The sequence below is a fragment of the Esox lucius genome, chromosome 7 (genome assembly GCF_011004845.1).
Source record: "Esox lucius isolate fEsoLuc1 chromosome 7, fEsoLuc1.pri, whole genome shotgun sequence".
In the NCBI taxonomy this organism is placed as follows: Eukaryota; Metazoa; Chordata; class Actinopteri; order Esociformes; family Esocidae; genus Esox; species Esox lucius.
This window is the reverse complement of record NC_047575.1, coordinates 46148563-46219346: the sequence shown is the minus strand read 5'-3', so window position 1 is coordinate 46219346 and position 70784 is coordinate 46148563. Positions and strand designations below refer to the sequence as shown.

General features: G+C 42.5%; 6 protein-coding genes across 10 annotated transcripts in view; 1 reads left to right on the top strand and 5 right to left on the bottom strand.

Moving 5' to 3' along the window:
• Window positions 1–1248, bottom strand: part of LOC105011288 (early growth response protein 1) — a 3712-nt gene extending 2464 nt beyond the window's left edge. The window contains exon 1 of the mRNA XM_010871206.4: window positions 567–1248. Within this exon, the coding sequence (XP_010869508.1) occupies window positions 567–1008 (442 nt within the window). The 5' untranslated portion in view covers window positions 1009–1248. The remainder of the gene's footprint in view (window positions 1–566) is intronic.
• A 22641-nt stretch (window positions 1249–23889) lies between these two features.
• Window positions 23890–39884, bottom strand: LOC105011287 (C-terminal-binding protein 2-like). 3 transcript variants are annotated; one of them, XM_029120698.2, is made up of 10 exons: window positions 39583–39884; window positions 38900–39002; window positions 28711–28865; window positions 27099–27243; window positions 26651–26857; window positions 26321–26535; window positions 25899–26029; window positions 25649–25776; window positions 24263–24383; window positions 23890–24100 (listed from the first exon to the last, which is right to left on the bottom strand). In XM_029120698.2, exons 2-10 carry the CDS (start codon window positions 38955–38957, stop codon window positions 23911–23913), a joined length of 1350 nt encoding a protein of 449 aa, XP_028976531.1. In that variant the 5' UTR covers window positions 38958–39002; window positions 39583–39884; the 3' UTR covers window positions 23890–23910. The 3 variants fall into 3 exon arrangements, with proteins under 3 accessions (XP_028976531.1, XP_019903729.2, XP_028976532.1); XM_020048170.3 differs by lacking the exon at window positions 39583–39884 and adding an exon at window positions 39100–39333; XM_029120699.2 differs by lacking the exon at window positions 39583–39884 and adding an exon at window positions 33434–33549 and having other exon boundaries at window positions 38900–39003.
• Window positions 39885–42042: 2158 nt separating this feature from the next.
• Window positions 42043–52416, bottom strand: fam53c (family with sequence similarity 53 member C). The gene is made up of 4 exons (XM_010871204.5): window positions 52308–52416; window positions 52080–52137; window positions 44948–45792; window positions 42043–42347 (listed from the first exon to the last, which is right to left on the bottom strand). The coding sequence occupies exons 1-4, from the start codon at window positions 52380–52382 to the stop codon at window positions 42078–42080; spliced, it is 1248 nt and encodes a 415-aa protein (XP_010869506.2). The 5' UTR covers window positions 52383–52416; the 3' UTR covers window positions 42043–42077.
• A 2873-nt stretch (window positions 52417–55289) lies between these two features.
• Window positions 55290–60237, bottom strand: slbp2 (stem-loop binding protein 2). Of its 2 annotated transcripts, none has more exons than XM_010871202.4 (8): window positions 60125–60237; window positions 59811–59945; window positions 59231–59308; window positions 59054–59137; window positions 58595–58741; window positions 58260–58433; window positions 56146–56308; window positions 55290–56066 (listed from the first exon to the last, which is right to left on the bottom strand). In XM_010871202.4, exons 1-8 carry the CDS (start codon window positions 60172–60174, stop codon window positions 55887–55889), a joined length of 1011 nt encoding a protein of 336 aa, XP_010869504.2. In that variant the 5' UTR covers window positions 60175–60237; the 3' UTR covers window positions 55290–55886. The 2 variants fall into 2 exon arrangements, with proteins under 2 accessions (XP_010869504.2, XP_010869505.2); XM_010871203.4 differs by having other exon boundaries at window positions 58287–58433.
• Window positions 60238–60607: 370 nt separating this feature from the next.
• Window positions 60608–63836, top strand: zmat2 (zinc finger, matrin-type 2). Its single transcript, NM_001303829.1, is given in 6 exon segments — window positions 60608–60634; window positions 60977–61088; window positions 61237–61360; window positions 62238–62311; window positions 62532–62677; window positions 62817–63836. Coding segments are annotated over 6 exon segments (615 nt in total). The 5' UTR covers window positions 60608–60616; the 3' UTR covers window positions 62958–63836.
• On the bottom strand, window positions 63675–68405 carry LOC105011282 (ammonium transporter 1 member 3). 2 transcript variants are annotated; one of them, XM_010871198.2, is made up of 10 exons: window positions 68186–68405; window positions 68007–68096; window positions 66425–66646; window positions 66161–66243; window positions 65933–66058; window positions 65598–65822; window positions 64673–64811; window positions 64492–64571; window positions 64154–64277; window positions 63675–64028 (listed from the first exon to the last, which is right to left on the bottom strand). In XM_010871198.2, exons 1-10 carry the CDS (start codon window positions 68277–68279, stop codon window positions 63967–63969), a joined length of 1245 nt encoding a protein of 414 aa, XP_010869500.1. In that variant the 5' UTR covers window positions 68280–68405; the 3' UTR covers window positions 63675–63966. The 2 variants fall into 2 exon arrangements, with proteins under 2 accessions (XP_010869500.1, XP_010869501.1); XM_010871199.2 differs by lacking the exons at window positions 68007–68096; window positions 68186–68405 and adding an exon at window positions 67798–67845.
• Between the last annotated feature and the right edge of the window lie 2379 nt (window positions 68406–70784).

The window sequence follows — 70784 nt, the reverse complement described above, 5'->3', positions numbered from 1 at the left end:
GGAGGAGGAGGGGAAAACAACAGCCAGTGAGCACTAAACTGATGCGTTACATTAAAGCACTTTCACATTTTCAGGCCTGACTGCTGGCTAGGAAGCCAGGGGGGTGTGTACTCAGGAGAATCCTGCTGTCTCATACAATATGGATCCCTCATCAGATTACAGGGAGCCGGCACTGACACATCACAAGAGAATTCCCTCCAGTGCAGACTTGTCGTCGACTGATCATGCATTTATCAAATGTAATATTGTAATATGTAATAATTGTGGTATAATATAAAATAATCATCATTATCAATTTATATATATATATATATATATATATGCAGGTATATGAATGTCCTAATATATATATATATATATATATATATATATATATATATATATATATATATATATATATATATATATATATATATATATATATATATATATATATATATATATTGAATAGACTGTATGTGTCAGAACTTCAGTTCAACCTCATAGATCATAGACACTTCCATGCATATTTCTGAATTTGCATTATGTAACAATAATGAGATTTAGGAATTGGAAGGGCCCCTTACCTCCAGTCAGAGGGTCAAATGAGTCTCCAGGTTCCCCAGACCCAAAGCCCACGCTGTCTGGCGTGGATGCAGCCAGGAAGGGGGTCCCTGTTGAGTGGAGCAACATCAGCTCCTCCAACTTTGGGTAGCTGTCCATGGGAGAATAGGCAAAGCCCAGTGGGTCTGAGATCTGCAGGGCTGAGAGGAGCATCTCTGTCTTGGCCGCAGCCATGGTGCTGCCGGTGCTCCGGCTGTCGGAAGAGACCGGTGAGGTGGAAGAGGTGGAAGCGCTGCTTGTCTCTGTCAGGGGCAGTTCACCAGCCGGCTCCAGAGAACTCTGAAGTTGCAGCTGCTGCTTTTCTTGAGCAGGATCGTCAGAGGAATCCAACGCTGAAGCTCTCCGAGGCTTTGTCGCATTAAACTTCGCAAACTTGCGGTTTTTAAGAACGACGTTGTGGTTCATTCATTCCGATAAGGGTAAGAATGAAACCATGCTTTTCCTCCAATTGTCCTTATGTGTAATCTCGATTTAAGAAATGTGCAGATGTTGTGTTTTTCTCTTGTTATGAACCTTTTCTTTTTTTAGTTCACGTGTTTGGTGAGTGTAAATTAAGTTCTGCGCTGGCGTACAATGGGACCGTCTGCTCTGTACTGACATGGGATCGGGTTGCTCTGAGGGCTGTTTCTCTAGTGTGAGGATTCCCACTGCTTTATAAAGCCTCTTGTCGTGACGTAGATGTCCAAATAAGGAACGGAGGAAGACCATATTTAGGCAGTGTAGTGGAGGACACAGAAAGCTCGGAGTTGATGGGTAGAGAAGCAGACTGTTTATGAAGATATTCTGACATATTCTCAGATTTGAGAAGGTGCATAATATAACAGAAATAGTGTCCATTTGAAAATATATGACGGTCGCTGCTGTTTTGCCGCAACGTTTCGAGTAAAAACAAATTTCCGATCTAAGCAGAACACCGCCATTACCGGAAACCCCGTTCACGACATGCCATATAAGGTCGTACCTTCACAAGGACTGGTTCCGGTGGGGTTCCACTTCCTTGCCCTTATTAGTCGTTTCCTTTAGTACTGCTGATCCGAGCTCGGCAAATAAATACTCCAGACCTGCTCTCAGACACAGTATGATTTGAAGCAATAAATAAAGTATGCAATTAATTACATGTTCTCAATGTTACAAACTAAATCACACCAACATGTTGTGTGTCAATGTATGCGCTATTCTTAAAGTCTAAAATAGCCTACGTAACTGTTCTTAAATCGATCTTTGTTTGGATACAATATATTTTTTAATAAAAATACTATTACCCCAATAAGCCGTAGAAGTAACAGGCCACTCTTTGGGCAGATACGGTATGATCGGTCTTCAATACAAAACGTTTTCCTTTCACAATTGGTTGATTTAGTTCTACGATGAATCTGAATGCAAGCTTGGTGCTGAATCTGGGCATTTTGACATGGTCCTCAAATCACCATGTCAATGCTATTGCATGAAGTTGTTTATTGCGGCACATTTGTATGTGGCACAAACAAACAAAAAGCACTACAGTATATCTCTAGAACTGCGAGCTTGCTCTATTGGCCGGTGCCAAAACAACCTCGGCTGAGCACAGGGTGTTTATTCATACAGGAGTCATTACTGGGGACAATCTTCACTGTCTTTTATTGTTGCGCGAGGTCTATTTAACACATTATTTTTCAAAATACGGCAATATGTTAAAGATTATAAAGTCGTGCTGGGATTGCCCCCTGTTTTGTGGTTTAACTGCGCGCAGTCATAACAGAAAACGTTTTTACATTTTAATATACAGTTGACAGATAATGTGATCTGTTCTGACCCCTCCGTTCTGTTTGAGGCAGGTTCTCTCTGTAGTCAAGCCGAGTGCAATAAAGCTCTCGACGCATTGATATCGCAACTGAGCATGCTCCCTATTTCAATCTGCGTAATCTGGGTCCGAAGATCCTGGCAAACTTCCTTGATTTCGTTTTTGCGATTGGAAAAGCCAAAACAGAGCTGTCCCACCTCCTGTAATGTCATCAAACGTTTTTTGGCCGCATGTAATGTGATAGAAGAAGCGAACTATTGGCAGAAGGTTTATCTGTTTCAATTAGTCTGCTATGTAGTGTCATATGGTAGTAGGCTGCTACGTGACTGGCGTTGGAGATCCTAGATCAGGTTGTTATATCATCTGTCCTACTTTCTGAATCTGGCGCAGCCTGCCAGCCATTATGCCCTGCTTTCAAAACCGAAACTACTGTCAAACTGTACCAATTTTATATGAACTAAGAATGCATGTAGGATATTGTAGGTTGTGGTAATGTCGTTATGATGATGATTTTGTTAAATTATATTGTGGTGGCTGGGTGAAAATGTTTTCAGCTGTTATTACAGTTATCTTAGGCTACGATATAACAATTTCCTAAGGTATGTTTTCTAAATTCAGGTATCTTCTCAGTTGTTTTAGAAATGAAATACAAATATCAGTAAACGTATGTTTCTGGCAACGCAAATATCTTAAACTTGCAAAGAGTAATCGTCCCTTTAGCAGGCTGGTATCTCCGTGGGGGAAATTAGGAGGGGTCAGAGTTACAACATACACATGACGGTTGATCTATCCGAGCACAGGACAGGCCAGTCGTGTTGGTATTTCCCTGTTGTTGTGTGGCGGAGCCAGGGTGCCTCTCGGTTCGTCACCGACGTGTTCCCATGGCGCGTCCTACGCGGTGCAGCCGATAACAGCGAGCGGAGCTTCCCTCCCTGGCAGGACTTATCCCTGCTGCCGGCTCATCACCCCCCACCCCCTCCACTCCTTGCTCAGCAGCTGATATTTAATCGAGCCCTTGTCCCTTGTGCAGGAAGACGGTGGTAAAGAGCTCTGCTAATTTCACTGCTCGAGCACAGGCCTATGCTGGGAGTCTCCAAAACATTCACTGAGCTGTTCTTATCTTGCCGTCATTCTTTAGGTTTTCACATTTAAGTACACGCGCATTACTTAGCAAGCTTTCGTTGCTTTTTAAGAGTAACCAGAAATGTAACCTTGAAATTAAATCTTAAACTAACCTTAACCTAAAAAATAATACACTAACAGGTCTATGTAATCACTTCAAATGGTTGCCATGGTGAAGAGCCAAACCAGTATTTTGAACCTTTCTTAAAGCCCTGCCCAATGATAATCATTAGATATCATTGCAAACCTCACACACCACTGCTCGTAATTGAGCACTGCAAAAAAGATATAACATTTAACAAGGTAAATGAATAGCAGATGCAGTCCAGGGGCCTTCTTGGTTAGGGGCTCCATGAGATAATTTGCATCTAATCTCAACATCTCAACATTTATTTGTGTCTTTCTAGATGACTGTGCCAGAGTTTAACAAACAGGAAGTGATGATGTCTCCTGCTCTCCGTGATGTCACAATGGAGTGCCAGGCCAGAGTCAAATGAGTGAGCTCAGACTTTTTCCTTTCACTCTCACAGACACGTCTTCCTTTCACATGTTGAACCACATCTGGGCTTTCACTTTACGCATGGCCTATCTTATTGTTATGTCTTTCACTAGATGCAATTGCCGACATGGATCCATTGATCTTTCTGGCATATCTTTAGCAGTATTTGTAAAATGAATTGTGATGATTCTTCACAGAAAACAAATGTACTATTTCCATATACTGTGTTTTTGCATACTCATATGTTAGTTTGTTTTTCATTTACATGTATCCTATTTCAGTGCCTGGCCGGAGTCAAATAAGTGTTGAACCGACAGTGAGGGCCATCTTCAGTAGAGGGCCCAGTGTTATACAGTAGAGGGCCCAGTGTTATGCAGTAGAGGGCCCAGTGTTATGCAGTAGAGGGCCCAGTGTTATGCAGTAGAGGGCCCAGTGTTATACAGTAGAGGGCCCAGTGTTATGCAGTAGAGGGCCCAGTGTTATGCAGTAGAGGGCCCAGTGTTATACAGTAGAGGGCCCAGTGTTATGCAGTAGAGGGCCCAGTGTTATGCAGTAGAGGGCCCAGTGTTATGCAGTAGAGGGCCCAGTGTTATGCAGTAGAGGGCCCAGTGTTATGCAGTAGAGGGCCCAGTGTTATGCAGTAGAGGGCCCAGTGTTATGCAGTAGAGGGCCCAGTGTTATGCAGTAGAGGGCCCAGTGGTATGCAGTAGAGGGCCCAGTGGTATGCAGTAGAGGGCCCAGTGGTATGCAGTAGAGGGCCCAGTGGTATGCAGTAGAGGGCCCAGTGGTGTGATGTAAGTTCAGTCAAACTGACTTTGTTCTTATGGTTATACAGTGAAAAACACACATATTTATTATAAAATAAGGCCAGTATGTTGTTACTTGAAAAATAACCTTCTTGATTTCCATGTATTGTGTGTTTGCATGCTCACACGATCATTTGTTTTATTCACATTTACGCAAATCCTTTTTTATTTGCCATAAGTCTCACAAACATCACTTGTTGCTTTGCAATTGTATCAGTGAGTGGGTGCTCTTACTGTACATTAAAATAGCTGTGACGTTGTTCATAGTTTCATGATTGCTCACTTATCTGGCCTGTAATGTTTTCATATGTGGCTGGATGAGACACCAGGTTCCCCGTCATATGAATGGTAATCCTTATACAGAACAAATAGACACTCGGCTTCCAGCTACAACAGACCCCCTTTTAGAGGTAAAATTCTATACACCTCTGTGTTTTAACCACCCCCTTTTCCCCTTTTACTTTGTTGCCTTTTCATGCAATCAGTGCTAATAGGCTTTAACGCTGAGAGCCAGCTCTGTACTGGTCACTGGGTCTATTTATAGGGGTCTCTCCTTCCCCCCAAGAGCTCAAACAAAGAGAAAAGAGAGGTAGAATAATGTGAGAGAGGGGGGGAGAAAGAAGTAATTCTTTGTGTGCATGTTTGTGTGTGTTTGCATTTCTTTGTGTGTTTTTGCACGCTCACTCTACAGCCAGAGTTTGGTCCTATCATGCAGTAATTCCTGTCAAGCAGACAGTTGAACTGGCCCGGATCCTGGGCTTGTTTGTTTAGTTTGACCCCCCCTTCATGTATTTCTCCCCCCTCTGTCTTCGATTATAGAAATACAGGCGCATCCTCTCACTGGCTCGAGAGGCCTTTACGCAAAGTTCATTTAACTTTGTCACTTTGCATGACAAATAATTCACATCAAAGCTGAGAAGTAAAGCTTGAAAAAAACTTTTTCTCATCACTTTCTACGTTATTTGGATGAAATAAAAAAAATAGCGGAGGCCTTCAGAGCAGACTAAGTGGAAATACAAACGTTTGTGTATTTTGTGTGTGTTTCTGTATTTGGGTGTGTGTATGTGTGTGTGCTCAGCATGACTACAAGGCCAGAACCACTCTTAAGTCCTAGCATACAACAACACATACCAAAGAACAGCCAAGTACATGATCAAAGCAGAGCAGTTCTGTAAATAGATCTCAAAGAGCGACGAAAAGAAAAGTTTTTTGTTAAATGCTCTATTTTGAGACCCTATCATCCTGTTTTTGGTGTGGTTGGATAACAGATTTAGGCCCCTGTGGTTTTCTGAGGAGTGTGGAAACTGTGACAGGTTGTTCTGCTGTGATGCTTCCTGTGTGTGTGTACCAAGTTCCGCTAGAGAAAAACTTGACGCGGTTAGGAGTAAAACAGTTGTTAACTTAAATGGTCTGCCATATAAAAATGTGAAAAACTGTCAATTTGTTTTGTTTCCATGTAAAATATAATGGCATTTCCTTGTTAAGTCTATACATGCTACTTCTTCTTCTGCCCCCTGAATAACCTCACTTTGGTCTGAAGATCAAAAGCGGTTTCATACCGAGATAAAACTCTTTAAGTTCTTAGATAAGAATGTGGCCTACATATCGTTGACATTGGAGGTTATTTACAGAATATCTTCATTCTGTATGATCAGAGGGAAGTGTGCTAATCTCTCCTATTGAAGTCTTGAGTAATTGTTGAAGTTGACCACTACAAGGCATAAGAACATGAAGTTATACAATACTGACACAGAATTCTTCTAATTATATACATTTAAATTCAAACCAACATGAGTTGAAATGCACCTGAAAAGTTAAATCATCCTAACAAGAAAAAGTCTCTCTGCCGGTTCACCATTTAATGCTCAGTTTTTAACCAGAACAAAGGTGATCTATAGTACTTTCGGCCCACATAAGCCGAAGAGCCTTTTATCTTATTAGAACTTTCAGTGAAGGAATTCAAATGACCCTAGTGCCTCTGTTTTTATGGTTTTCAACTATTATGTAGAATATGAGCACGTTCTGAAATGTCTTGCTTTACGGAGGACAGAGTAGCCTAGTGGTGGGAGCATATGACCATTAAACTGAAAAGTTATGAGATCCCTGGCCGACAACGTGAACACATATGTGATTCGGTCCTGCATTACTCCCAGGTTGTTGCTAAAAATATGTATTTGTCATCACACTTACTTGCTCAAATAAGGTTAAAGGATTGTTCTTATTGTTTAAAGTGCTCGGGGCTCTAAACTGCCCTGTGGTACCCAGTCAATGTTTCCATGAGAAGAAACAGGCAGAAGTTACAATGACTTTCCACTGAGGCCCACCCCTCATCCTTAATGGTAAGAGAAATCTACAGTACAGTCTGAATCTGCATGCATCGGAACATTAGTAAAGCTGAAACATCCACATCAGCCCACCTAAACCAAGCCTCTGGTGTACAGTTAGACCTGACCTGACCACATCATCCCTCTCCTGAAACTGCCTTGTAGACCTACACCATTTCCACATTCACAGAAGAGACCTTCAGCTGGGTCTTTGTGGTAAACACTCTGCTCGTCATATGTATCAGTTATATATCATAACCTAATTTATACATGTGGATTGAGAAACCAAAATCTTAATAGATACATGTACAGAGTTTATTGTCAAAGGTGGATGTTATTAACATTTTGGTTACTCGGTCTAATCCAGACTTTATTTTATCTGAAACTTGGTTATCTAGGATAATGCAAATGATGCAGATATATCACTTGATTGTATTTACAAAAAAATAATATTTCAGTCCCTCTGCTTAAGTCTGTAGGAATTTTAATTGCTACTCCTGAGTAAGTTACAGGACATATTTTCTAGAAGAACTATGAAAGCATTATGAAAAAGGTTATGAAAAACCTAAATGTACAATTGTGCTCAAAAGTTTGCATACCCTTGGGGAATTAGTAATATATGTACCATTTGTAAAGAAAACTTGAGTGAGCAGGAAAAACACATATATTTTATTTCTTATGGGATTCACATTCAACTGCAGGTCATAACAGAATGGCACAATCATAAAACAAAACATGGCAACAAAGAAAATAAATGAACTGACCCCAGTTGAAAAGGAAAGTTTTGAGTGATGAACAGAAGTGTTCGGTTTGTAGTGGTCTCTTGATTTTAACCCTTCCGTTCCTCACTCAAAACCTTCCTTTTTGACTTTTTTGGAAAGGAAAGAAAAAGGTGCAGTGGTCTCTTAATTTTTTCCGGAGCTGTATATACAGCTTATTCTTTTGCCATTGCAGGTATTTGCAACAACAACACCCATAGAAAAGTACAATTACAGTACAGTAATCAAAACAAAATGTCACTGTAAACGTCCAGAAACAATAATAATTACAGTAAAATGACTAGTACTGTAAGGGATGAGGTGGATGGTTTGTGGATTCCACCTTCTGTTAGTGTCTGGCCACATCACCTCATCCACATCACAGGCAATGTCATCCCTGGCCAGGCAGAGGTACCTAGAGGGTCTCATAGGGCCGGTCATCTCAACATGTTACTGATCAAAATGCAACTGCTGATGCCTTCAATTGCCACTTCATTGCAGCAGGTGATCTTTTGGAAAGAACCTCAATACCTACCCCAAATGACGGAGGAATAAATTATAGGGGAATACATAAAAATCGCGTAATTACGCAGGAACACGCTGATTTTAAGAGTCAAGGGTTTTGGAGTCTGGACCTCTAATGGATGTATTTCATTTCAGGGATTTTCCCTAAAGATTGTGCTAAAGGTTTGGGAACTGAGGAGACCAATTGCTGTAGTTTTGAAAGTGAAATGTTTTCCCATTGCTTGATACAGGATTTCAGCTGTTCAACAGCTCAGGGTCTCCCTTGTTGTATTTGTCAATTCAAAATGCGTCAGATGTTTTCATGGGTGACAGGTTGGGACTGCTGACAAGCAGTTTAGCATCCAGACTCTTACTACAGAGACATCCTGCTGAAAGAGGCCAATGCCATCAGGGAATACCGTTGCCATGAAAGGGTGCACATGGTCTGCAACAATGCTCAGGTAGGTGGTACATGTCAAAGTAACATCCACATGAATGGCAGGACCCAAGGTTTCCCAGCAAAACAGGACCCAAGGTTTCCCAGCAGAACATTTCCCAAAGTATCACACTGCCTCCGTCTTTTGCTGCTCCTGTCACAACTTTTTTTGAAATGTGTTGCTGCCATCAAATTCAACATGGGCATATATTTTTCAAGAAACAATAAACATTTCTCAGTTTCAGCATTTCATCCATTTTCAATTGAATGTAATGAATAAAGGATCGGCACATCATTGCATTCTTTTTTTATTAGCATTTTGCACAGCATTGTTGAACGTGCTGTTTCCGAAACATGTCTTGGGCTTCGGTCAGATGAAAATCTGTCTGTTAATACACATTACAGTTTTGTGATAGGAATTAATCGTGCCTGTCACATCAGCACAGGAAATACATGGTGCAAGCAACCTTTATGTAACTACCAGATTGTAGTGATATATCACGAATGCATGCCTCAGCTTCAGCACTCATCAGTCTATCATTCAGCCTTGCGTTTTATCACTGGTGCAGATTTTCCCGCTCATTACTGCCTGTTATGTGCTTCCGTTGGCTGGGGGTCACTTATGTCTTAAAAGGGGCCTGACACTGGTTGATGTTTTTATATAAGTCAATCAATGCGAAAACCTCCTGACTATGTAACAGAGAAAATGTGTGTTGTTATTGTTGGAATACAGGGCTCAGCTGTAAAAGAGACCTTGGTCTCAGTAGATTTTTCTGTATGAATACAGGTAGTAAAAATGTCTGATGTTGCATGAAGAAATAGCTTGGAGTGTATTAAACAGACAGTGATCTGACATGAAGTGAGTTAACCTGCCTGTCCTGGAGAGCGAATCACGTCCGTTTAAAGTTCTCTCTGAGCTAAATGACAGTTTGCTTGGGATACAAACGCTGTGTCAGGATAACCCTCCATTCTAGTTTTTCATATCTTACAGAAAAAATAGATGCAGTCATTATCTTTTATTAACAACATAAATGACATGCTCAATGCCACTGAAAACTGCTGATCAACTGAATTTGTGCCAGTCTCCTGTCTGATCCCCTGAATTTGTGCCAGTCTCCTGTCTGATCCCCTGAATTTGTACCAGTCTCCTGTCTGATCCCCTGAATTTGTGCCAGTCTCCTGTCTGATCCCCTGAATTTGTGCCAGTCTCCTGTCTGATCCACTGAATTTGTGCCAGTCTCCTGTCTGATCCCCTGAATTTGTGCCAGTCTCCTGTCTGATCCCCTGAATTTGCCTGTCTCCTGTCTGATCCCCTGAATTTGTGCCAGTCTCCTGTCTGATCCCCTGAATTTGTGCCAGTCTCCTGTCTGATCCCCTGAATTTGTGCCAGTCTCCTGTCTGATCCCCTGAATTTGTACCAGTCTCCTGTCTGATCCCCTGAATTTGTGCCAGTCTCCTGTCTGATCCCCTGAATTTGTGCCAGTCTCCTGTCTGATCCCCTGAATTTGTGAGGCTCCTGTCTGATCCCCTGATTTTGCCAGTCTCCTGTCTGATCCCCTGAATTTGCCTGTCTCCTGTCTGATCCCCTGATTTTGCCTGTCTCCTGTCTGATCCCCTGAATTTGCCAGTCTCCTGTCTGATCCCCTGAATTTGTGAGGCTCCTGTCTGATCCCCTGAATTTGCCAGTCTCCTGTCTGATCCCCTGAATTTGCCTGTCTCCTGTCTGATCCCCAGATTTTGCCAGTCTCCTGTCTGATCCACTGAATTTGCAAGTCTCCTTTATTCAGCATAACATAATTAAAATCATAAATGAAACCAGATACCCAGGACACAGTCCTTTTAAGCATGATTGCAAATATTGGGTCCCGTCTTCCTGTATATTTCCTAAATATTAATTTGAGTGTAGCATAGGATACACAACAGTATCCGGATATGATGCCCTTTTCCCAAACAGAAGAAATTACTAAACCCTTTGGCCTCTCGTTCAACTATCACCTGTGCATTTTAGAAGCATTATTGATTGCATATATTTATTGTCTTTTTTTACTGGAGTTGGAGAGGGGCTGGGTATTGATTAGGCAGCCATGATGATTCTCTGGCAAGACAGGAAATGCAGCCAGGACACCGTGTCCAGGACACCGCGATTGACATCCCTACTCCATGGGATCTTCAGTGACTCCACAGTCAGGACAGCCTTGCAACTGTTCATCCATAAAATGGCACAGCAATGTCCCCTTTGCGTGGCAGTTCGCCCTTCTCAGCCCTGGGACTGGATCTTTAGACCTTACGAAGACACAGTGCCCTGAGACTGTGTTAAAATGAACTTAACTTGTTCATATATTGCAGTGGTGCCCTAAACTGGAGTTTTAGTCTGAATAACCAATACAGTAACAGTTCCCCCTACAGGCCAATTGAGCACTGCAGCTGAGGTGAGTCACTGAGTTTGAACAAGGCTGGGTGAAGTCTGTAAGGCCTGCATTCCATTCTCCGTACTACATCTTTGTCATGTCATGCGCTAGAGATCTTTGGTAATGACAAGGAGTGGCAACGATTGGAATGTCAGATAAAGAAAGTTCAGACCAGGTTTGAATTGACTGCATTACTCATCTCCACCTGAAACAGTTGGAACTCCGTGGTGTTTATTTCCAGTGTCCCTCCTCATCCCTTTGGAAGTGAAATGTTGTGCTTCCTTGTCAATAATGCTTGAAGTGCTTCTTTAACGATCCTGCTCGCTGAAGAATGTTTTTTTAGTAGTAGCCCTTGCATTTTGTGGGTGATTGGAATGCTGATATGAATAGATGCTTATGTGTTGTGTCCATGATTTAGTGGCTCAGACTCCATGTTTTCATGGACATTTTAAAGTTTAGTGGGCAGGGCAGAGGTGTTCCAGCTGGATTTCCATGATGAGGATCTTCTAACTGTTTGGTTTTAAAGGAATCTCATCATGGTTTCCTTGGTGACTGAACAATGGGAGGCGTCCTTTGTAGATCCCATCTAACCCCCACCGATCTAACCCCCACCGATCTAACCCCCACCGATCTAACCCCCACCGATCTAACCCCCTCAGATGTAATACACACACACACTACAATACACACACACTACAACATACACACACTACAATATACACACTACAATACAATACACACACAATGCAATACACAAACACTACAATATACACACACCACAATACACACACACTACAATACACACACACTACAATACACACACTACAAACTACAACATACTGCAATACACAGCACACTACAATACACAACACACTATTATACACACACAACACAATATGCAACATTACAACATGCAACACACTACAACACACAACACAATACGCAACATACTACAATATACAACAACAGTACATTACACACACACTACAATATACAACACACTGCAATACACACACAACACAATATTCAACAAACTACAGTACACATTACAATCTAAACACACTACAACACTCACACATACTACAATACATACACACTACAACATACAATACACACACAACACAGTATGCAACATATTACAATATACAACAAACTACAATATACACACACTACAACACACACACACACTACAATACACAGCACATTACAATACACAACACACTCCAATATACAACACAGTATAATACACACACACAACACAATATACAACACACATGTATATTATTGCTGAATGTTATTTCATCTTCTAACTTTGAGAGTTCCCATTACCTCTTTTTCAACATCGAAACATGGCAGACCATTCGTAAACAAACAGGTTCGTATATATATTTCCCAAAATACTTTGGTATGTTCATTTGGTCAATCTGAAAGTTGCGGTTAACATACAAGATGTGCACCAATACATTCTTGCAATGTTATATGCTCAAACTAAATAAAACTATTGATATAATGATATAATAAGTATTGTAAGTATACATTAATAAGACAGTGGCTATGCAAAAATAATAATACTTAAAACATTTTCTTAAATATATTGAAGTGCTCAGAGGATGCGATGCAGGCATTTTATCTAACCATTAATGTGGTGTTACAGAATTATTATTATTAAAAATATATATATTTATCAGAAACTACCCTCTCAGTATTGTCTTTCATTTGTTCCACAGCTGTTTTTTCCTCATTTTGAGATTCAAAGCATCCACCCGCCACTGACTTTCTTGCAAGTGGAACACGAGTAGCTGAAAGCGTTGCTGCTGCAGGTCAATATTATACCTGAATAAGCCTGAAGAATAACCTGATATCTTATTGTTAAAGGCAGATCGCTAAAAAATTTGATTGTCCCAAATTGCCCATAATTACTCTGTAAGTGCAGCAGTTTTCCCTCCCACAGTAGGTAACCAGGGAATGATAAGAGCAGGGTAAAGGCAAGGCATATGCAATCAGAATGATCATTTATATGCACCCAGTGTGTAAATGTAAAAGTAGACACAAATCTGTATAATTTGAATAAGCATGTGTAAACTTTTTCATGATACATTAAATCCAGCAGTTGAGAGTCCCACATGGAGGCATGTAACTGAGTGGAAATGATTACACTTTCTGGCAATTACACACACACGGCCTATCTATTTCTAACCCAATCTCTCCAGATTGTAAAGGAGGACCTGAGCAGCCTTTAATGCTTCACCTTCTGGAACTTGGAACAACATCCGGTGTGTTCATGGAACCTCTCGCTGTAGGGTCAGTTTACTGGTGTGTCCAGGAGAGGGAAATATTGCCGAGACCGACCTGTGACATACCTTTGGCAGCTCGGGCCTTTGGTTCCTCACACAGTGACATGCCCCTGAGTGACACGCTGAACAATCTACCATGACTTCATGTAGTTTACATTGTCTGTTAGCATCACTTTCAAAGCCGCAGCACTCTGTGGCAAGCGCTTGGTAATTATGTGACATTAAAAACGTACCTGGTCCCGATGCGTTGACGCTAGCGGATGAGACATGCCCGTCGCATGTCATCCCCTAAATGAATATCCATGTGGTATTGTATAAATGTCAGGCCCTTAACCTTTAAAGACAGCCCGGGGTGTTGGCATGGATGTCAGTTGCCCAATGCTTCTGATGCCCAATTTGGATTAAGCTGTAATGCTGCTGTTTTCTATTAATTGCACATGCCCACACACACAACCACCCAACAAAAAGGTTCGCAAAAGGTTCTATTGTTCTCCCCCATTTAGGAAAACCCTTATAGGTTTCACGTAGGTCCCTCTGAGGTAAGGGTCATGCCAGGATCTGAAACTGAAAAGGGTTCTATTTAGAACAAAAAGTGTTTTACCTGGAACTGAAAAGGGTTCTATTAAGAACGAAAAGCGTTTTACCTGGAACCGAAAAGGGTTCTATTTAGAACAAAAAGTGTTGTACCTGGAACTGAAAAAGGTTCTATTAAGAAACAAGAAGTGTTTTGCTTGGAACCAAAAGGCATTAGACCTTCAGTCGTAAAAAGGTTCTTTAAGGAGACAATGTGATGAAAAGACTTTGTGAAGTGAACTGGCCACAGTAAAGTTAAACGTTTATATTTATGTTTGTGGACTGTTTGTAATCATTATGTATCAGTAAGATTCATAATTATTGGCACCCTTGATAAAGTGCAAAAAGTATTAAATAAATCATATATATGCTGAGCTACACTGTATGCTAAAAAAGACTGCTAATGTCTTACAAAATGTCTATAGTTGTGCTCAAAGGTTCGCATAACCTTGGAGAATTGGTAATATATGCAAAGAAAACATGAGTGAGCAGGCAAAACACATCTTTTATTTCTTATGTGATTCACATTCAGCTGTAGGTTATAACAGAATGGCACAGTCATAAAACAAAACATAACTAAGAAGAAAATGAACTGACCCCTGTTCAAAAGTCTGCATACCCTTAGTTCTTATTACTGTGTATTGATCCCATCAGCATCAATGACAGCGTGCAGTCTTTCGTAATAGTTGTCAATGAGGCCTGGAATTCTTGCAGGTGGTATAGCTGCCCATTCGTCTTGGCAAAACGCCTCCAGGTCATGCAAAGTCTTTGGTCATCTTGCAAGCCACCATCATGCTTCACAGTGGGGATGGTATTCTGTTCTCTATTGGCTTTGTTGACCCCTCTCCAAACATAGTGCTTATGGTTGTGACCATAAAGCTCTATTTTGGTCTTGTCACTCCCAATGACAGTGTGCCAGAAGCTGGGAGGCGTGTCAAGATGTTGTCGGGCATATTGTAACCAGGCTTTTTTGTGGCATTGGTGTAGTAAAGGCTTCTTTCTGGCAACAACCATGCAGCTAATTTTTTTTTACAAGTATTGTGGTTCTTGAAACAACCACACTGTCTTATTCCAGAGCAGCCTGTATTTCTCCTGAGGTTACCTGTGGGTTTTTCTTTGTATCCCAAACAATTCTTCTGGCAGAAATCTTTCTTGGTCTACCTGACCTTGGCTTGGTATCAAGAGATCTATGAATTTTCCACTTCTTAATAAGTGATTGAACAGTACTGACTGGCATTTGCAAGGCTTTGGATATATGGTAATATCCTTTTCCATCTTTATGAAGTTCCATTAACTTGTTATGCAGGTCTTTTGACAGTTATTTTCTGCTCCCTGTGGCTCAATATCTAGCCTGCTCAGTGCAGAGCTAACAAACTCATTGACTATTTATACACAGACACTAATTGCTGTTTAAAAAGCCACAGGTGTGAGAAATTCACCTTTAATTGTCATTTTCACCTGTGTGTGTTGCCTTGTGTGTCTGTAACAAGGCCCAAAATGGTATGTAAACTTTTGATCAGTGCCATTTGGATGATTTCATTATGATTTAAAAAAAGAAGACAAACAACTATGTGATAATAAATGGCTTCATAAGATCACTATCCTTAAATAACATGTTAAAAAATTGTCAGACATATTTTCAAAATCAATGCCAAAATGTCACAATTTCTGCCAGGGTATGCAAATGTATCAGCACAACTGTGTCTAGAGGAATGGTCTTACACCCCTCCTAGGCTTGCTCCCATCATGCAACTGGGGTGAACTCTGCTGGCAATACTCAGCCCTCATTTCAGGGTTGTGGTCTGTGGGTGTCCCTTTGGTTGATGCTTGGCAATGTGGGTGGATTGACTTCCTGCCTGTTGGGCCCTGTCTGGGGCCTCCCTCGGATAGGGCCAAAGTGTCACTGGACATGAGGTCTAGGCCCACACCTCCCAAGTACCAGGCTCTAAAGACCCGTTGCTGCCACTGTCCAATGTCCTCCTGGCTGTGTCGCAGATCAAGACGATACCTGACGATTCCAGCTGCCAGTGTGTTAACCACCCCCCCCCCCCCCCCCCCCCCCACACCCGGTTGTCCCTGTCCCTGTCCACCTGGTCATGCTTCTGACATGGATTAGGTTTTATAGACTCTGGACACAACCCAAATGCATGTACTAATTATTACAACTTGTACTCTTAAAATGACCTGGCACAGACAGAAGAGGACTGGTCATCGTTGCAAGCCTGGTTCCTCTCTAGGTTTCTTCTTAATTTTCGGCCCCTCTTAGGGAGTTTTTCATAGCAACTGTGCTTCAACATTGTTGCAGCTTGCTCCATGGGGTTTCAGTCTGGGTGTTTTGTAAAAGCACTTAGTGACAAATGCTGATGTAAAAAGGGCTTTATAAATAAATAGATATGATAGTGTGTCCAAGTTTATTTATTTACTTTCAAAAAAGGCAGAGTGCCGTTATTCCTGCAAGTGGAGGGTGCTATTGTTGAACCTAACACTAATATGAATGTACTTCAGTACAAATGATCCAGCGATGCATATTTAAAAATGCCAAGTGAAATAATATTTCCCTATTTAAGCTTGAATCCTTCACTGAAGGATTTTAGCTGTGGTGCTAGCTGTTGCACAACAGCATAATAGAAGATTATGTATAACAGTGACCATGCCCCTTTACTAAGGCAGTGCTGATACAACATTGGTGTTTTTGTAATCAGCATACTGTATAGCATCACCACATACATTGGGGAGAACAAGCATTTGATACACTGCCGATTTTGCAGGTTTTCCCACTTACAAAGCATGTAGAAGTCTGTAATTTTTTATCATAGGTACACTTCAACTGTGAGTGACGGAATCTAAAACAAAAATCCAGAAAATCACACTGTATGATTTTTAAGGAATGAATTAGCATTTTATTGCATGACATAAGTATTTGATACATCAGAAAAGCAGAACTTAATATTTGGTACAGAAACCTTTGTTTGCATTTACAGAGATCATATGTTTCCTGTAGTTCTTGACCAGGTTTGCACACACTGCAGCAGGGATTTTGGTCCACTCTTCCAGAGAGACCTTCTCCAGATCCTTCATGTTTCTGGGCTGTCGCTGGGCAATACAGACTTTCAGCTCCCTCCAAAGATTTTCTATTGGGTTCAGGTCTGGAGACTGGCTAGGCCACTCCAGGACCTTGAGATGCTTCTTAGGGAGCCATTCCTTAGTTGCCCTGGCTGTGTTTTGGGTTGTTGTCATGCTGGAAGACCCAGCCATGACCCATCTTCAATGCTCTTACTGAGAAAAGGAGGTTGTTGGCCAAGATCTTGCGATACATGGCCCCATCCATCCTCCCCTCAATACGGTGCAGTCGTCCTGTCCCCTTTGCAGAAAAGCATCCCCAAAGAATTATGTTTCCACCTCCATGCTTCACAGCTGGGATGGTGTTCTTGGGGTTGTACTCATCCTTCTTCTTCCTCCAAACACGGCGAGTGGAGTTTAGACCAAAAAGCTCTATTTTTGTCTCATCAGACCACATGACCTTCTCCCATTCCTCCTCTGGATCATCCAGATAGTCATTGGCAAACTTCAGACGGGCCTGGACATGCGCTGACTTGAGCAGGGGGACCTTGCGTGCGCTGCAGGATTTTAATCCATGACGGCGTAGTGTGTTACTAATGGTTTTCTTTAAGACTGTGGTCCCAGCTCTCTTCAGGTCATTGACCAGGTCCTGCCGTGTAGTTCTGGGCTGATCCCTCACCTTCCTCATGATCATTGATGCCCTACGAGGTGAGATCTTGCATGGAGCCCCAGACCGAGGGAGATTGACTGTCATCTTGAACTTCTTCCATTATCTAATAATTGTTGCCTTCTCACCAAGCTGCTTGCCTATTGTCCTGTAGCCCATCCCAGCCTTGTGCAGGTCTACAATTTTATCCCTGATGTCCTTACACAGCTCTCTGGTCTTGGCCATTGTGGAGAGGTTGGAGTCTGTTTGATTGAGTGTGTGGACAGGAGGGCTTCTTAAAGAAAAACTAACAGGTCTATGAGAGCCAGAATTCTTACTGGTTGGTAGGTGATCAAATACTTATGTCATGCAATAAAAAGCATTTTTTTTATCATACAATGTGATTTTCTGGATTTTTGTTTTATATTCCGTCTCTCACAGTTGAAGTGTACCTATGATAAAAATGACAGGCCTCTACATGCTTTGTAAGTAGGAAAACCTGCAAAATCGGCAGTGTATCAAATACTTGTTCTCCCCACTGTATGCCACAGCTACATTTCACAAACAGGCACAATTGTTGCACAATTTAATTTATCTGGGGAAACGTGCATTTGTAAAGGCGCTGCTGTATTTTTAGTGTTCAAGGTCTTCTAACCCTAACCCCAAACCCTGCCGTCTAGCCTAACCACTTGACAGATGTATCCAGTAGATGGCAGTATAGAGCCACCTGACAGAGGACTGGCCTGAGAGAGATGCCAGCGGCTGCAGTCGGATGCCATTGGAAATCTGGCCCGGCTGCACTAATTTAAATGGGGAAACATTGCTTCCCGACCCCACTTGTGTCTGCCCACATGAAAACATGACTTCGTTGTGTGAACTTACTCTGACGTTTTCTGCCTCTCGCGCACGTGTTGCTAGGCAACCCCCCTGCACATGCCATGCCTAAAGTCTGTGACTACACTGAGCCACTCCAAATTAGCAAGGGTGAAAATGTGTAGATTTAGAGTGTGCTGATTGGCTAACAAATCTTTTGGCCAGTTAAAAGGGGGGACTCATTGCTAATTTTTGTCTGTGAAAACGCATGAGAATTTTTTCAATTGGGATGCGTCATCTCCGCTCTCGACACATAATATGGCTCAGACTGAGAAAGTATTGGATTAATATATGAATTTGGATAAAATCCACTGTCTTACAAGGAACCATTTAAACTAAACCAAAATGAGAACAGGAAGAATTCCAGTTTGTGCGTGGTTTGTGATCAAGCTGCTCTTTTCTTACTGGCTTATGTATCTGTAAGTCTGTTAAAAATAAAACAGATTTCTACTATTTCTCTGCAGTCTGGATATATACCTAATTGGCTCCTTGATGGGGCTGCCTTCAAGATACCGAACTTGAGTTCGGTATCTTTCGTGATTCAACTGGGACCTCTGCTGTTCAAAAAAGAGAACTACAGCTGCTCTAGAGCTCGATCAAGGAGCCAATTAGGTTAATATTCTTCCTTTTTTAATTTAAATATAAATATATTGAAGAAAACTAATAATCAACAAAAATATCTCATACCACATGATTATACATATTAAAAAGTTACAGTGGATGAATACTTATAGTATAAAGTAATATTTGATTTGAAACTTTTTATGTATTTGCCAACCTCTCATTTCCAACCTCTCATTTCCAGTAACGTCACTTTTTGATTACTCAAACTCAGTTATGCACTTGGATTACTTTTAGATTACGTTCATATTAAGAGCATTGGGGGAAAAAAAAAAAGGAATAGCCTATGACCTACTGAACACCTTTTGCAGGATCAATCAATGTTAAAGTTTACATAGCTGGCCAAAAACAGAATTTGCATTTTATCTTATGGGTTGTGAAGGCTACAGTGCCTTTGGAAATAGGTTTCTAAACCATTGCTTTTTACTTCAATATGATTGGGCTACATCTCTACATTACATGCTAAAGGTCTGTCAGATATGCAGTCATTAATCCAATAAACTTTGATCTTCCAGAATCTGACTTTATCTGAACATAACAAAGAATCTAATGATGCTTAAGCCTGTTCTGTTATTTGTGTTTTATTCATGTTTTTAATTGCTTCAAAACATTGTTGAAAAATAAATGGCAATTACTCAAAAAGGGTATTGACATTGTTGTATATAAAAATTAAGATATCCGTAACTTTTTGCGCATAAACTAAATCTGCAGTAGTCTGATGATGTGCTCCACAACCAACATTGTCAAAATGTTGCAGAACCCCCGGCATGCGAATGCACGTTTGCAATTGTGAACACCTGAATAGAAATAAGATTTACGCGCGAACGTAACCTGTGATTATTATGGCCACCAGTGATGGAATTTCAAAACACTAATGAAAGAAATAAACTGTGGTAAATTCCATATAATGTTTTATCTTGAAGGCAGCCCCATGTTACATCTATCTAACAAATAGTTGCCTAATCTATTAAACAATTCCTGTAAAAGTTTTCGGTGCTTCTCGTCCTGGCTGTGTGGTTCGGTGCATTTGACAAAGAAACCTCGAAACTTGAAAAAGGTATAACAACAGGCAGGCCTATTGCCTATCATTGTTCTGAGAATTATGCATTGAGTAGATAACTAAATAACATTTTATATGACTCTGTTAATATTATCGAAGATATATCGAAGATATACACTTTTATACTTTTTTCAAAAGTATCTGGTATCCGATTACAATATCTTTGTTGGTAATTTAAGAGATTAGTTACTGTTTATTTGTAATCTGTTACATGTAACTGATTACTTGTAATTACTTGTAATTATTTACTCCCAACTCTGTCTGGCAGGAAGGCCTATCACTTAATGAAATATTTCTTCCTATAATCAAAAATGATAAAATGATGGACTACTTTTGCACAAACGTGCGTGTTTGTATTCAGTGTGTGACTGTCAACCCTCAGATGGACAAAAAAACGTGGGCCGGGGTCACTGCCATTAAAAGTATCTCAATTGAACCGGAAACTTCCCCATCTGGCAACACAGCCAACGTTATCAGCAGATGGGGGCACGTTCGCAGCACAGTGATGGTTAACAACTATTATTGGGGGAACCTCGGTACATTTTGCTTTCGATTTTCAGTCAAAAATGCGAGGGCACATGACGAATAGTCCTGCAGAGACAACAATGTAGTCCTAATATGGAAATGAAGACTGGGAAAGGGCAAGCATGTTTTTTAAATGCATATACATCACATAATCTGACAGGAATTAATACGTGGAAAGCTTCTACCGTGATCATGAGGCAGAAACAATACATGAAATGTATTGTGAAGGCTAAAGCATTTCAAAGAAACATTTATCATTCTAATGCTTTATTGTAAATGCTCAACTCAGCATGAGTGTTCATATTTAAGAGGTTCAGAATCCTAGTTACATTTACATAGGGTTGTTATCATTTGGTAGTCCAGTCGAATCTAAACATAAAATAAAACAGACGTTTATATAGCATACGTTGTCATTTAAATTACACTGGCTTCAATTTCAGTATTTTTTAACCATGTTGATTTAAATTTGAAAGATTTTTGTTTACATCTCTCCAATCCACCCCCACAACAATTGGCTGCATTCGCACTGTTGGCCAGAATTAAAAAGAACAATTTGGGATCATATGCTATTAAACAGGATCACAAACCCAAATACTCGCATCATGCTGTCATTAGGGGTGCCAACTGCCAAGATGTAGTCTTCTGAATACAGATAAAAGCACTTGCAGCGCGAACAGCCGTTCAGGAACAGGAAAGATGGATCTACGAGTAAGAGATGCGGTCTGAGGTATGGAGTACTATGGTAAAAAAAGTTGTTTTAATGTTAAAATGCAACCAGTCAATTAGATGCTGTATATTTACAGAGGCATTATCAAAAATGTCTATCGGCCCTTTATTTGCATAGTCTATAGCAAATTGTGAAAAACATTAAATGTTACGGTAATGAATCAAGTCGGTAGATAGTAAAACTGTTTTTAGACAGGTTCAAACTGAAAAACTAAAACAATATATTTAATTTAAAGGAAAGCACCATGACACCTCGAAGTGTAGCAGTCCTTCTCAATGATATGTTGCACGTGTAATGGATAAACGTATCTGTACACATTAATATATCCATGTTCTCTCTACAGTTGTAGGTCTTTTTTTATGCTCCCCTATATTGTATGTAGACATTAAGAAAATGTATACAACATTGAAATTAACAAGGACATAACTTAGTTACATCCTAGCGATTTATCATAGTTGTTTAGCTGAATAAACTTGTGTACCTGTTCATACAAACACTAAAACCCTGAAGTGGATGTCAACAACTTGGCGGCAGCTGGATTTCAGTTTCCATAGGCTATTTTCCTAATGAAATAGGCAAGGACGACAGATATTTATTTAGCTGCCCCCACACAGCTGATCATCACACGGCTACCACATGCCGAGTGAAATCCTCTCGGTCAAGTGGGAAAGAAATCGCGGAACTGACTGCAAGCAGGCATTTTAGCACGCTCCTTCTGGTTCGTCTGAAAAGAGCAGCTCCTTTTTTACCCACACATCCTGCCAAGCATGTTATCCCCTAGAATGCCCCCTTACTGTTGAAAACTGGTTGGCTGTAATGGCTTTTTGCCTCTTAATATCCATGGTAGCAACCTTTACAGACATTGCGGTGCAAAAACAAGCTTTGGATTTTATACTTACCTTGACGGTAAGCAAAAACATTGATCTGACTTTCCTGCCACAGATTCCATCATCTATGTCTGCCAATCAAAGTACTAAACAACAGTTCTGTACCATTAAAGAAATGGTGCCACATAAACAGTAGTAACCAATCAAATGAACAGCAGTCCTCTGCCTGGATGTTCTTGGCGTAGGGTTCTGTAGTGCTAGGTTAAAGTACAAACGGCGATTACTCACCTTTTTTTTATTCCACACAAGCCACTGTGCGCCCACTGTAGTTTACCAACAGATCCCTGGTTTTGATTTTCACGACCAAGTCACCTTCCAGGGCACACTACAAACTGACATTTACACCTGGAAATTAAGCATTTTTGAGCCACTGGTCCTCTGAATATCATAAACAAGATGGCATTAAAAGGCCATGTACAATTATAATCTCCACCGGGCTCCAACAGAAGACTGGCCACCTATGGGACCTGGCTCCTCTCTAGATTTCTTCCTTGGTTCCTGTCTTTCTAGGGACATTTTTCCAGCCACTCTTCTGGAACATATGTTCGGCGGGTGGTACGGGAGTGTGGAAGATGACAGATCGTGAAGACTTGGCAACAATTATATTATTTTCATGTTCTATTCATATACAAAAGGCAACATAATGCAGGAATAAGAAAGTTAAAGAGTGCTATCCCTCTAGTCCTGGCATCAACAAAAAGGACATGTTGAAGACCTACACATTTAATCATGGAACAAAACCAAGGTTATAAGGTCACGGTTAAATAAAAAAAAGTGTATGAGGTGGTCTGGACACAGAAACATAGATTGTACGTATTTCTATGTATCAGTAGAGGCATATATTGTGATACTACATCAAAAAGCTCATTAAAAAGTCAGAGCCAGACTTTTATTGTGATACTATAAATGCATTGAGCTCAAGACTATAAAATCGTTTGTAAGTTTTGTGAACAAATAGTAGTGAAAAAAAAAGAAAAAGAAATGTATCTTCCATATCATTCCAGACTTACGCCTCACTTTATAGCATGTGAAACAGCAACTGCGATAACAAAAAAGAAAAAAAAAACAAGAAAAAAAAAAAACAATAACAGGTTTCCACAAAGGACTAATTTACAAAACCACTGAGAGCCACAGGAAGGTCAGACACAGGAGGAATTTAAAAGGATCCTGGAGTAATCCACTTATTGCTTTCTGGAGGAGACAAGAGAGGATGACTGGAGGGAGTCAACGTAGACTGGTCCCTCCTGAAGGATTCTGTTCTGAAGGACGGGCCAAAACTGGGTCAGAATCAACCTCAATAACAGTGTCTATCTGCTTGAATAAACATGAAGGGTGACGACGGAATGTTGTGGACGAGAGGAATTGGGGGGGGGGGGGGGGGGGGGGGGCGTAGAAGGGGGGGGGCTACTGGTCCGTTGGCATGTCTCTGTCCGTTTCTGCTTTAGAGGGTTGGCCCGGCGACGGGGTGTGGGGGGGTCGGGACACAGGGGCAATCCCGTGTGCCATAGCCAAGTTCCCCGCAACCATCCCCTCCACAGCCGCGCCGGCCCCTGACAGGCCCCCAGCCGTCACCCCAACCAGACCGCTAGGAAACCTGGGGACGAGAGAGAGAGCTTCAGTCACGACAGCAGGAGCCACTTCATCCGTTCAGGCAGTCAATACCCACAGTTTCCCTCACAGCATTTAGTTCATCAGCTGCCAGGGCTGATTGGCCCACTAAGCCCTGCGGGTGAGGTCAGAGTCCGGTGGTAGATACCTGTAAGCAGACGCCCCGTTGAGCTCTGAGTGGACCGCCCCGGGGTCAATGCCCGGCCACTGAGGAGTGGCCATCAGATACTCCTTATTCACACAGTTCTTCAGGCTGTCAGGGATACGGCCTGAGGAGGAAACCATCACGGACGCTATTATTTGGAAGACTCAAATGCTCCTCAACCACAAGTCTAACTCAACGGCTACTCACAGACAACTAACTCAACGGCTACTCACAGACAACTAACTCAACGGCTACTCACAGACAACTAACTCAACGGCTACTCACAGACAACTAACTCAACGGCTACTCACAGACAACTAACTCAACGGCTACTCACAGACAACTAACTCAATGGCTACTCACAGACAACTAACTCAACGGCTACTCACAGACAACTAACTCAACGGCTACTCACAGACAACTAACTCAACGGCTACTCACAGACAACTAACTCAACGGCTACTCACAGACAACTAACTCAACGGCTACTCAAAGACAACTAACTCAACGGCTACTCACAGACAACTAACTCAACGGCTATTCTAGTAGTTATTTGGGACCGACAGCAGAATGGGCTGTAATATAAAATGTATGTACTAAACTATATCACTGAGTGGTAATATAAACTACATGTAATATAAACTATATAACTGAGTGGTAATATAAACTACATGTAATATAAACTATATCACTGAGTGGTAATATAAACTACATGTAATATAAACTATATCACTGAGTGGTAATATAAACTACATGTAATATAAACTATATCACTGAGTGGTAATATAAACTACATGTAATATAAACTATAGAACTGAGTGGTAACATAAACTACATGTAATATAAACTATATCACTGCGTGGTAATATAAACTACATGTAATATAAACTATATCACTGAGTGGTAACATAAACTACATGTAATATAAACTATAGAACTGAGTGGTAATATAAACTACATGTAATATAAACTATATCACTGCGTGGTAATATAAACTATATCACTGCGTGGTAATATAAACTACATGTAATATAAACTATATCACTGAGTGGTAACATAAACTACATGTAATAAAATGTAACTGAGTAAGGGCTACTGGGCTGGGTCTCGAGTAGCTGGTTGTCCAGTATGCTCAGAAGAGTATGTGTTTCCCAGTGCGTTCCCCAGTGCGTCTGAGCTCATTAATACTCCATCCTCCATGTTAACAGAGGACGTGTGGGATGGAAGAGTTGGTGGGAAACCATCATCTCCCTGTCTCCCCTCCTTCCTCTTCATCACCTTTCCCTGTCGTTTCTGCCATTTCCATTTAGTTCCCTGCATGCCCTTTTGGTGAAACCACACCTGAAACGAAATATTCTGCAAGACGCCCCGGCCTGCCGAGTCGAGTACCTGTGATGGCCCGGCGCACTTCCCTGGCCGCCTCCTCGCGGGCCTCCAGCGACGCCTGCTCACTGTACCAGGATGTGTGGGGGTTGCAGATCAGATTGGGGGCGTCTTTCAGCGGGCCCTGAGAGAAACTGGAGGGTAGAGAGGCTGATCAGAAAGACGCCAAATCGCAACCGTCAGAGTGGCTGTGGTTTTTGCGCATTCTGTGAGCGGGACGGGGTGTGGAGTGGTCGCGCGGTCGGACGAGGCTGACCTGAAGGGCTCCGTCTCGTGTACGTCCAAGGCGGCCCCCCGTATCCGGCCCTCCTTCAGGGCCTGGGCCAGGGCCTTCTCATCCACCAGGCCCCCTCGCGCCGTGTTCACCAGAAAGGCCCCCTGACGCATCTGCAGAGATCAGTCCAGGGGAACTGGTTAGACGTTTGACATTGCAGGGGTGGGGTGGGGGTGGGGGGGACTGAAATAACTTTGTACAGACAGGGCGAACAGAGATAAGATCAAGTCATGAGGTCATGTGGGGCGAATCGTTCGCGAAGTTTGAGAGCGCGACGAGGTGCATACGTTGCTAAATGACAGGTTGTCGAGAAACAATACAACACAAACCCCCCGCCGAGACACCTCACAGGCTGCTCATGGGCGCTGACCTCCCACGCCGCGCGTCCGCGTACGTCTCCCTACCTGTTTGATGGTGAAGTCGTTGATGAGGTGATGGTTGTGCTCGTTGAGGCTGCAGTGCAGAGACACACAGTCGGAGTGGATGAGCAGGTCCTGCAGGGTGGCCATCCTCTGAAGGCCCAGGGAGCGCTCCACGCCATCAGGCAGGTAGGGGTCATAGAAGATTACGCTGAAGCCAAAGGCCTTGGCCCGAAGCGCCACCGCCTGGCCCACTCGCCCTGCAGAACAGAAACACACTCAGGAAGGAAGTGTCCCCCGGCTGAGAGGAAAGTAAACCTGGGGGGTTTGCTTCAAATGTCCCGTGTGATGGAATGTGCGGAGGGCCCTCCTCACCCAGGCCGATGATGCCCAGCGTCTCCCCCCGGATGCGGGCCGCTCCGCCGGCCACCTCCCTGATCTGCTCCACGCTGGAGGCCCGGGTCCCCTCCCTCAGGGCCTGGTGCATCCAGGTGACCCGGCGGTACAGGTTCAAGATCAGACACATGGACGTGTCCGCCGTCTCCTCCACCGACGTGGCCGGAACATTACAGACGGCAATGCCTGGGGACACGGCATGACACATATTGAATGGGCCGGGTGGGTGGGTGGGTGGAAGATCTGGGTGGGAGGATGGGTAGTTCGGGTGGGAGGGGGGGGTTTGCGTGGGCGGGAGGGTAGTTTGCGTGGGAGGGAGGAAGGTTTGGGTGGGAGGATAGTTAGTTTGCGTGGGCCGGAGGAAGGTTTGGGTGGGAGGGAGGATGGGGGGGTTTGAGTAGTTTGAATGCACGGATCCATGGCCAACCTAGTTCAGCCGCTGCCTTGATGTCCACGTTGTCAAAGCCACTGCCGATTCGCACGATGATCCGCAGGCCTTTGAACTTGTCCAGGTCGTCCCGCGAGAGGGTGATGGTGTGGTACATGAGGGCCCCCACCGCCTCATTCAGGACCTGAAACGCCCCAAGGAGAACGTCCGTACAGAACAGCTTGTTCCATCAACATTAATCCACAAACAATCTCACTCAACAATCACACTAAAATTACAGACATTCCCGGGCTCTAACGGGTCGGAGACACCACACAGACCAGACATTCCCGGGCTCTAACGGGTCGGAGTCACCACACAGACCAGACATTCCCGGGCTCTAACGGGTCGGAGTCACCACACAGACCAGACATTCCCAGGCTCTAACGGGTCGGAGTCACCACAGAGACCAGACATTCCCCTGCTCTAACATGTCGGAGTCACCACACAGACCAGACATTCCCGGGCTCTAACATGTCGGAGTCACCACACAGACCAGACATTCCCGGGCTCTAAAGGGTCGGAGTCACCACACAGACCAGACATTCCCCTGCTCTAACGGGTCGGAGTCACAACACAGACCAGACATTCCCGGGCTCTAACGGGTCGGAGTCACCACACAGACCAGACATTCCCGGGCTCTAACGGGTCGGAGTCACCACACAGACCAGACATTCCCGGGCTCTAACGGGTCGGAGTCATTACACAGACCAGACATTCCCGGGCTCTAACGGGTCGGAGTCATTACACAGACCAGACATTCCCGGGCTCTAACAGGTCGGAGACACCACACAGACCAGACATTCCCGGGCTCTAACGGGTCGGAGTCACCACACAGACCAGACATTCCTGGGCTCTAACGGGTCGGAGTCACCACACAGACCAGACATTCCCGGGCTCTAACGGGTCGGAGTCATTACACAGACAAGACATTCCCAGGCTCTAACAGGTCGGAGACACCACACAGACCAGACATTCCCGGGCTCTAACGGGTCGGAGTCACCACACAGACCAGACATTCCCGGGTTCTAACGGGTCGGAGTCACCACACAGACCAGACATTCCCGGGCTCTAACGGGTCGGAGTCACCACACAGACCAGACATTCCCGGGCTCTAACGGGTCGGAGTCACCTCACAGACCAGACATTCCCGGGCTCTAACGGGTCGGAGTCACCACACAGACCAGACATTCCCGGGCTCTAACGGGTCGGAGTCACCACACAGACCAGACATTCCCGGGCTCTAACGGGTCGGAGTCACCTCACAGACCAGACATTCCCGGGCTCTAACGGGTCGGAGTCACCACACAGACCAGACATTCCCGGGCTCTAACGGGTCGGAGTCACCACACAGACCAGACATTCCCCTGCTCTAACGGGTCGGAGTCATTACACAGACAAGACATTCCCAGGCTCTAACAGGTCGGAGACACCACACAGACCAGACATTCCCGGGTTCTAATGGGTCGAAGTCACCACACAGACCAGACATTCCCTGGCTCTAAAGGTTCGGAGACACCACACAGACCAGACATTCCCTGGCTCTAAAGGTTCGGAGACACCACACAGAGCGGACAGACACCTGGTCGGTGTTCCAGGGAGGGGTCGGTACCTTCTCGTGGATCTCCTGGGTGGACTGGGCGTCACAGAAGGCCACGGTGGCCACGTCCTTCAGGACGGGCATCTCCACGGTGCAGTCGCGCCCGTCTAACAAAGCCACCAGGGGGCGCGGGTGCATCGGCCCATTCAGGATTGGGGGGCGAATGCCTGCGGGGACAAAACCAACGTAGTAGGACACGGAAAAGACCGGAAGAACCCTCCCCCGGAGATGTATCTGCGGTGCGTATCCCCTGGGAGTCTTTGGTCTATAGGACCAGTAAGATCTACATTCCATACAGGGCACCGTGGCAGAGGGTTTTCACTCCTGTCTTGTACTTGATCGATCACGGTCACTAATTAGATATAACCTTTGACACTGAAAGGAAAAGGCCAAAACCGGCAGACACTGTGGAATGAGTTTGACAGCCCTGGTCTACATGACTGGGCCCTAGTCGGAAACCATCAAATTGGCATATTTAAGATGGCATGAAAGTAACCATCAACGTCCCCGCCACAAACCCGGCATCTTACAGCACCGCAGGAAATGAACAAAGTAATACCATATTTACTATATTTACCCTAAAAACACCAAACATCCAACCCCTGCAAGGAAATGTCAACATTGAAAATACCCTCAGCAATTTGCCTGTTCTGTGTAAATAGTGTCGGAGTTTACTGATATAAAAGGTCCTGTCAGTCCATCTTTTATGGCCTGCTATTCCAGAAAAACAGACGAGGCAGTACTTCAACCCCCTACCCCCCTCAGTGTGTGTGTGTGTGTGGGGGGGGGTGTGGGGGGGGGGTGGACTCCTTCAGCAGATTAGCAGAAGGAAGGGGCAGGGGCTTGTTTGGAGTTAACATGACCTAAATGTCTCAGTGTCTGGATGCTGAGACCCCTGTCCTTCAACAACAATACACAGCCTGGCCGCCCCCCCCTACTGCCACAACGCACACACACACACGCACACACGCCTACGCACACACTCGTCAATAAACACATCTTAACTATATTACTAGATTTGGCTCATAGCTGGGAGGTAACTCATTAACAGTTAATTTGTTCATTCCCTAAAGCGACACAATAATTTAACAGCCAAGAAGAGAAAACAGGACAACCAATCATATAGAGATATCATCATCACCGCAGGAAAAAAACAAACACAATATGGCACTTTACCCTGAGAACAATGAAAATGTGTCGAGACCAACGACCTGAATTGGGCAACAGTGAATGGACAACCGGGCAGTCCACAGCGTAGCGCTGATAGGCTAAGGCAACTACTGCAGCTAACGCCAACCAGGGACAATGATGTCATGAGTGCTTGCATCACTCCTGTACACTCATCAGCCACACTTGGTACCCATCTAGTGTAAAGTAGGACCTTCTTTTGCCTCCACCAGCAAGGTTTGGTCGCATTGTGCATTCAGAGGTGCCAATTTGCACATCCACTGTTGTAAAGAGTGTTTTTTTGAGTATTTGCGTTTTCTTCTGTTAACTTGAACAAGTCGGGCTACCCTCCGCCAATTGCTCTCATTAACACTAGAACTGCCAGGGCTTTCAGACACCCAGTATCCTCCAGAGCCGAACGCCGTTTGGTGTCATTAGCAAAAGAATCGTCCCTATTAGCATGGACATTTTCCTCTGCAGCATCACCATCCAGCCAGAGCATCAGTTCATCTACTGGGTCGTCATCAAACTATATAGAATAGTCTAGAACAAAATGATTTACAGATTTTGTCTGTTTAAAATTGTTAATGAATTTAAAGAATACAAGAATGTGTTTGTATTGAAGATCATACAAAAAAATAAGATTAACAAAATAATACAAAGAACAATTATTTCTAAGAACACAGGCTATAGTATTTTGAATTGTTTATTAGGCCCTAGAAATGTAAAAAAAGAATTTTACACAGCCAATCTCTATAAGTGACATGTTATCAAAAAACTGAGAGGAGTTATTAGAAAAAGACGAGGTCCGAAATGAATGGACTGTAAATGGCGTGTCTTTGCAGGTCTCTCCTGGGGGTTGTAGTGGGGCTATCAGGTTGATTTTAACGCTAATCCATAGCTCTAGTGGTAAAGAATATCGTTGGTATGCTGTTTCGTGAATAATTATTTAGCCTAATACATTTGTAGATTAATCTTCAGTAAAATAAGCAGAGAAAATTCAAAGAAACAATAGAATGTGTCCGCGATTTAGTTTCTCTATCGCCTCTTTGAATTTTCTCTGCTTATTTTACTGAAGATTAATATTCTACAAATGTGTTAGGCTAAAGAATGTGTCTGTGATTTAGTTTCTCTTTCTCACCTAAAATAAAAACAGTAACTTGTAATACGTTGGTTGAATTGGTAATTGATGACTGGTAAACAATATACTTAGTATTTATTTTCATGAATAATTATTTAGCCTAACACATTTGTAGAATATTAATCTTCAGTAAAATGAGCAGAAAACATTCAAAAAGACCTGATAGGACGTGTGCGAGATTTGGTTTCTTTCTCTCCTAAAATAAAAACATTAACGTGTAATATGTTTGTTGAATTGGTGTTTGGTGTCTGATAAACAACATTCTTGGTATTTCGTTTTGTGATTATTTAACATAATACATTTTAGATTTACATCTGATTAATTAGCCAACACAATAAGCTGAATCTCCTCCTGAAAAATAGTAACGTGTGATACGTAGCCTTAATGGTTTGTATTATGTTTCAATAATACTCTAATAAAAAATTTTCAATGGTCACATAAATCTTGTATTTTATTTGTAAGTTAATTCAAATTCAACCAAGGCTCTGATCATTCATCTGAGAGTATCACACATTCATCCATTGACGTCATCCATTCAGTGAAGGGTGATTAGCGCCTGGGTACCATTTGGGTGTCAACGCTAAGTGTTATGGGCTGTTGGCGGACTAAGTCGAAAAAAAGGGTATATAAAAAAAAAAAAGATCAGGTAAATAGTCTCTAAATAGTTTTCTGTTCGTCAGTTTAGAATTATGACAATGTAACAATGTAGTATATGCCTATTTAGGAAAAGTCATGGGAGGAGGGTTCAAAATGCTTTCAAAATGGCAGTTTTATTTTAATTACGAACTCACACGGCAATTGGCGGTTCTAGGGTTACCAAGGCATTTTTAGCTTATCACACTGTTCTCCGTAAACCCTAGACACTAGTGCGTGAAAGACCCAGGTGGTCAGCTGTTTCAGAGACAACGGAAACACCATGTCTGGCACCAATTATCATACCGAGGTCAAATTCACATAGATCACACATCTTACCCATGCTAGAGTTTGGTCGAACGGCTAAAGCCCTTGTCCATGTCTGGAGTCTTTGCATATTTGACTCGAAGCCACAAAATTCGCTGTTTGGCTTTAGTGTGTTAATGAGAAGGTGTACCTCATGAAGTGGCGGGAGAGTATATTTAGCAAAGTATGCAATCGCTTTGGCCTATCTGTGATAGAAACACTCTCTCTTAGTGGTGCACACTTTATTAGGTACTATATTCTTTTGCCTATGTAAGTGCCACTTCTTACCAATCTCTACAGCTACCATGGATAAATAAATCCTGTATAATTACCTCCAATACTGGGCAAATTAACAGCAGGCTCTGAAAAATACAGGACGTGAATTTGACATACTAGAAATGGCATCAGTTGTACTACTAGCTTCCAGTAGTCTCTGGGCTAATGTTAGCTAACTGGCTAGCTACAGTGGTTAATTTGTCTTCCTCCTGTTCTTAAAACACTGTACAAATTACTGTCAATGGCTTCATCCTGTTAAACACTGTACACATTACTGTCAATGGCTTCCTCTTCTGCCTAAAAGAAAATTGTACACTTCATAGCCAATGGCTTCCTCCTTTGCTTAAAACACTGTATACTTTACGGTCAATGGCTTCCTCCTTTGCTTAAAACACTGTACAGCTTAGTAATCGGCTGGCCAAAAGACTCCTTCAGTACACCTCGAGGACCACTAGCGGACATCGCAATTGCTTTTTGTCACATTCTAATCTGATCCAGAACATGAAACGGCAGTAATGAGGAACTAGCCAGACACATTTTCACAGGGGATTGGAGCTTCTAAGAAGCGGTTTGCTTACCAAAGAAATAATGACCTATTTGTATGTCGACAAAATGACAAAGCCATGATTACAAATAAACCTGAGGGAGGACAGAAAAGATACCAGACAGGCAGAGAGATCAGCATTGGCTACACACATGCACCATATGGTTAGTGAGACGGCGAGGCAGTGTGTGTGTGTGTGTGTGTGTGTGTGAGACCATGTGACCATCTGAGTGTGTGTCTGCGCTGAGTGTGTGTCTGCGCGGAAAGCCTGGTCCGACCACGAGCAGGGCCACGCACACAATGCAATTCATTCAGCACTCATTCATTCTCCCCAGCCTCCTGCCCCACTGTGGGTGTAAACGAGCTCGGGGGGGGGGGGGGGGGGGGGGGGGGGACGAGACGATAGCGTTGCAGTACACCCCCCCCAACCCCCACCCCCCACATGGTACGTAGCACTCAAACACACACACAATAATAAGAGACCTCAAGGACAAAAATGCACTGGGACAACAAATTCCATCTACATCATGCCAAATCAGGCTTCTACTCCCCTGACCAATCCATCCACCCCTCGCCCCTTTTCGTTACCCCCACCCCCCCTGCCTCCCATGTTCATATTCCCTCTCTTGCTCCGGGAAGACAAAAGAAAATACATTCATCCTCCTAACCTTGCATGCTGCAGTGGACCAGCCTTTCTTCCTCTGCTTCTCCACTTACAGTTACTGTCAGAGTGCTTTCGCTTGGCACAATCCCAGGCAAACACTCTCCTCCTCCTGCCTGCCTCCTGCTCCAATCAGAGGGAGGAACAATTCAGCCTTTATCCAACCAAATCCAAGCTTATTAACATTGAGACGCTAGGTTTGGTAGTGTGCTGTGGAAGCAATTTCCATGTTGTTGTTGTTGTTTTAACAGAGATAAATGAGAGCTATGTCACCTCAGCGTGGCGTAATCCACCACTGGACAAAAGGTAAACGATTGTGATGGGCCTTTTTAAATGAATCCTATAAATACAAATTGTCGAGCCAGTACAAACACATTGACCTAACAAATAAATTCCTAAATGACTATTGGCAATGGGTACTGTTGACCATAAAGGCTGGTCAGCTGTAGCTAAAAGGAAAGTATGTTATGCTAAAAATATATACTTATTACAATTCATTAGGAATGTATTCTATTTATAAATATTCATAAAGGCCTAAAAGCAACTGAGGGGAAAGAATATTAGCCGTGGACTAATCACATGTAAACACTTAAATTATTTAAAATAAATGTGCTCTTAGAATCCTACCATCAAAAAGATATTCAGCATTATTCAGGAGAACGCCTCTCAAAAGATGAGGAAATATGAATCAAACGATAGCGGGAGAAAGAAAACCCAGCAGCTATCTCAGCAGTAGTGCCTACCCTATATTATTAAGAGAATCAAGGAATCAAGTGACATTTCATAGCCAATGGGATCTTTCATAGTCAGCCACTGGGAGTCAATTCTGAAATATTTCACTACTGTAACCGAGGCCCTGCCACTGATTGCTCCAAGTGAGAACGTGACACCTAGAAACAATGTACACTGGAGAGCACCATCAATATCACTGCAGCATTTCAAATCTCAAAGCCGACGTCACCGCACAAAGCCAGCTTAACGATCCACTTCACCTTTCCAGTCAAATCCCTGAAAAGCGATTAATCTCTCAATGTTTCTGGCCACGGGTTGTAAAGGCGGCACGGTCAAGCAAAAAAGGACCCTGAAAATTCTGTACCATGTCAAGCATGGACCGATATGTGCACGATTTCATCAGAATCTCTTGTATTGGCTAACTGAGATATGATTGTGATTCAACTTATAGATTATACACATATACAACATATTACACACTCAGTTCACTCTTCCGCAAAAATCCCAGACTGCATCTCTAACTAAATCAACTCATTTTCTGATATCTTTGGAACTACCCAGAATACACTATTGTCTATTTCTTAAGTAGAACCTACCATAAACTACTCGCAACTTACCTCAAACAGACTAATGCTAACCATTAGCCACGAAATAGGCTGTTGTGTGATGGCCTCCACATACCTATAGGGCCCTATAGATCTTTAAGGTCGAAACCGCAGATGAAATCGCGGAATCCAGACCTTAAAACGAAACTGCTCAACAATAGCCTCCTGCTAGGTGCATACTGGAATGAAAGGTAACTACAATGAGGCAAATACTTCCATACATTTATCTCCGATTTAACTTGGACCTCAAACATTGTAACGAGATGCGGTTAAAGCATTATTGCTAACTAACAACATAACATTTATATTTTCTTCCGAACAAAGACTGATTTAGAGTGGGGGGGGGGGGACTGGAAACACTGGAAAAACCAATCTAGAGCCTTGTTGTTGACAGCCAGCATGTCCCGTGTTCCCCCACATCAGGATTATGGGAATTTACCTATGTTTGATTATTCCTCTACCAATCTACTGGATTATTGGAATTCATCTATGTGGGATTATTCCTCTACCTATTGGATTATAAGAATTTACCTATGTTTGATTATTCCTCTACCTATCTATAGGATTATAGGAATTTACCAATGTTGGATTATTCCTTTACCTATCTATTGGATTACTGTCACTGACTCTCCTTCAGCCGCTGAAGCTCTAGCAACCTGGAGGTGGAAACGTACATGCGTCTGTGCAGCCATTATACAGCACAAGGGACGGTTGGAAATGTATGGAACTGGGCCCCAGAATATAATGCAGGAGCGTTTATGCTTCCTGAAGAGAATCTAAGAGGGAGAGGGTTTAGGATGTATTTTTTTAGTTCATGGGAGGGCTGGGTAATTGGTGTTGTAGAATTGGTTCCCAATTAGCGCTGTGGAAAAGTAGATTTATCTTCTCAAAATATTGTCATATCTTAAACGTTCTATATTAGATAAAGGGAACACGAGTGACAAGACAACATTTGTCCACTTATTTCGAATGAAAAGGTAATGAAACACCTGATGCCCGACTGAACGAGAGAGACTGTCTCCTTACAATAACTGGTAGTGCCACGTTAAGATGAAGTCACTGCAACCAAACACTTTCAGTAGTCAATCAGTCAGGATTTTTGTCCCACCCTTCCATGCAGTAATGCTTGAAAGATTAGTATATGTTCTCTTACTGTCGTTTATATCTCGCAATATCTTGGCCAAAATGAGACATAAATGCACCACTCCAACTCTGGTTTTCATGAACTTACACACCTTGACAGGGACTGGCAAAGACAGAAAGTGAGAACTTAAAAGGCTTATGAGGCTAGATTGCTGGATAGCAAACATACAGGGCAATTTGTACATTTGCTTCGCTTGCAAGTTTGCAAAAATGTATACTGAAACCAGTATTAATCGGGGGAACACAGTTTAATTTGAGTAAAACCTTTGAAAAACGTTCCTAATGGGTCAGATAGTTATAAAATGTGTCACTTGAGAAAAATGCTCACAGTGCCATGAATCTTTCCAGCGTGCAGGTCTAATGTCGATGGCTGATTTATTGGGTGTCGCACATCATCCCTAGTTGTTGATTTAGCAAGCTAGCTAGAATAATTTGCTGTCACTTGGTCAAGATGGCTTGATCTCTGTCCAGGCAGAACCAACATCCCCTTGAAGCTTGACAGCAAAGACCAAACCAATTTTCCACAGGCTTCTGAAACCCTACTCTAACAGAATCAGAATTGTAAAGAGGATCTACATTAATTCCATAGCTGTCTCTATCAAATGGAAGTAGGTTTCCTCTGTTGGGTTTTCTATATATTTTATTTTTACTAACTAGTTGCTCCGTTAACACATTTCGTTTCAACATATTTGAGGCAGCTACTAGTCCAAACATGTAATTTATGGTTATACCACAGCATGTCGTAACATACAAAAAATTTAAAATCACCAAGACCAAGCAAGTAAGCTTCTAGATTAAAATGTTTTGTATTGTCCAAGGGTCCTAAACCAGTCCCCCCTTACGGTCGGGACCAGATCTGGATGCTTTAAGCAGTGTGATTACCTCACACCAGGTTTGGGTCAAAGGGGAAGAGCAGGTAGTGACCGGAGACAGGTCATAGTCTGTCATTTTGCAATCTCAAGGAGTTACACTAAATGACGCCGTTTATTTTTAAGGCCATTAACATCAAAAGACCTACAGAGCTCTGCATATCTGTCAGATGTTGACATACCACCTCAAGCGTAGCTTTGACAGGAAGATGGGGCTGCTCTATCCAGAAGAGGTTGGCCGCACTCCAACATGGCAACTAGAGCAAAGGCAAGTGTGTGGTTTGGGGGGGGGGGGGGGTTTATCTAGTAGGCTTCAATCATACGTAGATCACCGGCTAACATGGCGTCGAGCACACTAGAGTTATATCAACCTGAAGTGCTTCCTAGTGGGCTAGTTGTCTTCTTCCTTGTAATCAATTACTAATAAGGAAAATTGGTCACATTGTAGGAAGTGAATGGTTTATTTCTTTTATAAGTACTTGCTTATTAATTGTTCTTTTTTTATTTTTATAGAATTTGGCTATTTCTTTACTTAATCAGGCACTATCAAAAATGCATACAAAATTTCATAATAATAAAATCACTGAGTTAAAATCAGACAGCACTTCTATACATTCTATTTCTATGCAAACAATCCTATCAAATAGCCAGTATCCATTCAGATAACTTTTGATAGACCTGCCCCACAAGTCTTTAGATCCACATTGACAGTTGGAGTAAGTCAAGCGACATAAAGGAGAAACTGTACTTCCGTAGCAGATAGTGTTGATCGTTTCCAGATAAGACAGCTAGGGATGGCTCAGTACAACAGTGGCGTAATGAATGGAATTCCGGAATGTGGAACTCTTTGTGGGTTGTCACGGATGCGCTATTACCACAAACAAGCTAGCATTAATTGCAAATGTTACAATTACACAGTTATTTTGTTATGACAAAGAATTGAGTAGTAAGTTTCCATTAGGACTTTTGTGTATATTAACTCAAATCTGTATCTTAGACATGCTCATACTACCATTACTTTAAAAGAAATGTAAAAACTCTATAAGACCTTATCCACAACCCCTCTCTGACAGCTGCATACTTGCCTATATTCTTTAGGCATGGGATGAAGCACAGTGAAAACAAGTTTTTATTTTTATTTATCTAGGTAACTGAAATTACTTCAACTGTATAGGTACAGTATGCAACTGGGTAGAATGTGCATTTCACACATCACAGTGGTGAAAGCAACACCATTAAACGGTCCCTATAAATGTCAGCAACCAGCCATCTGTCTTACCGAGACTGATAAGACTATGCCCACCACATCAAGCCGCTTCCAAACAGTGAGAAACAAATAGCTGTTCTATACCGCACCCAAAACGGTGCTAGTCTCTCCACTGTATTTAGACAGCTTTTCAAATTGGAACCATGAATCTGTCAACTTGTACGTTAACTGTAAATGCATTTGTTATATACTCGTCGCTCACATCCCATTAGCACATGCTTCGACACCAACTGTACATCAATGTCAACTTTGTTTATATTTCGTCCCAATATTGTCTACCACCGACGGCATCGTCACACGGGAATGTACTTAGCAAACGCAGGCGATTCTACTTAGGAAAGCACAGCACTCGGTTGGGGAATTGTATTTTTTTAAACGGCCACATTCTGACTGCATACTGTGTGTGGTGAATTCCGGTGTACCGCAGGAACTCTGTAGGTTGCTATAACAACTACATAGTAGTTAGATAATAGATGGAGGCAGGGTTGGTCAGTGGAATTATCCAAAGTCATGCCAATGGTGCATGTGTGTTTCAGGAAAACATAATGCAATACACTGAATTAAAATATGAATATTGCCTCCAGTTGGTTAGATCAATGTAATCCCAACAACCAGAAATTATTTACAGGAAGAAAAGTGAAATATCGGTTACATGTACCCTTGGCATCACAGACTCGACAGAAATATTTATTTCTGACATAATTAAGTCAAACAAGTATTTGCTGCCAATCCCTTTATGTCTCAATTAACATTTAGAAAATACAAAAACAATATAAAGAAATATTTGCCAAATGGTTATGTGCAAAGTATTTATATTATTATCACAGACAATTACGAGAAAAAAGTATATTACTGACCTTCACAAATGCGGTCCAGCCTCTGTCGTTTGACTTTGTGCTTATCCATGAGAGCCATCGGTGTTCTTCACCCCAGCCAAACCACAAACAAACCAGACCGAAGCTGAGGCACACAAGACACATTTCGCGTATGTTAGTTGGAAAACATCTCAACAAGGAACAATAAAATGCAGCGATGAAAACACATTAAATTATTTTACCGCCTTTTAACATCCAAGTGACATGTTTAGCTGGCTAGCTTATCATTGATAAAGTTGTAGTCTCCACGAGCAGCTAACGATAGTGTGGCTAATAAAGTTATTGACTTGGGGTAATTTTGTTAACGCTAGTTTACCAAGCTAACGTTAGCTAGCTAGCTAGTTTATTTTCTGAACTTTCACACTGCGTGCAGCAGTTGCTTCTTAGCTAACATTAGCGAGCGATCTCATAAAGCAAACACTTTTAAGTTTAAAGCTTGAATTCACATCTCGCTAAGTAAAATTGTCTAAATAACGTAGGCTAACTTGCTAACTTACGCAATTGACTAAGTAGTTACAGTAGCTGGCTAACATTAGCTAGCTAATGTTATTAGCTAACGTTAGATGACAGACTAGCTAGCAATGTAGCTAACGTTGGCTAGTAAGCGAACTAAAAAGTGGCCACCACTAATATTAGCTAGCATCAAGCTAAGGTTAATTCATTACCAAATAATGCCGTTTCTGTTGTTATCTATCCACTTATTGGATCTTCAGTCCAAACTATGAGTTTGTTCAGAGGCGTCAGGTGACAGACGGTAGACGAGCCGGAGTCACAGAATAAAGAGAAGCCTCGATAAACCGATGTTAGTGGAGTGTGGCGCCTTCACGCAACTCAGGGGGGGTAACGTTATTGCATCTCTCAGACCCACGCTGACCACTCAACCGCCCCCTGATTGCTCAGAGACCTTTACGAGAAGTTGGTGAGGTTTCTTTCAAGATGACAAAGGTCATAATGTATTCCAAACCAAGGGTAGGCTGATTCTTTCCGTGCCTAGTTATTGTCCAGCAATCTCTACAGTACCAGTAATTCTAGAGGGCGAGGACCGTCACAGAACAAGGGTGAATGGTACCTGCTAAAGTACCATCCCCGCTGTGCTAGCTGGATGAAGAACGCCAGATATTGGGCATTCGATTTCATGGCACAGCCGTCACTGCAACTTTTGAGTGGCTACCTTTACACAAGTCTGAGCTGAACAGATTGGTAATATCTAGCTCTATCTACATCTCTCCCTCTATACACACACACACACACACACACACACACACACACACACACACACACACATATATATATATATATATATATATATATAGGTGAACATAACACAAAAGTTGAACTACGCTCACTTACAGTCTTCAAGAACAAATGGGTAATCATCAACATTTTTAGAATCCAAAAATTGTTGTAGCAGATGCAGTGTACCATTTCAGGAATAAAGTGTCTTCATTTCCAATGTTTTTCCACACTGAACGAAATTATGAATGCATATGTAAAGTGTTGGTCCCATGTTTGGTGATCTGAAGACCCCGGACAATGTCCATATAGCCAAACTGTGTCTGTGAAATACATAGATTAGGCCTGAATTCATTTAAATTCACTGATTTCCTTCTATGAACTGTAACTCAGTAAAAATCTCTGACATCGTTACACGTTGCATTCATGTTTGTGTTCATTATATGAAAGGTGAGAATCATAGGTGGGAGGTCACTACTGGTAAAGTTTTTTTTTTATACACCCAAGACCAATAGCCTAGACCAGGGAGCACTACTGCTTAAATTCAGCAATGGTGGTTTGACTGAATTTAGCCTTCGGACATAATAACAAAGGCCATGTTCATGGAGATTTCCATTCAAAGTAATTGCTGCATACATCAGCTAAATAAAAAATTGCACTTAAATACTGCCGCAGTGCCTATAACTGACTATTGGTTTGAAACCATTAGCTAGTACAGTCTTCTCCCCCCTCCACTGTCCTATCACAAACAACTCTGCATTTCTTGCCCAAGCTGCCCCAACTACAGAGACTGACTTTTAATTAGCTACTTTGTTTGACTTATTTAATGACCTTTAAAACTGTGCTACAACTTTAGGATATTTTTTATATTAACTCCCAGGCCAAAGATGCAAGCATGATTTCAATAAAGCTTGTTTGACGCCGTTTCCTTTCCTTGTAAAATAATTTCCAATAAACTTTATTTATACACAAACTGAGGTTGAAATTGCCATCTTTTTATCACATACAATAAAAAACATCTCTAAAAGACAGCAGTGGCCTGCCCTGGATCTCCCTGCCAACCATCTTTACACACAACTTGTTTTCAACAAATGATCGCTGTATAATACAATATTACAATGTGCCCTCGGATTACAGTGGTTGCTTCCATTTGTAGGTTCTCGTTTAACTTGTCAAACAGTGCATTCATTATCAATGTCTATACATCTCAATTTCCAGAGGATGAGTCGTATATTGTTAAGAAATATTAAGAAAACAGCAGAAAATAAATAACAAAAAGGACCAATATCAACAGCTACACAATTAATTTCCCATTCATCGTTGTATTTTTTTGTTTACAGAAAAAAAAATGTCTTAAGGCTTATGCTGAATCGTATGGATTGTGTACCAGAAAATATAAGGAACGCAGAAATAAAACTGCAATTATGTACTGCCCTTTTGCGTCAAACTGAAACAAAACACGGATATTCAATAATCATCATCATCATTCAAGTCTATTTTTACTACTGTACCGAAAAAAAGACAATCGAGAGGAAAGTCGTGTAAAAGAGAGAAAACCGAGTGATCAGAAGCATGTTAGTCTTCCCAAGCTCCATCCTAGTCTGTTTTAGGGTTAGAACATCCAACACACACTACGGGAAATGCTGGCGTCTCCAGCATTCCGATTATTCACAAGAATATTTCAGCAACTGGTTCTGGAATGTACTCTGATGGAAGGACTGCGTCCATGGCGACCTGCGTTGTTCTTATTGGTGGTAGTCAAATCATGACTGTTGTCAGTGAACATACCCCAGCTCATCCCGTGAGAGAGAATCTGTGTTCCTGAGAGCCCTGCCGATGAAGCGTAGCAGGGCTGGGGTGAAGTGTTGAATGCTGGCGGTGGATGGGGGAGGGGGAGGGGGAGGGGGGGGGTCTCCAATTAACAATATCAGTTTTCCTCAATTAGACTCAAATCCAGTTCTGTACAATCCCTCTCAAAGACACTCGGCTGACACTCTTCTCGGTCAGGGCCCTCCTCCTCACCTTCCCCCTCCTCGTCACTTTCACTCAGAGGTCCAATGCTTGTCCTTCCCAGACCCTCTGCTGGTGAACATGACCCCCGGAAGTCCCCCAAAAAAGGCTCAAGGCCCATGCAAACGTCCCCGCCACAAGCCAGCCGCCCCCTCTCCATATAGCTTAAGGGGTCTGTACTGCGGGTCTGGAAAGAGAGAGAGAGAGAAGAAAAGCATTTTAGGGACAGAAGGCCACGTCAACGCATCGCTTCACCTCGCCCCAGAAAGACAAAAGCGGTCCACATTCAGGGGCGGCAGGGTGGCCCAGTGGTTGGAAGGCTGAACACAAAAACCAAAAGGTTGAAAGTTCAAATAACCGAGCAGGCGAGGTGAAATAATTATTGTCTAATACACTTTAAATGTACATGTGAAATTCGTGCATTTAAGCTAAAATGTTCTCTACCTGTGATTAAAGAAAATTAAGATGACCACACAACACACATGGACAGAAAATTTGAATGCAGTCTGTAAAAGCAAAATCAGTCAATAGAAATAAATTCCATAGGCTCAAAAAGAAAAAAAGGGTTTTTTTCAGCTCATGAAACAAACACTTAATGCACTCAGATTTTTGTTCAGCATAAATAATGTAGAATAAATAGGAAAAAAAACTCACTATACAAGGGAACAGACAAACATCAAATGACAGTAAATACAACAACACAACCAGACGGGGTGGTGGAGTCTGCCAGAACATTGGACTGCAGCCAGGTTACTTCCCGAAGGAGCGAGTGGTGATGACAGTATCCAGCTCAAGGGTCTTTCCAGTCATTGGAGTTGGCAAACAAAACTCAATGACAACTTAAAGAAGTGCACGCTTTACTGCTGACCAGATCCCACGTTACTGTAGGACTGGCAGATGCTTCGGGGCGAGCTATGGTGGAGGGGGAATTCACCCAAAAGCAACTTTGGTTTAAGTTGGCACCAGTGAGCCTGAAGTTCAAAGGTCACAGTGACGACTGTTGAAGGGGGACACTGGTGACAAAGCGGATGACGGCATGGTGAATTACTTCCTATTTACTGAGGTGCTTTTTAGCAGTAAAAAACATACTACACAGTCGATTGGCAGGATTGTCGTTTTTACCAAGCTGTACTTGGCAGCATAGGTGTAGAACACAATTTTCGACAGTACATTGGAGACATTTTGCTGTTCAGGTGAGCAGTCAAGCCATATACAAAAATGTCAACATACTCTAACCCGTTCAGTGTGAGGATGTTTGCGGTGCAGTAATGTTGAGATCCAATTGAACAGCGTGCACTGAGGTCCTTGTTATTAAGATGTTATTAAAGCGATGTTTGAAGGCAGACACAGATTAAAGAAACAAACAGGGTCCCTTGAATGAAACTAAAGTTGATTGTCTGAGGTGCGAAGTTAACCTCACATTTTATGTATAGAAGCCGCAACCGTCATGCTTTTAGGCTTCAGAGTCCTCCGAGAACCCTACGTGGTAGAGTTTATTAACTACCAGGAAATAGTTGACAAGGTCAAAGGCATTAGCTAAATAAAAAAAAAACACCATACAATGCAGCTTTTCCATCTCAAGCGGATATGATGTTTAGGACCTTCTGGGACAGCTGAGAGACGGCCATGGCCAGCTCTGAAGTCTGACTGAACCACGGAGAGAACACAGTGGGACCGATGTTTAAGACCTTCTGGGACAGCTGAGAGACGGCCATGGCCAGCTCTGAAGTCTGACTGAACCACGGAGAGAACACAGTGGGACTCAAGGTGGTAGGTTGGGGAAAAGAGGCCTACTGCTGGGAAACAAGAACCGCCCTCCAAATCCTCCGCTGTATCCAGTTAGGCTGTACGATTCTGCTACTGGATGAATTCAGAGAAGTGACAGGTAATATCCAGACACAATTTCAGCTGCTCGAATAAACGCAGGTCCAAAAAGCAGGTTTTGCCATCTTGATCTTTACCTCCTAATATACTAAAATACGTCTCCTTTGAGGTTTTTGCGATATTTCATCATTCAGTGTGCTTTTAAAGCAGTAAACAAGCTGCATATGAACAACACCAAGATTGTTTATTTGTCAAACGGCGGCCGTGCATTAATCCTTATATAAACAGAATGTCAAGTTTACTGTTAAGGAGCATCAAACTCATCCCCTCAGGGACCATTCACCACATGTTCCCAAGGCATTGGGTTGAAGAACCACGGAACATCTGTGAGAATGAATCTATCCAGCACAATTTGAGATTTTAATCAAAAAAACTGTATAGAAAAGTGGTTCATGTCACCATCATGGTGAAACGACCCCGTCGTGTGACCAACATTTATGTGTCTGTTAGGCCACTGACTGGGTGCACTGAAAACGGAAGCCAGACCTTCTCCAAGACCTTCAGCAGCTGCATGCAAAGCAGAACCAAATACATTCCCAAGAGACCATGGGCCGGCGCTGCCTGCAGTCAAGAGCCGCTGGCGCCCTGCCAATCACATTAGGGGTTGAACCTCGTGTCATGGGATTAGAAGAGGGGACATCTGTACCCTGGGATCACGGTCAACCAGAACAATAACAAGTGTTCTGAGAAGGAAGTTATGGGTGCCTCATTTGTGTCCACTGATGTTATATAAATATATGGTCCCTCCTCAATGACAAACTGGTATGTTTCATGTGGTTTGACAGCAGTAAAGGAGACCCCTTGCAATTCTTTTGAATAACCAACGTTCCTCCGGCTGTGATACCTCTGCACAAGCCTACTGCAAATAATCATCTCCTGACCTCTCAATAACAATCTGTTTACCTGAGTCATCTTGGTGAAATCCAGGACTGGCCGGGCAAATGGTAAGTCTGGGTCACGGCGTCGCTTCAGGCCCGGTTTGAGAAGGAGCAGGTCACAGGGCTGCGAGTGGCAGCGCGGGAGCTGAGGGGGGAGGGCCCGGCGGAGCGAGGACGGGGTGCTGCAGGCAGACGAGGGTGAAGCTGGCACAGCCGGAGGGGGCGCCGCGCGCTGGGGCGGAACCGGCGGCGGCGGCAGGAACTGGGCGGCGGCCTCTCTGATGAGGACGGGGGACAGGGAGAAGCGCCGCTGCGGGGGTGGGGGAGGGTGGAGTGGCGAGGGAGAGGAGGAGCAGGACGACGGGGAGGGGAAGAAACAGCAGCAAGCACCTCCTCCGGCAGGTTCACTGGGGTCCCACGGGAAGTTCCAGGGCAGCGGGGAGTCGGGGGAGAGGGCGAGGCTGAAGAACGTGGGACTTGAAGAGGAGTGCAGCGAGGAGTTTAGGGACGAGCTGGGGGCGCGAAGCGGACAGGGACCCCCCGCTCCCCCTCCACTGTGACACTGGCGATTCACAGGTGTCCAGACCCGGGAGGCGCTGGGCCGCCAGGTGTACCGGCAGCGTGAGAGGTCCTCGGGCACGGACAGTGAGCGACAGTGGCGTTTGGGGGGCGGCGGGGGGGGAGGGGGCGCACCAGGAAAAGACAGGTCCGTCACCGAAGTGCTCGGGACCAGGGGCCGGTGCAGGGCTTCCCCCTCTGGGTGGTGGGTTTCGGTGGGGGCCAGAGGGACCGGGCCGGGGGGGAAGCTGGAGCTCAGGACGCCCTGCAGGCCGGGCTTGGAGGGAGGGCAGAGCTGCCAATAACTGCTCTCTACATGGACAGGGAGAAAGAAAAATTAAGCCATTAGTAGGAACTGTGCAGGTTTATTTAAATGACACGTGGAACAAAGGCGATTAATTCCCGACGCTGTGTGGATGCAGCTTGCTCTGGACAATGACAGCAGACAACAGAACTATTCACAGCCACAGTGTGATTCAACTTCAACAGGGAGTTTGCCATGCATTATGTCACGCATACAACACAGCGTGCTCCTTTAAAGACATGTCCCAGGCATTTGTATACTTAATTGGACAGGAGAGTGGGGGTGGGTGGGTGCCGAAGCTGCACAGGGGCGGATTCGAACCCATGCTGCAGCAGTACATGCACTCAGAGGCAGTGGCTTGGATCACTTTACCCCCCTAGGACTTCGTTAACGTGAAGTGTCAGAAGGCTGGATTGTACGACGAAGCAGGCCTACAGTACCAAATACAAAGGTACCAAATACAGGTGCCTACATACTGAGAACTGACATAAAATACAGGCTTTGAAGTCTAATCATTGCCAACTACAGTTTCTGATTCTTTGTATGGTCAGCCTGAGAAGGAACAGATCCAGTCCGTCAGTGCACCCAACAAGGGTTGATTTACACGTCCTCCCAGCCACTGACACAACATCCATAGACGTTATTTTATCCATGAAAGGTGCCAAAAAACACCTCACTCCTTCAGAGGAACATGCAATGTTCACATGGATGGGTAAAATGGAGGGAATGAAGCCATGGGTAACGCAACGAGTGGTTAAATTGTTAAAGGACAGTTTGTTTTCTGAAAAATAAAACAGCTCACTTATATAAAACATTTAAAACAAATAAACAAGAACAGGCCTTATTTCGTCAAGTCTTATAGAATGAGACGCGATGATTTAGAGTCGCTAGAAAGCGCATTGTATTATCTTAAACTGTATGGTTACCTTAAGAAAATTCTAATATTTGTTTTTCTTTATGCAACTTTTCAACCATTTCACTCGTTGTCATATGTATTATGCTCAATCATACAACCCTGTTTTCAAAAAAGGTGGGATGCTGTGTAAAATGTAAAGAAAAACAGAATGCAATGACATACAAATCATTTAAACCCTATCTTCAATGGAACATTGTACAAAGACAACATATCAAATGCTGAAACTGAGAAATGTTATTGTTCCTTCAAAAATATATAACCACTTTGAATTTGATGCCAGCAACACATTTCAAAAAAGCCGGGACAGGGGCGATGCTCTTTTCCCCCCAAAAAAACCCAACAACCTGGTGGTACATCTCACAACTTATTAGGTGAATTGGTAACAGGTCAGTAACATGATTGGGTATAAAAAGAGCAACCCAGAGAGGATGAGTCTTTCAGAAGTAAAGATGGGGAGGGGTTCAGAACGCTGTGAAAGACTGTGCAGGCAAATAGTCCAACAATTCAAGAATAACGTTTTTCTCAACATAAAATTTAGTTTGGGGATCTCACCATCGGTGGTACATCATTTCATTAACAGATTTAGAGAAGGGACGGCCCATCCGGCTTCCTATCAGTCCACAGTTCAAAAGGTTCTGTGATGGTATGGGGGAGCATTAGTGCACATGGCATGGGTGACTTGCACATTTGTGAAGGCACCATTAATGCTGAACAATATACACTCACCTAAAGGATTATTAGGAACACCTGTTCAATTTCTCATTAATGCAATTATCCAATCAACCAATCACATGGCAGTTGCTTCAATGCATTTAGGGGTGTGGTCCTGGTCAAGACAATCTCCTGAACTCCAAACTGAATGTCAGAATGGAAAAGAAAGGTGATTTAAGCAATTTTGAGCGTGGCATGGTTGTTGGTGCCAGACGGGCCGGTCTGAGTATTTCACAATCTACTCAGTTACTGGGATTTTCACGCACAACCATTTCTAGGGTTTACAAAGAATGGTGTGAAAAGGGAAAAACATCCAGTATGCGGCAGTCCTGTGGGCGAAAATGCCTTGTCGATGCTAGAGGTCAGAGGAGAATGGGCCGACTGATTCAAGCTGATAGAAGAGCAACTTTGACTCGTTACAACCGAGGTATGCAGCAAAGCATTTCTGAAGCCACAACACGCACAATCTTGAGGCGGATGGGCTACAACAGCAGAAGACCCCACCGGGTACCACTCATCTCCACTACAAATAGGAAAAAGAGGCTACAATTTGCACGAGCTCACCAAAATTGGACAGTTGAAGACTGGAAGAATGTTGCCTGGTCTGATGAGTCTCAATTTCTATTGAGACATTCAGATGGTAGAGTCAGAATTTGGCGTAAACAGAATGAGAACATGGATCCATCATGCCTTGTTACCACTGTGCAGGCTGGTGGTGGTGGTTTAATGGTGTGGGGGATGTTTTCTTGGCACACTTTAGGCCCCTTAGTGCCAATTGGGCATCGTTTAAATGCCACGGCCTTACCTGAGCATTGTTTCTGACCATGTCCATCCCTTTATGACCACCATGCACCCATCCTCTGATGGCTACTTCCAGCAGGATAATGCACCATGTCACAAAGCTTGCATCATTTCAAATTGGTTTCTTGAACATGACAATGAGTTCACTGTACAGAAATGGCCCCCACAGTCACCAGATCTCAACCCAATATAGCATCTTTAGGATGTGGTGGAATGAGAGCTTCGTGCCCTCGATGTGCATCCCACAAATCTCCATCAACTGCAAGATGCTATCCTATCAATATGGGCCAACATTTCTAAAGAATGCTTTCAGCACCTTGTTGAATCAATGCCACATAGAATTAAGGCAGTTCTGAAGGCGAAAGGGGGTCAAACACAGTATTAGTATGGTGTTCCTAATAATCCTTTAGGTGAGTGTATACAGGTTTTGGGGAAACATATGCTACCATCCAGACAACGTCTTTTTCAGGGAAGGCTTTGCTTATTTCACCAAGACAATGCCAAGCCACATTCTGCACGTATTACAACAGCAGATTCACTCCGTAGTAAAAGACCGGCCTGCAGTCCAGACCAGTCACACATTCAAAACATTTGGCGCCTTATGAAATGATAAATACAACAAAGGAGGCACCGAACTGTTGAGCAGCTGAAATCCTATATCAAGCAAGAATGGGAAGACATTTCGCTTTCAAAAGTATATCTCTTACGTTTCCTCAGCTCCAAACGCTTACTGGGGATTGTTTATAGAAGAGGTGATGCAACACAGTGGTAAACATGCCCTCGTCCCAACTTTTCTGACCCATGTTGCTGGCATCAAATTCAAAACTGGCATGTATTTTTCCAAAAACATAATTTCTCTTTAATGTTGGATTTGTACTATTTTCAATTAAATATAGGGATACATAATTTGCACATCATTGAATTCTGTTTTTATTTGCATTTTACACAGAGTCCCAACTCTTTTGGAAATGGGGTCGTAAATGAGAGATAGAAAATGTTTTACTTGAGCGGAAAGAAAAACGCTTTCAGGTGCTTTAAAATACCTGAACCTAGTCAGTTTGTTTTCAAGTGTTATAAAGAATTAATAAGAGCTTAATAGTTTTGTATGTGTTATTTTGATAGGCAAAACATTAGTTTACATAATTTTTATAATAAAGCATTATGGGTAATTTAAGGTTTTTAATGTAAATCTTTGCATGTCTCCCATTTTCACAATATTCCAAAAGTTACCTATATACACATTACTCCTATATTATTTTAAAGTCTATGTACTGGTTGCCTGTTCGTTTGGCAATTCATTGAAAAACTTGACTTGTGATTTAACTTTAATGCAACAGGTTACAAGCTCATACTGAGGGTCGAGTGTCTGCGTATTTCCTCTACTACCTTATACTTAAATACATTTAATTTATAACTTAAAAAAATTATTAGTTCTTAAATATTAAGCTGTTTTTTAGACAACCAAACATGACTCTCAGGTGTGGGAGGCGAGATTGTATGCACATGGCACAATTCAATGATGTTAATAAACCCTCCAACAATATTACAAATAGCCTATTCAAGTTTAACCGGTCATGGAAACATTTACCACCTCTGTACGACCCTTGATTGTATTATATGTGTTAGCCCCTGGTGGTATTATTATATGTGTTAGCCCCTGGTGGTATTATTATATGTGTTAGCCCCTGGTGGTATTATTATATGTGTTAGCCCCTGGTGGTATTATTATATGTGTTAGCCTCTGGTGGTATAGTTATATGTGTTAGCCCCTGGTGGTATAGTTATATGTGTTAGCCCCTGGTGGTATAATTATATGTGTTAGCCCCTGGTGGTATAATTATATGTGTTAGCCCCTGGTGGTATAATTATATGTGTTAGCCCCTAGTGGTATTATTATATGTGATAGCCCCTGGTGTTATTATTATATGTGTTAGCCCCTGATGGTATTATTATATGTGTTAGCCCCTGGTGGTATTATTATATGTGTTAGCCCCTGGTGGTATTATTATATGTGATAGCCCCTGGTGGTATTATTATATGTGATAGCCCCTGGTGGTATTATTATATGTGTTAGCCCCTGGTGGTATTATTATATGTGTTAGCCCCTGGTGGTATTATTATATGTGTTAGCCCCTGGTGGAATTATTATATGTGATAGCCCCTGGTGGTATTATTATATGTGATAGCCCCTGGTGGTATTATTATATGTGATAGCCCCTGGTGGTATTATATGTGATAACCCCTAGTGGTATTATATGTGTTAACCCCTGGTCGTATTATTTGAAATATCCCTTGGTTGTATTATTTGTTTTAGCCCCTGGTCGCACTATATGTGTTAGCATCTGGTCGTATTATACATTATAGCTCCTAGTGGTATTATTATATGTGTTAGCCCCAGGTGGTATTACTATATGTGTTAGCTCCTGGTGGTATTATTATATGTGTTAGCCCCTAGTGGTATTATTATCTGTGTTAACCCCTGGTGGTATTATTATATGTGTTAACCCCTGGTGGTATTATTATATGTGTTAACCCCTGGTGGTATTATTATATGTGTTAGCCCCTGGTGGTATTATTATATGTGTTAGCCCCTGGTGGTATTATTATATGTGTTAACCCCTGGTGGTATTATTATATGTGTTAGCCCCTAGTGGTATTATTATCTGTGTTAACCCCTGGTGGTATTATTATATGTGTTAACCCCTGGTGGTATTATTATATGTGTTAACCCCTGGTGGTATTATTATGTGTGTTAGCCCCTGGTGGTATTATTATATGTGTTAGCCCCTGGTGGTATTATTATATGTGTTAGCTCCTGGTGGTATTATTATATGTGTTAGCTCCTGGTGGTATTATTATATGTGTTAGCTCCTGGTGGTATTACTTGAGATATCCCTTGGTCGTGTCATTGGTGTTAGCCTTTGTTCATATTTTATTTGTTAGCCTTAGGTCGTATTATACGTGTTATGCACAAAGGTTCTCTGAGCTGATAACAGATTAAACTCAGGTTCTGGTTATTGGTGCTAAGATCTATAGAGACACTGAAGTTATGTTTAGATTCTCAGGCACTAGAGACTGCCCACCTGTCTAAAAAACACAGGTGTTCATTTTGAGTCCACCCCCATGTGACAAAATTGGATTTTATCACATTGGAAAAATTGCCGAAATGCATCCATTCCGCTGCCAGGCCAGCACTGAAAAGAAATACCTAGGGAGAGTATTTGGAAAATGGGACAGTTAGTAAAATGGGAACTGTAAGGTTTTTTTATGGAAAGCTTTGCATGTCTCCCATTCTCACAATATTCCAAAAGTCTCCCACCAACACACTACTCATATATTATTTTAAGGTCCCTGTATTGGTTGCCTGTTCATTTGGGAATTAATTTAAAAACTTTATTTAGATTTCTCTTGAATGCACTAGTTAGCTAGGTGCCCTTAATTATTGTTTTGCTCTGGCTAAACATTGTTTTATAAACTGGCTTGGTTTTTGAATGTTTAAGAAATATTATTTATTTACAATATATAAAGTGTGTCTTCCCTCTGTGAGATAAAAGAGGTGTGTTTGTCCAGGGCTTGAATAGCATTGTGTTCCGCAGGGCTAACTCATTAGCCCCTGTTTAAAGTAATTAGCCCTCATTCAACTTCTGGTCATCAATATGGTTGCGGCGTCAGTGACCATGGAAACGACGCAACAAAGTGACAGAGGGTGCAATCCATGAATGCAACAAGCACATTGCTGTAATTCTGAGTTTCCTACCATTTCACTGCGCTCTTGTCAACAGAACAGCAAAAATCCAATGCCTATAACGGAGCCTAATCCGAGACACTGCTGAATCACAGGCTAAATGGCAATGTGTGCATACTCACCAGGCATCAATCCATTTGTAGGCCAGCAAACTCCTAGGTTGTTGGGGTACTGTAAAGACTGGAAAACAGAGAGGTTAGTTTAGGGATCATATCACCAAATTGAGAAAAAAAACTAAAACAGAACGGCTTCACACAGCGGGTCACAAATCTGAGGAACACATTTGCAAGAGAGTCAAGGACCAGAAAGAGCGGATCCGCAAACTGACACACAAGCAAAGAAACACTCACGACGTTGAAGGCCGTTTGGTGAGGGTCGCCGTCCAGGCTGGGTGTCCGCAGACGATCAACTACCAGCGTGACCATGGCATGGCGGCAGGCAGCAGGGGAGGTTGGGGGGGGGGGGCAGGGGGGAAGGGGGGTCGTCCCTCAGTCTGTTCGTCCGTCGGATTGTGAGCGGCAGAGCTTCTCTGGCACCACTGCTCCTCCTCTGGGCCAGGTTGCCCCGCCCGGTCTCACTGCTGCATGGTCATCACTCCCGTCACCTCGGCTGATGGAGGTGAAACAGACACACGCGGCAGAGTCCTCAGTGCCGCTTTTGTTTCCTGAACAGTTAGGGGCTAATGGCAGCACCGTGAAGTCCAAAACGGTCACTGGGATTTCTAGCGGAGGTTGTGACTTATCAAATCAGACGGCTGTTTAATGGTTTAGGACCTTGGCAACGATTTACATGTTCATCTTGACCCGTGCCGTTTTACAAGACCACATCGGTGCTTTGGTGACTGTTTCTCTGTGCTTGAAACAGTAATAATTAGTCCTTAGGTGTCCTGACTACTGACCAAACCTGTGGGGAACATGCTCTGAGTCTGGGTTCGGGGCAGGCACCATCTATGAGTGATGGGGAAAAGCATACACTCACTGATCACTTTATTAGGCACACCTGCTTGTTAATGCATCTTGACAAACAGTGAATCGTGTGGCTGCAACTTATGTAATACATGCAGACATGGCCAATGGGTTTAGCCTAGGTGTTCTTCAACCAAACTTTAGAATAGGAAAGACGCATGATAAGTGACTTTGGCCGTGGTGTGATTTTTGGTGCCAGATGTTATGGTTCCAGCATCTCGGAAAACAGCTGACATCCTGGGATTTACAGAGCACATTGTGATAAAAATCTAAACTAGTGAGTTCTGTAGGCAACCAGAGATGTCAGGTGAGAAAGGACACGAATACTCAAATAACCACTCTTTATACAGTGATGTGCAGAAGGGCATATTTGAACTCTGAATTGGATATGGGGAAAAACATCTTACCAGATAGGTACCAAATAAAGTGGTTAATGAGCGTATATGCTCAGGGGGGCTGCACTGATGTTTGGGCTGGCCGGCTGCTCCGGGTTTCTTAAATAACTTTTTAAGATCACAAGGCACATGTCCAAAGGTCAGACAATTAAACCCAAAATGAACTTCTTAACCATTAACTTCAGTCATGGACGTGTTAACTTGAAAAAGAGGCAAGCTTAGTTCCAATCTTGCAATATGCCAAGCGTATCATGATCTTTTATGAAGAACCGACAGGTTTTTCTTCAGAAAAATACTGGAATTTAAAGGGATTTAGAAATGTCTAGTAAGCCATCTAATGTTAGACAGCTAACGTTACCATTTTGAGAAGGACATTGGGTTACTGAATGCAATAATGATGGCTACCGACCGTTACGTAGCTAAGCTAGTGCCGTAGCTAACAGTCAGTAGTATATTACATTGGCATTAACTGCTTTCAATTACAAAAATGTCATGTGATTAGACATTTGTAGCAGAAACTATTCATTTACAATCATTACAGCTATCATCGTTTTGAAGGTCGGTTAACCATTCACAGTATATAAAGCATTCTGAAGATGACTAACATGAAGATATTCGCGTTGCTTACCGCGAACATTGATAGCCAGCTAGCTAGTTGTTGATTTAATGAATCCACAAGCCGCACTGTGGGACAATCTAGAAACGGATGCTACCTAACCGGTTCGCTAACGCAAGCGCAAATCGTAATTTCTATGGCTGGCTAGATGGCTAAACCGTACGCCCATTTAACTGATTATGCCGATTTGCAAACATACACATAGAGCCAACACAATAGTTTGTTGGCCTAAAATACATAATACATTAAAATATCACCCCAACATCTCATTCAAAATATAGCTATCGAAGCTCACGAGCTATTATTGCATGCTTTTTTGCTACACCCTAGGACCGCTGTGCTGTCTAGGACGCGTGCTAGCAAAACACGGCCATGCAGAATATGAAGTGAGCTATTTTTCTGAGTAATAACACTGGTATTAATAACATTTATTTGTAACTTTAGCTTTATTTGATGTCGTTCTTACCTTGACAAACAAGAACACCACCGGACCTCTGGCCTTACACAAGGGTTAAATGCTCGTGAAGGATAAACCAATTTTGAGCCTGTGCAGCCCGCGACTAGCCAGCCAGCCGCGCTTGTGTGCGGCTATGGGTCTCCGATGTATTGACCTATTAAAAGCATAACATCTACCAGACTGTCCTTTGATAAAATCTGAAACATAAAATAAATCCTTCGATACAATTCACGTGACTCTACAATATCCAAGATCCGACTCTGAAAAATACCATCGCGTACAATACATTTACACCGTCGTCCATTTAAAAAATAAAAAACAACGTTCACACGCCCGTGAGCAATTGGAATTCATAAATAACATTTACGGCGAGGGAGAGGGGGCGCCCAAGCAGTGGTTTGTTTTAATGACTGGTAATTCTAACAAAATATAAAAGTAGAGAAGGTTCAATCAGTTGAGAGGTTTTAGGCTAAATACAAGTAAATTATAGTTAATACTCGAAAAGCATACCAAAATATGTTTTTCTACTGAACCGACGTACCGTGGTTAGATTGCTGTACATTGTGGGACTTGTAGTTCTATGGCTTACGATTGGTTGTTTACTTGTAGGTTCTGCAGTTAGTTGGAATATGGCCCCGGTAATGTTAGCCTCTACCTCATTAAGTCTTATCCTACGACAATTAATTGCTTTTAATTGGCGGGTGTGGCTAGTACAATAAATTGCATATACTCTTGTGTTTTCTTAAGGTAATGCAGTTATGCAAGTTGCAAGGGATTAAACAATCAATGTCAAGAAGAACCATTACACTGAAAGGCCAAGAAAACCAAATCAGCCTAGATTTTAAAGATGAACATTCTGGAAAAATCCTGTGACTTGCAGAAAATGTATTTGCACATTGTCAATTTGAAATATCTTTATTAATTTGCTTCAGTACTCAGGCTGTACAAAATGACAGAGGAAAAACAAAATAAAAACTACAAGAACGTGACAGCATTTTCCCCCCATCAACATTGTTTTTAGAAAAACAGCGAGGCAGGCATGAGGATGGTACAGTACAGAGCCTTAGTCACTTGGGCGTCAGACTGGTGAACATCAGTGATGTGGGCTGGCCAAAAGCAAAAACTGGCACTTTACTCCTTAGAGAAAAATGTAAACTGGGAGGGTGAGAAGAGTCCCTTGATTCAGAGGGTTGGGCAGTGCATAAAGAAAACAAAAAATAATAATAAAAAATGGGACAGAAACATTGAATAAGTACATGGTGCAAGTAGTGAAGTCCAAATAAATAGGTTGTAAGTGCATCAGTGAAGCAGATACTGCTTAATGTTTCATAAAAAACAGTGTAAATAGTGACCCCAAACTGACATGATCACAAGTGTCTCGTCAATCTCTTACAGCAATCCTCTTTCATACCATGACCAAATTGGCAGACCCAGTGCACCCCTAAAGGCGGACACCCCAGAGATATACCGCTGTGACGGACAGCAATAGAGGGCAATCAGTACGGCTTCCATGGTAGCTGGTCTCCCTGCATGGGCACCGGATGATTGCAGGAGTGGTCAGTTTCCAGGAGGAACCTCAGCCATCCCAACACATTCTCTTCAGCAGTCAGGTGACTGCTAAAGGAGTACCCCAAACCAGTCTGGGAGACCGGGCCCTCCGGACCAGACACGCCCACCTGAAGAGGCAAACCACAGTGAACAGATCTCTTCAAGCAAAACGACACCAGCACACCCAATAACCCCACACATACACACCTGGGACACATGGGGAACCATCCAGGGACTGTTGGATGACATTCCAGCCACTGTAGAGAAGGGGGGCTTGGACTCAGATGGCATATCCCTCCCTCTGGTTCTCTCTTTAGGTGTGCCACCATCCTCTTGAAGCTCACAATTCATCTGCTCAAGCAACCCCTGCCTGGACAGTTGAGCATCAACGAAGTCATTATAAAAAATTAAAAAAAAATAGCGACCAAGTAAAGAATACATGTCCCGGTTAGAGCCGGGATATGGAAAAAAATATATATATTGAAAAAATCAGAATGAACATTAATAATATCCCATTTATACACAGAAAAGTATAAACGCAACACTTTTTGCCCCCATTCAACATGAGCTGAACTCAAAGATTTAAGACTATGTACACAAAAGGCCTATTTCTCTCAAATATAGTTCACAAATCTGTCTAGATCTGTGTTAGTGAGAACTTCTTTGCAGAGATAATCCATCCACCTTACAGGTGTGGCATATCAACATGCTGATTAGACAACATTACTGCACAGGTGCACCTTAGGCTGGCCACAAAAAGGGCACTCTAAAATGCGCTGTTTCACTGTATTGGGCGGGTCCGGGGGGGTTCCGGAAACCAGTCAGTATCTGGTGTGACCACCATTTTCATCACGCAGTGCAACACATCTCCTTCGCATAGAGTTGATCAGGTTGACGATCGTGGCCTGTGGAATGTGGCCACAATCATCTTCAATGGCTGTGCGAAGTTGCTGGGTATTGGCAGGACCTGGAACACGCGGTCGTATACGCCGATCCAGAGCATCCCAAACATGCTCAATGGGTGACATGTCTGATGAGTATGCTGACCATGCAAGAACTGGAATGTTTTCAGCTTCCCGGAACGGTGTACAGATCCTTGCTACATGGGCCGTGCATTATGATGCAGCAACATGAGGTGATGGTCGTGGATGAATGGCACAACAATGGGCCTCAGGATCTTGTCCCGGTATCTGTGCATTCAAAATGCCATCAATAAAATGCACCTGTGTTCATTGTCCATAAAATACCTGCCCATACCATAACCCTAACGCCACCATGGGCCACTCGATCCACAACGTTGACATCAGCAAACCGCTCACCCACACGACGCCATACACGCTGTCTGCCATCTGCCCTGTACAGTGAAAACCAGGATTCATCCGTGAAGAGAACACCTCTCCAAAGTGCCAGACGCCATCGAATGTGAGCATTTGCCCACTCAAGTCGGTTACGACAACGAACTGCAGTCAGGTCGAGACCCCGATGAGGATGACGAGCATGCAGATGAGCTTCCCTGAGACAGTTTGAGCAGAAATTCTTTGTTTATGCAAACCGATTTTTGCAGCAGCTGTCCGCTGGTCTCAGACGATTTTGGAGGTGAAGATGCTAGATGAGGAGGTCCTGGGCTGGTGTGCTTACACGTGGTCTGCAAATGTGAGGCTGGTTGGATGTACAGCCAAATTCTCAGAAAGGCCTTTGGAGACAGCTTATGGTAGAGAAACAAACATTCAATTCATCACAACAGCTCGGGTTTACATTCCTGCAGTCAGCATGCCAATTGCAGGCTCCCTCAAAACCTGCGACATCTGTGGCATTGTGCTGTGTGATGGAACTGCACATTTTAGAGTGGCCTTTTATTGTGGCCACCCTAAGGCACATCTGTGCAATAATCATGCTGTCTATTCAGCATCTTGATATGCCACACCTGTAAGGTGGATGGATTATCTCAAAGGAGAAGTGCTCACTAACCGATTTAGACAGATTTGTAAACAATGAGAGAAATAGGCCTTGTGTACATTGAGAAAGTCTTAGATTTTAGTTCAGTGCATGATAAATGGGAGCAAAAACATTTTTTGCGTTTATAATTTTGTTCAGTGTAGTTAGCAGCAAACGATTCATGTCAGCCACATGTCAGATATGATCATTTACAGTTTCATCCCAGCTCCAGTACAGACCAAGCTTTGTTAGATTTTCATGACACGGTCTCCAAACGCCTAACATTCCACAAGTCCTGATACGGATAAGAGTTTCCTCATCAACCAAGTGTGGTTGTGACACCCAGTTATAATACGCAATGACTGGGGCCTACACCCGATACATACAGTTGGTCAACAGGGTCCTCTCCTTGCCTGGCCACCTCTCCCTGCACTTCAGACGGAGGGTCCCAAGCGTGGAGAGCTCTCCGCCAAAGTCGAATCTGCATGTCCCAGGAGCGCCGGCTGTATTTTCTATACTTGTTCGGAGTTGACGGGTGTAGCCCAGGGATTCTCAGGCGCCTTGCATCAGACAGGGAAGACGAGCATAAGTACACTGACGCACGCCACTCACATAGAATTGCATTTATAGCTCCAGATACCAAGCAGGTGTAATCCAATAACAGCCAATTAAGTGGGTTTTAGGGCTCGTCAGACCAGTCACAATAAGTCAGTTGTCATACTTGGGAACTTGCTCCAGGTAGTTCTGGTACCCAGACGTGTTCTTGCCGTATTGAATCTGTTTCTGACGTCGTTTCAGAACGGACTCGTTGCCCTCCACGTGAGCCGGATCCAGGTTCCGCGGGGCCCAGCGCATTCCCGACTGGGACCTAGAAAACAATAGCCAGGCTTCTATACGGTCGGTACAGTAAACACACAATGATCTTGTGGTAGCCTTCTGTGTGGCTACACCCCACCCCCGTTGCATTAAGGATGACATTAGTTTTGAGGTGGCCCTCCTATTGAGGAAAGACGCCCCCATTTGACATTGCAAACCGCAAAAAATATGGTGCCTGAGAATTCACCTCTGGAAAAAAGAAAATTCACTACAGCTTAATCAGAGCAATTCAGGTTTCAAATTCCTTCATGAAGCGCTTCATTCTGCTTTATAGGTTGACAAGACAGACAAGGGAAACCCGGACCTCTCGATACCGTCCATGTCCTCGGTTCCAACTGCAACACTAGAAGAAGAAATCCTGAGGATACATCGTTCAAGTATGGAGGACCTGATAAGAAAAGCAACCAGACAAAAGGTCCCATCAGAGCAGTGGTTCCCAAACTTCTACTCCAGGTTCTGGAACATCAGTAGTGAATAGTACCTGCGTGGCTTCTGCATAACTGGGCCGGGTCCTCTTTCTCCATTCAAGGGGCAAGGAGGTGTGGCTGGAGCTGCATTACTTTATAGATATAAATGAATAAAAACACTTGATTAAGCAGTACCAGTGTTTAAGTGATGAGTGTCAAAGGAGACTGGAAGAACAAATACACAAGATTAGCTATAGGAGTAAGTATTATTTGATACACTTTAGGGCATAATTGGAGAAAGAGGTTTAGGAAAGACAAGAACATTTGGTTGAAAATTCTGCCAAGCAGAAAGCCAGAGTTAATGACAGGACGTGCAAAGAATCTGTTCAGTGCTGTAGCAGAAGTGGTGAAAACCACAGAGCCGTTTCAACTAATATCTTGTTTTACCATAACCAGGCCCATTTGACATGTTCCAGTCATTCAGCAATGCAGGTAACCATTGTATGTGCAGTTAAAATGTATAACAAATACAATGTCCCAATGTGAATCAGACTTTTGGGACTAAAGGACATCTGGGTATGATTTTTACTACGGTCATGTTCAACCAAAAGGTAGTTTCCCCCTATCCCGAGACAGTCACTACCATCCCCTTACCTGACAAGACTGTCATACACAGAACTACAGCCTGGAAGAAGCCATGGTTCAGGGCTACACGAATAAGAAGGTACTCTAGACTTGAAGCCCACTGGAAGGTCTGAAACACCTGACCAAGGAGGGATTGACCAACCCCTAAAGAAAACAACATGTTACTAAAGCCATAAAATTTCCAAATATTATGAAGTCTTCATATAGATTAAACAAACGAGTACTTTAGTGGTAAGCGACACTCACATAATTAAAATAATTTAACATTCATACAGACAGCAGGTTTAAAGAACACGCGATTTAATCACCGAAAACATACACACCTTGGCTCCATAAATGGACCTTGAAACGAGGTTTCGACGCGTGTTGACATGATAAATTCGCCTGCAGGCACACAGTAAACACTCCATTGCTGCGATGACGGACTTTTAAATTAACCAGCCAGGTAGATTGATAGATCACGTGACATCAAGGCGGGCCCGTAGAGGTGTCACATGCACAATCAATCGCGTTGTCAGCGCACAAACAACAAAAAACGTCGCATATACATATAAGGTTGATGTAGTAATTGTAATACTTTATCTTAATGAAATACATGTATATATTATTATTGTTATTAATATTACTTCAACCAGAATAAACGACATAGTTGTATGATAAAATATATATATATATTTACAATGACGAAAATCTTTAAAAGTGTTGTTTCAAATGTAATAATTGACTTCATAAGAAAACCAGTCAGCTCCCCATAACTCCAATTACACTTCTTATTTTACGACAGTAACGTATCCGGGAGCGTTGTTACAAACAAAATGGCGTCCGGCAGTGGGGTATGTACCGTCTTTAATTTAGCTTTTCCATCTATTTTATACTAGTTTTAAAGAATTTTTCATGTGAAATAAACATATTTACTTTTGTTTTTCATACATGCCATTAGATAAGAACGTTTTAGATGTAACTTATCAATTTAGAATCACATTTATGGACGTAGCTAATCGCAAAGAGTTTGTGTTGCCATGCATGGTTGTTGTTTGTTTTTCTGGTTGAATGTCATTTCAAAGCTAACATTAACTGTAATTATGATCGAAGAAGTCAGATGTTCTTTAATTGAATGTGTTGTCATTATGCATTTCTCAAAACTAACGTTTCATGTTTATTTTTTGTTGCTGTAGTCAGGTGGTGGTGGTGCTAACAGCAAGAATGATTTTCGACGAAAGTGGGACAAAGATGAATATGAACAACTGGCTCAGAAGCGTCTCAATGAGGAGAGAGACAAAAAAGATGGTAGTTATACTAAGAAACACACAACGCAAAAAGGAACTTGATTTCCTCGACTACATTCATTATTGTGTGTAATAAATACAGAAAAAGCTTATCCCAAACACCTGAAACATGTATTCTGATCATGCCTCTCTTTCCATCCTTCTTTCAGGTAAGCCAGCACCCCCAGTCAAGCGAGAACTCCTGCGACACAGGGACTACAAGGTGGACCTTGAGTCCAAGCTGGGGAAAACAATTGTTATCACCAAGACAACACCACAAGCAGAGATGGGAGGGTATGCACACGTTTGTAATCCAAGTTAACTAGGCTTGTTAAAACCTTATCTAAGACTTCTGCATTATATTTGTTATCTAAACAGACTTAAACAGATCTAAACAGCAGTGAAATGCTATAGTGTCAAATGCACATTAATTGACAATGTTGGCCTCTTAAAGAGGAGTGGGAGGCCCTGGTGCATACCTGAGCAAAGGGACAATTACATTAGAGCTTCTCGGTTGAGAAACAGACGCCTCACATTGAGGGAAAAATGCCAGCATCCAGGAGTCACCTCATGGATTAACAAACATCAAGTACCATTGGAACACAGGACCGTTGCTGATATTGGGCCTCTGTACTCCGGTCAAAAATCCATTAAAAATGTGCCATCTGCGATAGTCATTTACAACATTATCAATGTATACACTACATTTCTGATCTGATTTGATGTTCTTTTAATGGACAATAAAAATATATATATTTCGAACAGGGACATTTCTAAATGACCCCAAACGTTTTGAAACGGTAGTGTGTGTTCTTGAAATCTTCTGAAGTGATAATTTCATGAAGCATTGGTAGGGATAAGATTATAGACAGTGGGCTGTCACAGCTCAGCAGTGTATGATAGAAACCGGGCATTTAGCCTGGTCTTACAGTAGATGATGCAGTGTACAGAGGGTCCTGTGACATAACGGCGCCCCGGTGTTACTCCAAGTTTTAATAAATAAACAATCTTTTACTGACAAGATGATCATCTATTCCTGAGTTATAACTACACTTAATGTAGCCCGCCAACGCATGGTCTTTTTTCTTCTCTTCTTTCGTTGACTTCGCTGACAGGCATGTTGGGACACAAAGCCATAATAACTGCTGACATCTTCTATTCCGGCGCTTAGGTACTACTGCAATGTCTGTGATTGTGTTGTGAAGGATTCCATTAACTTCTTGGACCACATCAATGGCAAGAAACGTGAGTATGCAACAGGGTCATTTATACGGTTCAGAATAGGGGGCTGACGTGTTTCCTCGTCTTTATTTTGTCACGTTTCCTAAGCAAATATATTGCACAATAATCTACATTGTTTTTTTTTGCCATCTAGAAAATGTCTTGATGCAGCATCCCTGCGGCAGACTAGATGCATTATTCAGTGGGAATTTGTTTTCTCTCCAAATGTTTTTCTTCCTCACAGACCAGAGGAATCTGGGAATGTCCATGCGTGTAGAACGCTCCTCGCTGGACCAGGTGAAGAAACGCTTTGAAGTTAACAAGAAGAAGATGGAGGAGAAGCAGAAGGAGTATGATTTTGAAGAGCGCATGAAAGAGCTTCGAGAAGAGGTCAGGGATGGGGTCTAGAGTACTATAAATCTCAATGTGCCAGTCTAAATGGACTAAATGTCCATTAATTCAGGGCTGAAAATCTGCAAGTCCCAGTATTTGTAAGACAATTCAGCTAAATGTCACTTTATTTTCCTAGGAAGAGAAAGCAAAGGCCTACAAGAAGGAGAAGCAGAAGGAAAAGAAGCGTAAAGCGGAGGAGGATCTGTTTGAGGAGGATGATGAAATGGCTGCTGTGATGGGATTCTCAGGGTTTGGTTCCTCGAAGAAGGGCAAATGACCTAAATACTAGCTGCATTTCTACAGTCTCTCCCACTCGGCTGATCAAAAAGTAAACTTTGCCATCTTTAGCATTCTGTTCCTCTGCTCCCAGAAGTGCTATAGACCACTGGTTCTCAACTTGAGGCCTTGGGGAAACTGCTGGTATTGACTCTAGCCCTCAAATCAGGGATTGATTTTGACCTGGCACACCAGCTTAATGCAGTTATCTACCCGGTAGAATAGAAAACCAGCAGAACTCCAGTTCCCGAAGCCGGTTGGTTGAGAACCACTCTTTTAGCCAACTATTTGATGTCATGGTGTGCATGAAAAAAGGATGGCTGTGGGGCATGCAGTTTTATCCCACAATCCAGAATTATTTTAAAATGCCACCTAAACACGCCATTGACACAGTCTGAGTAATACCTGCGACTGTGCTGGGTTTGTGGATTATTTAAACCTTTTTTTGTTTTTTTTACCGGGATAAGGTGTAAAATGAATACAATTTGTATTTTATGGTGAGTTTTATATAAAAATTCCAAATGCAAATGTCTCCTAAGATTCTTTTTTTTTGTTCAGTATTTACACAAGGTTCCCATTGACCTTGAAGATGATTTTCTTTAATTTGTTGTCTGCATTCCAGTACTTGCACTACCTGTGTTTCCTGTACTGTTGTCTCAAATATAGGGAGGACATTTTCGGTTTTTATTGGCAATCAAGGACCTCAATTATTGTACAGTGCATTTAATATTTGCATTTTTGACCGTTGTACTCTCAAACGACAACCTCATAAGTCCCCCACAAATAAATGCCACTTAGAAACATGGGGAATATTTGTGTTGTGTTTATTTTATTCAGACATTTGTGATTCATACAATAAAAAGTTTGACTTTGTAAATATTATCAATCTCAGTGTCTCAATATGGTGCAAAGAAATAAGGGCTCTTCAAACAAATAAGCTTGCTGGCAAACATTTTTTTATTGAGGATTTTTTAAATTTGTCTCCATTAAAGGTTTTGTCTCTGGATTGGTCAGTTCAGTGACATCGTGGCAGTGTTAGGTTGTCTTAATGTGTGTCTGATCTTGTCAATTCCTGCAAAGGACACCACAGAAACATAGGTCTTGCATCATCTCTGGGCCAATGCTACAAATTAAGCATAACATAAATGTAACTTCGCATCGTTTGCTGGAATGATTAGAGCGTGGGTATGAGCTCACCTTGTTTCTCTACGAACTGGGGGACGCGCAGCAGTCCGAAACACATGAGCATTGAGAGGACAGGGTACATAACCACAGCCCAGAGAAGTAATACTAGCATCACAATTAAATTGTTGGTCAACACCTGGAAATAAAAACATGAGAATAACCAAATTTGTAAATATTGTAAAAATAATTTCACAAAAAAAAACTGTCTATCTGAGGAATTCTAGGCAGAAAAGCTAGGTTTTCTCCCTGTCTTCTCACACCAACCTGAATATGTCCAATCTTAACGTGTTTCACAACTAAAACATTTTGTTTCGCAGAACCAATACCCCTGTGTTTCGTTTTCTCCTCACCTGGGGATGTCCACCAATAAGCCCACCGTCAGAGAAAAAACCGGCATAGATCAAACCCCAGGCTCCTGGAACCAAATATCCTGATACAGACAAAAGTGAGACACGATTCGTATTTTGGGGGGGGGGGGGGGGGGGGGTATAAACTAGAAAAGTAAAACGTGTGTGACTTGTTAACTCTGACCTGGGATTATGTTTAGGGAGTCGTCCACCTTTATGGCACATAATAAGCGGCGCACGGCAAAAAAGAAGAGAGAAGCTGTGACCCCACACATCACCGCCAAACCCGGCGTGTACGTGTCCAACCCGGCACCCACCGCCACCTGTAAATACCAACGGAAGGCACACTGAGATTAGCCGGAAAGCAAGCGCTTATTCATAAAACATGTTATACAGTTACCGACAATGCTCATACGTGATCCACACATGCAGTCCCAAAAGGCAGACAACAACCCCAGAGATTTTAGGCATTTTTTATGATTATCTAGGCCGCACGTTAAAGGCTTTTTAAATTTAAATCCACATGCGTGCCTGGAATTGATTTTTTAATACAATTCAGTATACATTTTTTCTTGCTTTTCGTCCATTAACACTGTGCGTGTTTCACAAATTCATGTTTGTTTGGGTTTGAAGTTAACGTATTGCAAAGCATTCTGTTCAGAGGAATGGAGATCCGGTTGTTAAATGTTTCTCGCTTAGATGCTACAGAATATACTGTATATATTAATTTACTCTAAACTACAGGTGACAAAAGTATTTTGGCTACATAGTACAGCCATTTTTGTGACTTTAGTTTTGTTAGTGTTGGATGGATGAAGACAGAATGGACTTTAATTTTCCTTATTTAGATTTAGATTTAGAATTGAAGTTATATTAGATCAGTATCTAACACAATCTATGAGACAGGTATACTTTTAGCCAACCTTAACTAAAAATTACCTTATTTTGATCGATTTTACACCCATTGTTACTCTAAAAATTCATGATGAAAGATGTTTTGGGGAGTATGCCCAAAACGAGGCTTTAGCCCCCCCATCCATGATTTTCTAGTCGTCCCTGCATGGCACGCTCTTGCTACACGTTTTTCTAAAACCCCAGATGTTTGTTACCATTCCAGCAATGGCCCCAGAGGACATGCTGTCCAGATCATAGTAGTTCTTGTCGAAGCGTTGGAGAATCAGTCCGTAAAGTCCTCCAGATGAAGCGCTGTGCAGCAGGTTGACGACGGCCCGCCCCAGCAGCTGGCCCCCCTCAGCGCCCAGCAGACGGGGGTGAGCGCCCATCGCCAGGCCGAAGAAGCCCAGCATTTGAAGGCCTCCCCCAAGCACCACCATCTATGAACAGCCAGCCACAGAGGAGACATTTGTTGATGGACGCAGAACAATGCAACACAGTCTGTCTGTGTGGTCTTTCGCTGCCCTTTGAAGCTGAGCTGGTGACTTACTGACTGAACGTGCGCTTTCCGTTTGAAATGGGAGCTCCAGCGACCGTCCCGGGGCCCTATAATGTACAGTGAAACTGCTGCAGTTGCTCCACCCAGTAGGAAGATGACCCCGCTACCTGCATGGTCCTGAACAGTCATTTGGGTCAAAGTACGAGATTATTTCTACTTCTAGTGAATGTGTGGCTAAATCCTGAATTTGAGTTCGGTATGGGATTGGACTGTTCACACCTGTGCTGGACTGGAGGTGGAGGTTGGACTGAAGATGCCTTGCTGGTCCCAGATCCAATGACAGGCCAGAGGGTAGATTAGTCCTGGGGAGGTGGAGGGGTTAGAGGAGAAATGCAGCCTATAAGCACCCTATAAGAAGGTGAATTGGTCACCCCAATAATAAGAACACTTTGCAAAAAATATAAAATGTTCCCCCCTCCTCGCAAATATCAAACTCCTTCTTACACCCTGCAGGGCTCAATTATTGTTTTTTTAATTAAATACCTGAGAAAACATATGCAGCTATGAGGTAGCCGATTGGTTCTGTCCGTTCGTTGACAGCCCCAAGTGCCAGAGTAGTAGCCACGGCACAGCGAACATAGTTGAAGAAGAAGTGCACCACGTTTGTCTTGTCCAGAATGAGAAAGTATTGCAATCCAATGAAAGAATTGCCCCCCCCAAAGGCGAACGCATATCCGTGTGTAAAGAAGGCAACCAAGGTGATAACTGTGAACACAAAAATGATTTAAAGATGTCAACTTTAGCTTGAATTCAATGCAGTGTATGTCATCTTATATCCAGTATATACAGACGTGTGACGGCAGGGGTTCAAATGTTCAGCATTAAAACCATGTGAAAGAACTTTCCCGGGTCTTTTAGCCCAGGATGTTCTTGGGTTAAATCCAGAGTTGACATTGACGCATCTGGGATAACGGGAAACGCAAACAACAAGAGGTGAGGAGTGCTACGTTTTCTTTGTAAGTGCTTCGGTTGTGTGGGGACACCCGCAGTATAACAAGAAACCAGGCAAGCCTAGTTCACCCGGACCGCAATAGAAAGTATTGCCCTCTTGAGATTCGAACCAGGGTCGCCCACGTGAAATGGCATAACAACGAACTTTTTCCTTTCATTCGTGAATGATATTGATACAATAACTATAAAGACGATAACTAACCTTTTCATCAAGTGAAACGACGAGAGAATCGTGGAAATAAAATAAATACATGTCGTTGTTCACAACAGATTTGAATTTGAGCCTTCCACGTGAGAGGCACTGTCTTAAACGAAAATAATTGGTTGGCCTATATAGTTGTTCAGTTGTTTTGTATAAAACATATATACAACTTTTTCAACAGATTTACCCTCCTGACCTAAAAACACCACCCACGTTTTCCTTTGTAACCTGTAAAACATGTTCACGAACTCCTACTCTGTCACATTAGTCATCACCAAGTGGAAACTGCGTTTTCAAAACAACTATGGTCAACACGACGGGCGTCAGCCACCGACCTATTGCTATAGAACTTCCCAGCATAACGCTTGCAGCTTTTTATGGGCGTATGAAAACTTACAATTGCTTAAAATACACATCAGTAATCTCATTCTAGTCTTACTTCTAAAAAGAAAGTGATAACTGGCTCCTCACTTTGATGAATCACATAACGCTTTCATTCCGAGGTACGCGTACACGCGTCAAACATCAATGAGTGAAACTTTTCAAATTTAGCCGTTTGGCATTGTTGTCATATTTAATTTATATTAATATAATCTTTAACAGCCAGTTTTGACTAGAAATGTAGGCCTATCTCTCAAACTGCCTCTCTATAAGATTACGAGGCATAATAATGATATGAATTATGATTTGACGATGGCCTTACTCATTTTAAAGAGTATCTCAAATAAATAACTTCACAGTACCCTCTCCGCAACCATGATTAAGCCGGTGTAGTTAATTAACTGTTTTCTGTGGACCTCCCACAAAGCTATTTAAGATCAATGCGCTGGAAGTTGCATTGGATAAAAACGTCTGCTATTGAGACTTAAATGTAAAGGTAAATAAGCATTTTTCTGGTGTACTTTTACTTACATGTATCTGCTACATTTTTCATGATAACGTTGGCGTGGTTTTTTGGATCGGTCTTGCCTGCCTCCACTAAGGCAAAACCAAACTTAAAGCCTGTATAATCGAAGTTGAAAGAAAACATTTTTGTTATCATCGAGACATTTATTTTGGACTGCCAGATCAGATTGGTGAAGTATACTCACACAGCGCAAATAAGCTGCAAAGAAGGATGAATGCATCATGAATCGCTATGGAGTCTGCGAAAGACATGTCTACAGACATATTTGTCTGTGTCATTATCTGTCGGTTAGCAGCACCAATACCAGAACAATCACATGCTTTGGCGCAAACGTAGATAACTATAAAATACAAAAACCAAGTTGCTAAACAAAAATATAAGTTACAGCGATAATCAGGAGTTCTTTGGCGTATCAGGCACCTAAGAGACTGTTCGTGTGATTGGGACAATTCATATATTCCGGTGCTTCTATGACGTGAAATAGTGATAATAACAATTTAGCTACGTTATAATGGACCTCTGCGTAATATACTCTCAACATTTAGTTTGCCTTTTGTTTGGTAAGAAGTAACCTATGAATAACCTACGCCTGCAGTTAATAACCTACGCCCGCAGTTTGCGGTTTGTAGCAAGTGTACAGGGCGCTGTCCACGGTGCTGATAGCGCCCCTGAAAGTCCCCTGAAAGCAGTCTAAGATATCAGCATTCATATCTTATTAATGCTTAAATATTATGTACATGACGTTCAGAAGTGCTTAGCAGTGTACTTTTTTGTTGATGTTTTTGCTCTGTATTTGATGATTTACGATTTCAATCAATCAATCACATTTATTTATAAAGCCCTTTTTACAACAGCAGTTGTCACAAAGTGTTTTACAGAAACACCCGGCCTTAAACCCCAAGGAGCAAACAACAGTAGTGTTGAATTTCAGTGGCTAGGAAAAACTCCCTAAGAAAATTTTAGGAAGAAACCTAGAGAGGACCCAGGCTCAGAGGGGTGACCAGTCCTCTTCTGGCTGTGCCGGGTGATATATTAAGAGTCCAATTGGAATAACTAATAAATGCATGTGGGCTAAATCCATAGTCTATTTAAATTTTGACTAGGTCAGAAGTATGACCAGATGGACAAGGACAGGGACAGCAATGGGCACCCCAAACCAGGTACTCTGCAGGTGTGGACCAGGACCTCATTTCCTCCTAAAGTTTAAAACGGGAGGAGACTGGGAAAATTCCGAAAATGTATTCCTCATATCAACAACAATTTATAGTGGAGAAGGAGAACTGACCCAAACCCCCAGCACAATAGTATAGCAGCGTAAGACCTTGGAACTGAGACAGGGGGGTCCGGCGACACTGTATCCCTACCAGGGGTGGTGACGAGAGCCCACCTGGCAAGACAGCAAGGGTGGACAGTATCAAGCCTTCTGGTCACCTTCACGCCCCCGGGCCAGGCTACACCTAATCATAACCCATGCTGTAGACATACGATTTTAATAGACACTTGAAAGTTTGCACTGAGTTTGCATTTCTAACCTTAATTGGCAGATCATTCCACAGTAGTGGAGCTCTATAAGAAAAGGCCCTGCCTCTGGCTGTTTGTTTAGAAATTATAGGTACAATTAAAAGGCCTGCATCTTGCGATTGTAAGTTACGTGTAGGTATGTATGGCTGGATCATTTCAGCGAGGTAAGTAGGAGCTAGTCCATGTATTGATTTATAGGTAAACAGTAAAACCTTAAAACAGCCCTAACCTTAACAGGCAGCCAGTGTAAGGACGCTAGTACAGGAGGAATGTGTTCACATTTTCTAGATTCTAGCAGCCGTGTGCAGCACTAATTGAAGTTTATTTATTGTCTCTCTAAGAGAAGGGAGTGATCAATAGTGTCAAAAGCAGCACTAAGATCAAGAAGCAACAGGACGGATGCGGAACCTTTGTCTGAGGCCATTAGAAGGTCATTTGTTACCTTCACGAGGGCAGTTTCAGTACTACGATGGGATGTGAAACCGGACTGGAGCATTTCATAAATGTTATTTGTCTTCAGGAAGGCATTCAGTTGTTGGGAAACACATTTTTCTAAGATTTCTGAGAAGAACGTGAGGTTCGATATTGGCCTATAATTGTTTAATATGTCGGGATCCAGATTTTTTTTATAAGAGGCTTAATTTTCGTTATTTTTTGGGAGTTTGGTACACATCCCGAGGAAAAGGAGCAATTTATTATGTTCAGCATTGGCTGACCTAGCACAGGAAGTAGCTCCTTAAGTAGTTTTGTTGGAATCGGGTCTAGCTGACAGTTTGTGGGTTTAGAACTCATTACAAATGTAGTGAATGTCTCGAACGATACGGTATCACAAAATTCTAGTGTCCCCATTGGAACCTGGTCAGGGAGGTTCAGGACATTTTTAGGACAACTGAGATTTTGAGGACAATAACTATTTAAGGAGGAGTCAGTTATTTCTAATGGTGATGATCTTTTCATCAAAGTAGTTAATGTATTAATTAAAACTAAAGTGAAGACCCACTTCACTTTTGAGCTTTGCTTTTTTGTTAACTTTGCAACTGTATCGAAGAGAAATGTTGGATTGTTTCGGTTCACCTCAATCAGGTTGGAGAAAGAGAAGTGAGTGATTTTCGGTATTGTAGTGTACTGTCTATCCAGGCTAGTCTGAATACTTCCAACTTGGTGGAGCGCCACTTTCTCTCCAATTTTCTGGTGGCTTGCTTGAGTGCTCTAGTATTGTCTTTTGTTGTCTTTGTTTTTAGTGGTACAATCATATCTTAAGT

Bases quoted from the DNA above. Each gene is read 5' to 3' on its own strand.
- fam53c (XM_010871204.5), bottom strand. From the start codon at position 52,382: ATGGTCACGCTGGTAGTTGATCGTCTGCGGACACCCAGCCTGGACGGC. The intron at 52,138-52,307 runs GTGAGTGTTTCT...TCTGTTTTCCAG, and splicing joins ACCAAACGGCCTTCAACGTC to TCTTTACAGTACCCCAACAA. The intron at 45,793-52,079 runs GTGAGTATGCAC...CTGTCCATGTAG, and splicing joins TACAAATGGATTGATGCCTG to AGAGCAGTTATTGGCAGCTC.
- LOC105011282 (XM_010871198.2), bottom strand. From the start codon at position 68,279: ATGACACAGACAAATATGTCTGTAGACATGTCTTTCGCAGACTCCATA. The intron at 68,097-68,185 runs GTGAGTATACTT...TCGATTATACAG, and splicing joins TTGCAGCTTATTTGCGCTGT to GCTTTAAGTTTGGTTTTGCC. The intron at 64,572-64,672 runs GTCAGAGTTAAC...TGTCTGTATCAG, and splicing joins CTCCCTAAACATAATCCCAG to GATATTTGGTTCCAGGAGCC.
- LOC105011287 (XM_029120698.2), bottom strand. From the start codon at position 38,957: ATGGCTCTCATGGATAAGCACAAAGTCAAACGACAGAGGCTGGACCGC. The intron at 26,030-26,320 runs GTAGGGAGACGT...TGATCTCTGCAG, and splicing joins ACGACTTCACCATCAAACAG to ATGCGTCAGGGGGCCTTTCT. The intron at 24,384-25,648 runs GTACTCGACTCG...TTTCCTCCTCAG, and splicing joins AGTGCGCCGGGCCATCACAG to GCCGTATCCCTGACAGCCTG.
- slbp2 (XM_010871202.4), bottom strand. From the start codon at position 60,174: ATGTCAACACGCGTCGAAACCTCGTTTCAAGGTCCATTTATGGAGCCA. The intron at 59,138-59,230 runs GTACTATTCACT...TTTTCTTATCAG, and splicing joins GTTATGCAGAAGCCACGCAG to GTCCTCCATACTTGAACGAT. The intron at 58,742-59,053 runs GTCCGGGTTTCC...ATTGTTTTCTAG, and splicing joins GACATGGACGGTATCGAGAG to GTCCCAGTCGGGAATGCGCT.